The sequence below is a fragment of the Abrus precatorius genome, unplaced genomic scaffold, assembly GCF_003935025.1.
Source record: "Abrus precatorius isolate BTA unplaced genomic scaffold, Abrus_2018 Scaffold11, whole genome shotgun sequence".
Classification (NCBI taxonomy): Eukaryota; Viridiplantae; Streptophyta; class Magnoliopsida; order Fabales; family Fabaceae; genus Abrus; species Abrus precatorius.
This window is the reverse complement of record NW_020874303.1, coordinates 22,827,204-22,898,925: the sequence shown is the minus strand read 5'-3', so window position 1 is coordinate 22,898,925 and position 71,722 is coordinate 22,827,204. Positions and strand designations below refer to the sequence as shown.

The following is a 71,722-nucleotide window of genomic DNA, read 5'->3' as shown; positions in this document are numbered from 1 at the left end:
ATTCATTCTTCACTTTCTTATTCCATTTTTTATTTTTCTTTGTTCTGTTTGTTTTCACCCTCTTTATTCCCAAAAAACACTTAATGTAAACTTACAAATTTTCTTTTAGATATCTCAGTGGATGAGGTTTTTGTTATTGTTGTATAAATTTGTAGACGTGCATGGATAGGGGACCTCAGCAGATACCAAACCATGCTCACTGCAACACGGAATCAACAGTCTTTCCCTTCGCTTCTAACATTAATTATATTTTGATGGAATGGGGACCCTTCATAGGGCCACGTGGGACTCCATTCACCTGACACGTTCAACTGTGCTTTGATTTGTAGCGAAGAAGATCATGCAAAGAACACAAAAGATAATCATGATTACTATGGAATAGCTATTTATAAAATTTCTTCAACTGTTTTATATTACTTATTTTTACTCTAATTAAGTCCTGATTTCTATTCAGTATTGATTAATTATCATTATATGCAGCATAAAGTATTGTGAACAAAATAAAAACTACACTAATGTATTACGTTCTATCAAGACGTGTGTGTGTTAATTTTGGCAAAACTTTGTGGCGTCACAGTGACCTTTAAAAAAGGTTAGGTGCATATAAAAGTTGATCCCATTAGCAGGGGCATGTATGTATACCTTTTACTAAAGATTAACCAGAGATTCATGCCTTTTGCTTTGCCCATCTCTTGCCTGCACAAAAGGATCTCAGGGCACCTCTTGATAATGAAAAAGCATATATCATCTCTGTTCTATTTTATATTTTGTTTGTTTAGAAAAAGTTGCAATTTTTCATGCATTTTAGAGAAATTTATAACTTTCTGCAAAAAAAATTAAAATTAAAATTTTGCAGGATTTTTTTTATATTTTTCTATGAAAATAAATTAATAAAAAAAATTTATTAGTTCTTGCAAGTTTTGTTACTGAAATATTCGTAGGATGTTTTGTAGAAAAATTCACAGCAATTTCGGTTAAATTTCTTACCAAAATTTTTACACGAAGAATCTGAAGAAGGTTTTGCGATAATTCTTGAAAATAAGTTTAGATAAATTTTTAGAGAAATTTATTTTAAAAAATATATAAAAAATAATAAAACTTTTTTTATAAGTTAAAAATAATATATATATATATTTAAAAAGTTTTATCGATTTTTTATATTAATTTTTTTCCTATAAATTTTTTCTAAAAAATTTGTACAACATCTTTTAAAAATAATAGAAAATTTTTATTATATTTTTCATAATTTTTTTAAAACCAATTTATTGGTAAAGTTTTTGCAAAAAAATTTACCATGGATTTACTTGAAGATTTTTTTAAAAATATTTTTCTGCACATATTTTTTTTTTTTTGCAAAACATTATTTGCAAATGTATTTGCAGGTATTTCTGAAGACTTTTTTTTTCACATATTTCTGCAGAAAATTCATGTGTTTTTTTTTTTTTAACGTGGGTGCCCTTCATTCCTACAAAGACCAAAGAATGCAAATTACGAATCTGTAGCATCTGATGCACCACAAGTCAGCATCTTCTGGTGTGTGGTATTGAATTTAGAGAAGTTTGTATTAAATATTGTGAAGGAAAGCAATGGCTAAATCACGTTAGTCTGAAAAACTCTGGGCTTCGATCCAAATATATACACGTTTTTTAGGCCTAAATTGAGCCCAATATAATAGGAAAGATGGTTAACATGTCTATGAAACCAAAAATAATAAAACAATAAGCCACCTTTACGAGAGATGATTCACAATAAAACAAATAAAAAACTATGAGACATGAGATCTGTGTCTTTCATTTTTTTCTTGCAAAGGACAAAGCCATTAATTAGCATTTAGCCTAAAAAAGGACACGGCCATTAGCTATTAATATTCAGTTTGCTTGTTCAAAAATAAATAAATAAATAAATAAATATATTTGTATTCTAGGCTAGTTTAATAATGCTTTCAATTTGCATCGTATTGCATTAGCATATATGTTAAATTCTGTTATATAACAATAGCAATTTTACAAACTAAAGATCCTAAATAAATCTCATAATATTAGTTTTAGGATTTAATTAAAATACAAATTACACCATCATCTAATAATAATAGATTATAAATTATTGTGTGATTAAAATTTATTAACTTTTATAATAATTATTTCATAACTCATACATAAAGTGATTTTTAATTAGTTATCAACTTAAAAATTTATGTGCTGACAAATACATTAAAATAAAACTCTATTACTTATCTACAAATTGCAATGAAAGAAGCAATCCTATACAGCATGGAAACTTAGAGGGAGCATGACATTACGTCCTAAAAAAAATATTTGTTCCTTCATGAACATGACGCATTCATGTCAATGAACGAATAGTACCCCCCATCATATGATTCAGAAACTGGTAAATTGGCCAAAGACAAGCTCTGAATGGGTTTCCATCTGATAACCTCCAGCGTGCACATGAAGCAGCCCTGTTCTTTAGCCTTTCCCAGAACGCCACAAAGCAATTTTGGTTCCTCGTCACCAACAATGCCGCAGATTGAAGGTAAACCGAAGCTGCACGTTTTAACAACTCGTTTCTTATGGCAATGTTTGAGTCAAAGTCATTTCCCTCGTACAAGTTTGAACACCTTATTGATGTGTTACAGATAATGTCCTTCAGGCTCGTATAGTGTAAATTGTCAATGAATTCTGTTTCTCTATCAACTGAAGAGATTCTAGGAATTCTCAGTGAACGTGTGCTCATCTGTAGCTCTTCTTTCTGTGTTTCCATTGTTAATCACGAAAAGCCATGAAACATTGAATTGTATAGAAATGAAGCCATGCTAAAAAGTTCAATTTGTTTTATGTGAAAGAGTTCAATTGTTGTGAGGCTCGGGGAGGTAGAGAAAACGAGAGACAGAGAGAGTTCGGTGGAATAACTTTGGATATGGGCTTCCTTTCATATATGGAAATATTCCCCAAATAGAGGGTCTAAATTGGATGCTTATTGAGCGTTCACTTTGATAAAACTATACCTAGAAAACAGCCAAATTTTAGTCACAAACTTAATGCATGTGCTTTGCTTTTGTGATAACTTCTGTTGATATCCCATGGGGAATTTGGTAAGACGGTAACTCCATAGATAATATATAGAACGAAAATGGTCTTGTTTATTATGGATTGTAGCAATGACACGTAACATTGGTTAGACTAAGAGCTAATACATATTGGACGAAAAGGTAAAAGGAGCTAATACATATTTGAATCGGTATATGATATGATGTGGCATGGAATGTAAGTGTGGCAGCTTTTGCGTAGCTTACTGAGCTGCATGGAGCAGGAGCTAGAGCGGAATAGAGTATAGTGATAGTGTGTGTTATGTGTCTGTGACAGTCACAGTTTGGTCTTCGCTTCTCCAGTGGTGAGTGGTGATTTCACCCTCTTCATATTCGTACCATTATCCATCTTTCAATTATATTCTTATTCGTATTCAACCCGACAGCCCGACATCAAATCCTGAAACGCCGTCGTCTCTCTATCAACAACGCAAACAAATCCCATTGCCCATTTCCCCTACCTTCTTTTTCACTTCATTTTTATCTGCAAATGAAATAATGCTCTTATTATTCACCCTCTCAAGTCAATTAACGTGCATGGAAATGCATCTTCTCAGTTCTTATCATAAATTTTCATATAGTTCATATCATTTTTGCTTGGGATCTTCTTGGGTTTAATTTTGTCTTTTATCCAAAATATCTAATGGGGTCCCTTTATAAATCAAAGAAATAAAAGACTATCAAATTAGATTTAATAACTTATTTATAATATAGCTATAATTTGTACACATAAACTTCTGACATTTTCAATAACAAGAGCAATTATGTACGTGAGAAGATCTATTTGTTTAATTTTATATTCAATAATTGTTTTCCATTTCCTCCTCTTCAAAAATATATATACCCTAATGCGATCAAAATTCCAAAGAAGGTAAAACCTTATGCTCTGCTTTTTGACTTGTGGAGTCCAATCTCACTTAATTTGGTCGGTTCGTACATTCCAATACATAATCCAACAAACACTGTTTTTAAATAGCCTCAGCTAATTACCTACTTACCTAAATCTAAAGTTAGCACTAGCAAGCTTCTTCAACACATATATAAATAAGTTGAGATAACTTCTTCGTTCATACATAACATAACATAACATACATTCTTATTTTCTCTCTCACACTCTCTTTAAGCAGTAACAATGTGGATGATGATGGAGGGTTCAGCCTCAGCCGCAGCATCGATAGTGAACCACCTCACGTCGTGCAACGCCGTGGTTGTATTCAGCTGGAGCGAGTGTTGCATGTCTACGGTGGCCAAGCGTCTTCTGTTCAGTCTCGGCGTGGGACCCACCGTGGTGGAGCTAGACGAGCATGCTGCTGGACCTGCTATTCACGCGCTTCTCTACGAGGTTGCCGGCACGCGCCAACCTCTCCCCGCCGTCTTCGTCGGCGGAAAGTTCATCGGCGGGGTGCAGACTCTGATGGCTTCCCACATCAACGGCACACTCATTCCTCTCCTTAAGCAAGCTGGTGCACTTTGGCTTTAATTTCAACTCACTCCTTCTCGTGTTGCTACAATGTCACACATGTAGGATTTATTAAGATGTGTAGTTTATTATTAATCTGATAATGTTTGTTATGATTTTACTTGGTAACAGTATGTTGTGTTGACATTATTTCTTATAAATGTTTCCGACATACTGAATTTGTTCTTGAGATTAAGTTTGTTATTCTAATTTACTTTATGTTTTGACTTATTTAAGTATTCATTTAGTAAATTTTTAAATGTGTTTGATAAAATTTATTAGAATAAAGTGGAATCATTTTATTTTTGATAAGATATACATAAAAATTTATTGAAATAGATTAAAATAACATAAGTTTTATTTTAAGTAGACCCAAATATGAGTAGAATTAATTTTGATAAATTTGATTTTAAATTAATAAACGTGATTAAAATGAATGTTCAAATTAATTTGCATTGGATATTTTTATTGATGAGAATTAGTTTTATAACTTTAAAATAAAATAAAAAACCTTAATTCGCTATTATAACATTTTAACACGTGTTTGAAGGCATATAATAAAAACATATTGTATAGTAAGATTTAATTAAAAATTATAATATTTAATAATATGGTGTGATTTTTAATATATTGAATAATGTGATGTTTATAAACAAATTATTATACATTCTTGTTGTGTGTTTTAGAATATATTTAAAAAATGGTTCTTTATAAGTTAGTATTATTGATTGTTTAATGGGGATGTATAATATTATATAAATTAAACTTTGTCGAATAAGAATGTTTTTCTGCATTGTGTTTGTTTTTGACTTACGAGAAATAAGGTGAGGGGTTGTATTTGAATAATTGATTATTAATTAATTAGTGTATAATATATATATATATATATATATATATATATGATGTAAGAATTAGTGTTTGCTGAATTCATGCATATCATGCCATGCGGACTGCGAAGAAAAACCGTTTGGCCTTGTTTGGGGTATCTTTTTCGTTCCTCACTCTGTTATCTGCTCAGGGAAGTGCTGCACCTGCACCATCACCTCAAGGCCTGTTAAAATCTCTCTCTCTCTCTCTCTCTCTATATATATATATAGATACTATTTTTAAATGATTAAATTTAATCTTAAATACTAAAAGTTAATAAAATCCTTAAAAAATGCAGAGGATTTAGAGTAATTTATTTTCAGGCAAGTTCCAACAAATTGTCTAGAAAATAAATTTATGTCAATATTTTAAATAGTAATTTGGAAAAATGAAGATCGGGTAAAGATTCTGATAAGTTTGACCAGTAAACTTTGGAAAAATAAGATCTGTTCATAGAATACCAGGATTGATCACATTGCCTGTTGATGGCAAAACAGAATCATGACTAGCTGACAGTTATTACCTAAAATATCATTATCTATAAAATTTATACAATTATCTTTTATTGGAAAACCACTTATAAATATCATTATATGTGTTAAATGAACGCCAACTAGTGCATTAACAAGACTGAAAGACTGATATGTTAATTATAGAATTTCTGTGATTCACTGTTAAGTGATAAAAAAATGAAAAAAAAAATGTTGGATAAAGCATGTCATGCATAGAGGAGTTACATTGTGAAACTCATCAGGGCAATGGTTACTGTAGAGATTTCATTTTGTGTTCATATCCCATAACGATTCACGAAATGAGAAGTACAGTAATCTCGTGTTCATGTTTTTTGAGGTAAATCATAATTCATGAGTGAGATCCGAAATTTGACCAACGATTCTTCTTTACATTTCCGGGAAATGGAGGAAACATAACAAAGACATGCATGTGAAGTGAATATGTGAATGTGACTTTCACATTTCAAGACTCTCTCTCTCTCTCTCTCTCCATTTAACCGTTTTCTACCCTATCACTGCTCTCAAGTCCCAAGCTTTCTTTTCTAGTTCTGCTCCTTAGTTCAATTTGTTGCCCGTTGTCTTTTATAATCTATTGGGCGTAAATCAAACTTTTATCTTCTAAAACTTTTTATTTTATTTGGTTTTTTATTTGTTCAAATAAGTTCTTAAAAAAATTAATTCTCCTATAGTCACTCTATTAATAATTTTTTGTGGGTGCTATTTGTTTTTGTGATATTCAATTTGCTTGACATAACATGTCATGGAGTTGATAATCATCTACACTTTTATTTTTTATATTTTAAAATCTCAATTTTAAAAATTTTACCTTACAATTTAAATTTTTATTAAAAAAAAATACTAAAGATATAATGATTTAATAATATATCTCATTCAAGTTATGTCTTAGTTAAATTATGAGTTCACTTTGATATTATATAAGTAAATAACACAGGAAGTTAATGCTCGGCTTAATGTTCCTCATGCCCAAACCCATGTTTGATGTTTTTCAATGAGATTTTGTCATTAAAAAACTTGTTAAGAAAAACCAATTTCAATGTCTAAAAGCAACTTTTATTTAACTTTTGCATTATATTGAAAACTTTATGCGGAATTTTAGTTTAAACATACTTTTGTAATATAAACTTTCTAGTATAAATCACATTACTTGAAACTTAATTTTCGCTAAATTTACAAACTTTTGTAAATTTAAGGTTATTTAAAATCAAATCTGCAAACGTCTATCCATTGTAGTTATAAAAATCAGAGTGAACCAACAAGATAAACTGAGAATCAGTCAGGTCCCAAAAAGTTGAGAGCAAAATATCCATCAAAGAACAGGCTAAAATGGATAAAAATTTGGTATGAACCAGTGCTGCTAAACTGGTCTGAATCCATTTTTTAAAAATAAAACTAATGTTTTTCGTTTTTTTAAAAAAATATTTGTAAAATAAATAGAGGATCATATACTATACACACACATGGATTGTCATTATTTAACTATTTTTTATTTTATAAAATATGTAATATGTTGTTTCAAAGCTTTGCCTAACTTATTTTTTAAAATGTTTGACGTATACATTGCGGTTAACATATACATCGCTAATCCAGTGTCATTGTCATTAATTTCTATCTTGAAGTTTCTTGGGATTTTCTCCATCTCAATCTGTACCCTTCCATGCTTGTCCAATTACGTTTTTTCTTTTTCAAAAAATGACGGAAGTATGAATCAGTTACTGTAAGGCTATCTACTATCTGCTCAAAGGATCACTTTTTAGGAATTTTTTCCCCACACAAACTACTCAGATACACATAGTCCAACTATAGTTTAATAATATCCATGTCAAACACCCCGTTTTAATTTAAAAAGAAAAATAAATTGAGGGTTGACTCTTGAAATTCCGCATCTAAAGTTCATAAAAAGAAAATCCTATGCAACTGCAAACAGTCCAAAATTTAAAGAGATTTAACAATGGATCTCAACTGCCAAATCCAAGAGTACATGATCCCAAAAGCACAGTATACGGAGATCAACATGAGGGGTGCAAATGCAAGCTTATCACCCATAAGTAGAGGGTGTAAAAATTGGCCCCATATCTCTACAACTACAAGACCTACCAGATATATCCTCTCAATCCAGCCAATAGAAAAACCTTTTCTCACAGCTGAACTCGAATTACTTTCTGATCCAAATTGATCAACTTTTTTATTTGAATGAGCAGTTGGCACACTTGTTGTTTCGGCCCCATCATAAAATTGCACTGAAAAGCCTGACCACATCAAAATCGAGTGCAGAAGCAGCAACAGAACTTTGATTGGATACTCTCGAGCCTCAAATAGTAGGGGGAAAATTGAATAGCAGGATACTGCAAACACAAGTAACCTGGGTGAATGCAAAGAAACTAAACTAGGAAAAGAATAGAATTGAATCAATTGATACCACAATGGTTTGTCTTGCAACTTCTGTTTCTTTGGCATCCAAAAACATTCCCATTCATTAAAAGCGAATATTTATAGCAAAAATATACTAAAGTTAAAGGAGGAAATGGAAGGTATAATGGTTTCTACAGATTTTCTTCTATCTTTCATTTTGCATGATTAATGTTATGCAAGATTGAAATAGTTGCTTGCCTCACACGTATTTACTTTATCTTAGCTGTAGTTGGGTCATGAAAATATAAATCTCAGAAGTCTAAAGAACACCCAGAAACGAGGCCAAGAATTATTAGCTTATAAAAAGTGTATCAAGATTTATATGATAACTGCAGTCGTAGTTTGTGGTTCTACTGATTGTGTCAAAAGGTTTGAAATCTTGCACAGTTTCTTAAGTTTTGTGAATTGTAGATGATATATTTACACAAAGCAAGATCACCTGTGACAGTGAAAGACACAGTTGCTGTAGAATTTTTTTCATTGTTTAATCTGTTATGTAGAATCCATACACACTTCTACCATAACTATATGCACCAGAACCCATTACGGAGCTGAGAGGTAATTGCCCGTAAGAATCTCATTTGCAAAGAGACAGTACACTTTTTTCACTCTGTATTTTCTTTTACTTCCTCTCACTTTCTTAAAATCACAAACTCTAATACTATATATCTCCTAATCAATGTCATATTGTAGAAGGTGCTATGATATGAATGAAAGATTTGATAATCTTTTCGTTTCACCCTTTTTTCTTGACAACTAACCAAGAAGCAAGAACATCTCTCTTTACCATGCAGACATCAGAATTTTGATTGGCAAACAGTATGACGTTTACTGACGAAGCAATATGAGTTTTAATTGAATCATCTTGCAATGAATTAGATAGACTGTGATCTTATTTGTTTGAATTATGAATGTTGACACAGTTTCATTTTCTGCGTTAAAAATTGTTTTTATTCCTTTTTTTTAATTGATTTAATGGAGGCACAAAAGTATATGAACCTAGCATCTGACAAATCTATATACCTAGGGCTCGCACAGATTACAATGGATGGAGCATTATTCACGGAAACCCATATCACCACAGGAAACGAAAGGGACATATTTGCAAGACTACGAGCAATTGGCAAACTACTGCAAAAAAAACCATATTTAGTAGAATATCATCTTCAAAGGGGCACAAGCATCACTTGTGTTTTCCACTAGTTATATAAAAAATTACATGTAATTAGTATGCACACACAAAAACATTTTTCAAAGAAATTATTTCATTTTATTTATATTTTGATTTTTCTTTTAATTTCTACTATCATTAAAAAAAGGAAGGAAAAGAAAAACATTAGAATTTAGAAGCTGGCAAACAAATGAATGAGCATTAAAAACATACCTATTGACAGCAAAAAGTAATGCCTTGCATCCTCCAGAGTTTGGGCTGCAACAATGGCAAGTGGTATTACAAAATGGAGTGATGCCTTCTCATGCACATGCCATCCAAAAAGAAAACCACAGGTATAAGCATAGGCTATCCATCTACTAATCATCTGTGGCTGTGGATTCTTCCAAGCCTTGAAAAGACAAGGAGATAAGGCAAGAAGAACCATTATAAAGGTCACGACTGGGGTGATCTGCAGATTAGTTAATAGAAAACATGAATTATTTGATTAAATTTTTGAATAATGCTTAGGTTAAATAAACAGATATCAAACTCATTTATAGTTGTCAATTGAACAGAAGTACCTTGGAGGTTGAAATAGCTACCCTAGAATGTGTAGAATGTTAAAGCTAATATTGTGCACTCTCCCATAAAGTATAATGTTTCACAAATATCATTTTCTGATGCCGGATTGGTGCTGATTTTGAATTACCAAGTCGCAGTTTCCGTGTGAGCATTAATATTTATTATCTATATTTTTATAGAAAATGGTATAAAGGTCAATCAGTGAATCAGCTATATGTTTTTAACAAGATTAAAAATAAATTTCCAATCTATCAGTGGCTAGGTCATGGTGCATGATTACAAGTTTGAAGAAGTGATACAATATCACCTTCCCTCTCTTTCTACTAATGAAATATATACAGCAAATGATGTATTTCAATAATCTATTTGACATAACATAAGCATAAGATCAGCTTAACCTGGGTCCCCTTTATGTGCTGCATTTTTTTTTTAAATGACAAACAGGTTTATTCAGAGAATAAAAGAAAACAGAAGTAAACCTCACCTGTGGTAGTACAGAAAATGGTGAGGAATCCCCTACTAGCCCAGCAGTGAATGAAGCTGCAGGTGTCTGGATATTAAACCCAAGGTTTCTAAATATGAAAGCAAGCCCTTTGTCTGACATTATATAGAATACCCAAAAATTTGGGGCCCAGTATGCATGGCAAAGCCCCCTGCCAAATGGAAACAACCGTTGGATGACTTGTTGAATCTGCAATTTATGATTTGAATAATAATCAATAATGCAAAGAGTGCATATGAAATGTCTTCACTTTAACATAGAGCAAAATGAAGCCATACAAGTATTAAACAACGTGTGCGTGGGGGGGGGGGGTTAAGTTGTTCCCACTCACTTGAGCATGAAAAATCGGTTAAAGAAAATATAATTTTATGCTTTTCATCCAGTAGTCTCATTTGGAAACATACTTCAGGTGGTTATTTAATTTGGATTTATTGCTTCTTGGTTGGGTTCAGTGTAAGGGCTTCTACTGTTGACTTTTACCCCATTCAACCTTCTCATCTTTGAGTGTTTTCTTTATACTTTTCTAGTTAGGAACCAAATGCTTTATTACTTGTCAATCATTCATACGAGACCTTAGTTCAAAACTGCTGAAACTATAGGTTCAAGTAAGAAAAAAAAGGAATAAATGGGAGAAAGATGGCTAACAAGACTGAATTTGTTGATAACTTTTAATGTGATACAATACTGTAAACTAATACTTCTGCCCTACTATTTGATCGACAAGCCTTATTCACACAAAGTAGGGCTGGGAACATGGAGTAGACATGTCATTGTGCTTGATCATGTATGACATATATATGGAGTGTCATGTAATTTAAATGCTTCTTAACGGTCATCTACTTCACTCCAACCCTCCCCTTTATGATATCATGCATAATCTAATCTGCTTGGTATGACTATTCTACAATCACAACATCCTCATTTTTGTGACCTTCATCTTTTGCTCATGATTGCAGTTGTTGCATCTCCATTTTCACTATAAGTTATAATACTGTAAGACATTACAAACATCTTTTATTGGAATTTATCTGCCCATTCAGTTTTGTTTTCCCTCATTTATTTTTATTTTGGTTCTGCATGTGCATGAGAGGAAGTAAATTATTAAATATCCTAAATTATCAGTGTTCTGTACAGGTCTAAGACATAGGTAGTCAATTCTGGATAGTAGCGTGGAGAACCTCAAAAATGCTATAGCGGAGATAGTGGTAGCAGGACGACTGCTATTTTGAAGTTTTAATACACATATATATGCTGAAAAATATAAAATGAATACACAAATTTGGAACAAAACAAAAAGGAAAAACTCAAATCAGAGAAAGAAAGAAATAACAAACAACGAAGGGTGCAAGAGCAGCCATTGCTTCTACTTTAAGCTTTAAAATTTAAAGTAGAACAGAGTAAGAGAATCAAAATAGAGAAGGAAACCAAAAAATAGAAGAAAAATAGAAAAAAAAAATTGTTCAGTTACTGAAAAATGTGCAGTTCGCAGAAGATGTAGAAGACGACTGGACAATGTTTAGGTGACATCGGAAGCTTCGCTAACCTTGAAGAAGACAACCAAAGATGAAGATGACTCAAAACAATTTGAATCACATTAAAGGCTTCATCAGAGATGAAGAAGATGACCGAAGATGTCCATTTCTTGTTAGAAGCCTCGCCGTAGATGAAAGTCACACCCTAATGTAACATATTTTAAATTTACATTTATAATTTTATTTTGATTTATAAACACTTTTCATATGCTTTATTTTTAGAGTTTTTAATATTTTCTAGTTATTTGAAAAAATTAGACTTGTTACAAATAAATGTTTTAATTTCGTATTTTTGGTTATTCTGACCTCACACTACTCTTTTGGCTATAATTTTTTTCTACAGATATTGTTTTTTACTAATTCTAGTTGCATTGGATTCTACACATTCAGGACTTCAAAATGTATATATGGGTCACTGGATTTGGAGTAATTTTCGATTTTTTATGATTTTTTGAAGTTGAGGTAGATTTGATGAATATTATTGTGGGATTACATTTAGATCCTTGTTATTTAATAATTGTATTTGAACTTTCAAATATTATTGAAGCCCAAATTTTGGTCACTTAATTTATCCTAATTAGAACCTATAATTTGAAATTTTCGGAGAGGAGAGCATTGCGACCACAACAGCTGCGATTTCCACCATTTTCGGGTGCTATTTGCGGCACGACAGCCGCAACGCAACTGGGTCATCATAGCAGGGCTGCACCGCAATTGCAGCCACTATTGATAACTATGGTCTACGAGTAACTTGCTACTTTTAATATCCTAACCCACTCTAACTAACTAATATCCTAACTGCCCTAATTAACTTTCCTTTCCCTTTCTCCTAACACATACACACTAAATAATCTTCCTCTTCAATTTGGGTTTGCCTAATTCAACCCAAAAGCTAGTCAGTAAGATGAGATTTGCCCTTGTTGAAGTCACATATTAACTATAGATATGACTAAATAAGAACTTATAAAGTTGAAGCAATCCTCACCTTACGAGATGAAAAGAAAAAAAAAGATTTTCTCATAAACCTATTTACAAACAATAGAGAATAAAAACTCAGTACAACCATGTTTAATGGTAGAAGCTATGCTGCATAGCACAACCTTGACACATAAATGAACTCTCCCTCCAATATGATTTTCATGGCTATACCAAATATCCAAATTGTTCTCCATTATTGAATAAGTTGAAAACAAAATATATCAATTTATCATTCCAAAATTCTGAAAATCAACAAAAGAACTAAAATAATAAAATTCCTAAACTTTTTTTTGAACAAATAGTAATTAATTTCATTTAGTCAAATGGAATGACTTATCAGAAATAAGGGAAAAACATGACATATGGGTAACATAATCACCAAGCCCTATATATGAATTTAAGATTTAAAAATTATATTTACCTGTCCGAGGTGGAAAAAAGGCCCAAATGCGGATGCAAACACTGCAGCAACCACTCCTCCCATGATTAAAAGTCGACTGAAGCCTCTTACCATTCCGCCCCAACAGTAGTGTCTCAACAGATAGACAAAATAAAGAGGAGCTGCAACTGCAAATAAATGCTTAAAGCACAAGAGAACAGCAAAAGCAAACCCACCTAACAAATCCCTTTCTTCCTCCAAATATGAAAGTGAAATCAACAAAATCCCAATGAGAAATCCATTATACTGAAAATGCACATGGTCCACTATAAATAGCATTGGTGACCAAATAATCAATGAACAGATCAACTTTTGCTTTCTTGAATCCAGATTCCGAGTAAGTCTGTAAACCCCATAAAGAAGAGACAAATCAGCAAGTATTACAGTAACCCTTTGGAAATAAACCACCGTGTTTGAGCTATAATTCACCCCCCCCTGAAGGTCCACTATTTTGGGATCAATGAGGTGAGCAAAAATGGATAGGAAGCATTCAAAATAGGCAAAGAATGGTGGGTAATCAAGAGTCCATGGACTTGTCTCATCAAAGTACCAACTGGAAAGAGGGAGGGAGTGGGTCAGAGCCAGCCAGTTGCGATGCACCTCAAAGTCTGTACTACGGTAGGATGGGAAAAGGAGAAATTTGATGCATGTAGCTACAAAAAAGAACCACAAGTGAACTGTTTTGGGGCTATCAGAATGGTCAACTTCTTTCACACTTAGCTTCTGTTTTCCCATTCCAGATGTTGGAAGTGATGGAAGGAATTAAAAGGAATACAGATGTTGTATTTAAGGAAAAAACCCAACACGGCCTATTTTTTATACTTCAACAGAAGTTGCTAAGTTTTCAACCCAATGTGGAGACTCTGTTGATGAAACTCATGGCCCTCGTGAACTTCCTGCATGAAAGTCAGCAGAGTTACCAATAAAGTTTATGGGGGTATCCTTGATGCCAAAAAGATTGAAAGATACACAAAGGTTATTAGCATAAAACTGTTAAGAACCTTTAGTCGGCTTCTCCATGCACATGTCTATTAGTAACAGGGACAGACCAATGATTTATTTTATAGCATCTATAGAAGATAAAACAAATATGAAAGAGAACAAAGATTCAGCACAATTAGTGGGAAGGATAAGAAATCCTCCAGAACAGAAAAGAAAAACTACTTTTTAAACTGAAACAACAACAAAGCTTGAGACTTAAGAGTGCTGAGCAAGGCACAAGCTATTAACTACTTGTATCTTTTGGCATATTGGAGATGTAGATTCCTCAAAAATAATTTATCAGAAAGGCAGTAAATAGAAGCAAATAAAAGAATCCTGCCCAACAATAGATTAAGGGGAAAAGAGATTTCTGTGAAAATGAGCGCACTCAACTCAAACCAAATTCACCAGAGAACTGCTAAAAATTTGAGGGCCTGTGATTTTAGCTTCCTTATCCTTAAAAACAACCATAAAATCAAGTAAAAGGAAATTGTTCCAAAGTGGTACAACCAACCCAAAGTTCATCAAAACCAGTAAACAAAATTAAGTAGCTGCATGAAAAAGTAAGAATAAACAGGCTACTGTTTCTGAACTAGCTCAACGCATAAGGGAAAATGTGGCATTAAACATTCTGACTCCAACTCGTTTGAATGATTTTTAACCCCCATCTATCGTTACTCTCTGGAGCAGCCTAAAATTAGTGTCTCGATTCTTAAATCAAACAACAAGATTTATCAGCCAACACATGTTTCAAACTGCATTCAAACCTATATTCCCTAGACAAACAACAAACACATTCGTGTATGAACTGGGAGTCACACGAACACAGTATAAGTCGCGAAGAAAAACAAGATTCGTTGAGTCTGCAACGAGATTTACGATTCTAGAGTATGGGGATTAGGGTTCGTCGTACCAGAATCAGATTCTACAAGGAGATTCGAGATTCTTCATTGAGTCTGATACGAGATGCCTGAACTGATTAGTGTTCGTCAACGTCATACTCGAAATCGTAAACGATTTTCGTCATTGAACACCGTACCCGAGCTTTAGGCTATGTTTGGATCGGCCAAATGTTACTCTATTACATTATTACGTTTTTTCCTTTCAATAAAATGTCATCAAACTATAAATATTAATTTTTATAAAATTATTAAGTTATTATTTTATCATTATTATTATTATTATATATCTATATTATGCTTATATTATATTTATCATTTTTATATTTTAAATTATACATATCATTGTTGTATTTTTTTTTATTTGTTAAGTTTTTTATTTTAATTATCATTATTTTTTCCTTGTTAAGATTATTCTTTATTTATTAAATTTTAAAAAAAATACACAATAAATAGATTAAATATTTAAATATATATATTAAACTAAAGTAAAATAAATAAATTAAAAGTATCTACACGTTAATTTTTAAAAATATATAATAAAGTATAAAGTTAAGATTCGTTATCATAAATAATAATTTTATACTCTTAGTCATTCAATAATTTTTTATAAAAAATAATTTTAATAAATTTACTGTTTAATCATCTTATATTATTTTTTAATTACATATATATATATATATATTAAATTTTATATAATTAAAATGTTTATAAATACATTATTCATAAAATATAAAAAATTATTTAATTATTCAATCATTTAATATTATTTTTACAATTTTAAATTTTATTAAAAATTATTAAATAATAGAAATATTTAAAGTTCACTTTTAAGAATCGTAACTCATAAATTTTAAATTAAGAAATATAGCAGTAATTATATTAAGTTGTAACCAAGTCATAAATTGTATCCGGATATTTTGAATATTTTAAATTGTATCTTTTATTATTTTTATTTTACCATTTTAAATTTTTATTTTTATTAGTTTTAAATTACGTGTGTTTGTGTCATAAATTACATTTGGTTAAAATTCTTTATTACTTTGAACTATAAATATAAGATTCAAAGTGTGTTTTGGGTTAACTTATTTTAAAAATTTCTTGTTTTGCAATTTATTGACGGAATTTTAAAAACATCATTATTTTAAAAATAAAATAAGAGCATTTACAATTTTATTTTTTTTATTCAGTAGTTAAAATAAGCTTAGAATCGAAATTCAATTCACCTTTTTCCCCACCCAAAAATCACTCAACAATGTCAATACTCAATAGTCCAATTTGCATTTAAATGTTCAAAATAAGTCACCTCGTGATATTTTCTTATTTTACATATAATTTTTCAAAAGTCAAAATCCGAGAACTTCAACAAAGAGAAATTCTTTAAAAAAATTAATTACGGGATAAACCATTTCTATAAATTGTCACCAAATAACAACCCTCCTAAAAAAAAGTATCAAAAACAAAATTGCCACCAAAATATTCAAACTAGATTCTTGTGGTCAAGACTTATTTTTAACCATTGAAAAAATAATTTTGCTCTGTAATTTTGTTAGACCTCCCTGTTCTGTCCTTCTTTTTCGGGTTCAAAACCACATTAAATTCTTTACATCCTCTATATATTCACTCATGTTCCTTCCTTATTGTATTTAATAAATTGTCTTTTAATCTAAGTATCATTTGACAATATTGTCAAGCTCTTCTCCATCTACTTTCAAGTTTGAACCTCCATATATAATACAATATCTCATTTTCAAATGGTAAAAGCTATGAGATCCATCCACAAATGGGGTGAAGTTGCACCAGCCCTCCTAATAGCACATTCTCGAAGCAAGAGATCATCAACTTCTTTCACACTTGAGCCTATTATCGAAGAGGAGCCACAAAGGTCGACCAAGTTATTTTACAAGAGTGTTGTTTCTTTCCCTTTGGTATTAACTGGCTTCTTGTATATTTTCTTATATAGAAGATTATATTGATTTGGTGTTTAGAAGATTATTTGAAATTATTTTATGTAACAATGAAAATATAATTAAATTTCCTTTATCAAACACGTTATCCTCTGTCAGTTTGTTTTTCTTAACAAGGCAAAGTGAATAAAATTAAACAATTATCATATCACATCATATCATATTTATAAGAAAGTAAAATGACTATGTCCTTTTACCAAACCAACCTTCGGAACATAGTGAAGGTACTAGAAAAGGAAAGTGGAAAGCTTGTACCCTTTTTTTTTAATAAGATTTTCATCTAGATTTTTTACTTATTTAATTTTTAGTTTTTAAGGCATCAATAATTTATGAAATAGATATTTAGTAATTAACATTTTGATAAATATATAAATAATAGTGTAATGAGTTAAAATGTTTGAATTAAAACTTAAATAAACAAGTAATTAAAGACACATATATCTGTTTATTTTTTTTATGTCTTGATGTAATGCTATAACTCTGTACTTTTGGTAAGATGTTATAAACAGTTAATAATTTAAAATAAAATATTATATATTTTATAAAACCGTATCTTACACGAATATAAAATTTATTTAAAGTTGTCGATTGTCCTTTTGATTAGTTGTCTTAACTATCTTTCTAAAATTCCAAAATAATCATTGAAGAAGTAAATTATCTGTAGTTTTATTTTAGATTTTTTTTTTTTACTTCAATAGTCTTATTTAAAAAGTTAATGGGTGATCTTGTTGGGTAAATTGTTGTTTTACATGTTATGTCAAGAACGTTCAATCCCAACAATCAAAATTTTGGCTGGGTATACAAACCCTAGAGGAAAAATTGAAGAGTTCATATGCAAAATTAAGAATTGAGTGGTATGTTTCAATTTGATTCTCATAGATCTATACGGCATAATAGATTTTCTAATTCATTAATTGACATAATCTTTATATTGAATAGTATGTTTGGCTTCTAAGGACCTTAAATTTGTATTGTATAATGGATTACTTAATCTACTTATGAAATTTGAATTTAAGATTTAAAAATTAAATAACATTTTTAACTCTCGTTTCTCCTTGATTTTATTAAATAATAGAGTTTTTAATTTATTTATAAATTTTTTATTCACGGTATGAAATTCAACCTTTTTATTTTATCATTGGCGACCCTCAATTATTTATTGGACAACGAAACTTTTAGTAAATTGATGTAATCTTTTAGTAAATAATTTTTTGTTTATTTTTAGTGACCATCTTTACAAAATAAAAAAAATTTTAATACTTAGTTTGAGTGACAAACAACTCAGTATTATTTAAGTAAAAGTTTAATTTTTAGTTATTATATATACAAAAAATCTTTAGTAGTAGACTTATCTACTACATCTAAGTGTATGACACGAGTTAAATTCAAATTAAATCGAATAAGAAATAAAATTAAAATTATTTAATATATAATAAAATATTTACTCGTGATATGAAATTGAAAGAATTTGAATATTTTATAAACAATATAATATTTAATCTGTTGATAAAATCTTTATTCACAATATAAAATTAATGTCGTTTTTTTTTACTTTCGACCGCCCTCTATTTTTATTAGACAATAAATTTTTAATTGGCACACGAAATTGAATGGCATGTTTGACCATGATGATCCTAGATTTTTATTACATAATAAATTATTTAATTTATATTAATAAATTTCTTATTCATAATGTAGAATTGAATATAATGTTTGACCTTGATGGTGGCCTTAAATTCTCATTCCATCATTATGATGGATTTTTGATTCCGTTATTTTAAAAAATAACATCAATATGAATAAGATGAATAGTGTGAATGCACAAAGAAGATGATGTAAAGGGTTTGGCATATGTTGAGCAAGCTTTCTCATTTACGTATTGACATGGTTGGAATTTTTTAGAATTGTTGAATTTGAACGAGAGACGGCTCTATGATGTGGAAATTTACTTTGGTTTTGAAATTGGTGTCGTTAATAGGTATTTTAAGGAAAACTGAGTAGAAATTAATTAACTAGTGTTTCACAATCATTAGCAAGCAATCTGTGGAGTTGTGGAGGTATGAAATGCCCTCTATCTAACTTTTTTATGTCACCACAAATTTCGTTGTGAATGCCTTCGATCAAAATTGGTCCACTGCACCTCCAAAATCATGTCATTGCCAGTATCATATACCTTTACAACTAAAGAGAGAGGAAAGAAAGAAAATAAAGAAAAGCAGGAAGAAGAATAATGGTTAAAAAAAAATCTCCTAATTTAAAATAGAGTTTTGAAAAATTTATAAATATTCTCCCTTTTATATAAAAGCTTTTCAATAAAGATAATCATCATGTAAGTTTTTTATTTTTATTTTTACTTTTCTAAAGTTTTGTTTGAGAGTTGTTTTTTGAAAAAATAGGGAAAAAAGGACAACTTGTGTAATAATTAATTTTGTTTAAGAGTTTTTAAATTAGAGATGAAGAGTTTATAAACTCTTTAAAACTTTCTATTTAGATAGTATTGTATTATTATTATTTTCCTTTTTTTCTTTTCATTTACCCTTTAAATTCTTTTATTTCTTCTTCTTCTTCCAAACTTTCAAATAAAATCTAAAAAGCCTAATTCTTAAACAAATTAATTTGGTTAGCCCTACTACTTTTGTTGGAAGAGCTGATTAGGTAAATAAGGTTAAGGAAATATTTTGAGATGTAGTCATGAAATCTTACATTGTGTGATAACGGTGTATTTCTTTTAGTTTACGCAAGTTTATCGAAGAATTTGCTTGAAAAAAAACTATTAAATTTTGTCAACAATATTCCATGCATAGTTTAAAGGTTCTTTTAACCCTATAATAAAATGTCTAATCAACCAAGCCTTTTTATTTGCATTCTTATGTGAATTATATTTAATATAGTCTCATCATGCTACAAGAATCTATTCTTCATTGTTGAGATTTTGATTAAGTCCTCCTACTAAATAATGTTATTATTTGGATGGTATTTGATTTTCTTTTGATTCGTGTATTTAAGTCAGTTGGTTCTCATTGACTTTTAAAAATTAACAAATAATAAAAGAAATATTAATAACATATTTTTTTTATGTATTTTAAATTATTAAAATTAAAATTTATTAAAAAAATATATAATTTATTTCTCACTTTTTTGTTCTTAATTTATTATTTATCATTTATTTATATTGTTATAGTTTTCAATAAATTTTAACTAAAAGTGTGTTAAAAAAATGTGTTAAAAGATGAGTTAGTAACCTGAGCATAAACTTTTAAAAACCTGCATAGAATCTATATATCTATCTATCTATATCTATTTATTTATGTAAAATTGACTACATATTTACTAATTATTCTATGCATTAAATTTTGAAATGTATAAAGTCATTTTTATATACGTTACTCTACCTACTTATTATTTTATACATTAAAATTTGAAATATATAACTTACGAATTGATATTATATTTTATTGTATTAAAATTCAAAACCTATAAAGTCACTCTCATTGACTGCACTTACTTATTACTCTATGCATTAAAATTTAAAACTTATAACTTATGAATTGAAATTATATTTTATTCATACTTATTATTTTTGAATTATATTTAAAAAATGTTTATTAGAATTTATGGTTATATTATATTACAAACGACAACCTAAATATTCATATTATAAATTACCTTTAATTACTATTTATTAAAATTATAATATTTTTTATAATTTATGAATTAAAATTATATCTGATTCATACTTATTTTGAAATATATTTAAGAAGAAATTATTAAAATTGGTTATTATATTATATTAAAAATTTAAAATAAAAAATATATATACATTTTTTAAGTTACCTTTAATTGAATTATTTTATTAATTAGTTTAATATAATTTATATTTCAATATTTACTTGAAATATGAAAATGTAATTTAAATTAAAAAAAATACATTTATAAAATTATTAGTTTATATTATATATTGTTAAATCAAATTTCTAATGAAAAGATAATTTTACATATTTAAATTATTTTATTAATTAGTTTAATATAATATATAGTTCAATATATATTTCAAAGACTAAAATTTACTTTGAAGTAAAAAAATTGTTAAATTAATTTTTTAATAAAAACAAATTTATATATTTAAATTATTTTATTAATTAGTTTAATATAATTTATATTTCAATATTAACTACAATACAAATGAAAATATAACTTTTATTATATTAATTTTTTATTTTCTGACTTTTCCTATATCTTCAAATAAGATTTCATCTCTACTTATATAAGTCATGTTTAATTGTTTACACTTTTGAAAACTTACTCACTGTTCTTTTTATTATTTTTTCTTTGTATTTTACAATCATGTCAGCGGTCAAGAATTACCTATCCACGTAAGTACTTATGTTTTTGAGTTAGATATTTTTATTTTGTTTTACTAAATTATGTTTTCCATGCTTTTGTAGGAGAACAGCAAGTTTCAATGAAGATAAATAAATTTTTCTTAACGATCTGAATACAACAATAGATGATTGAAAAATAAAAGTGTGAATATCATTACTGTTGGATACACTAAATATATATCACAAAAAAGAGTTAATTAGTACTGATATGGTACTAATTGATTAAAAGGTATTAGATTTGTATTTTCCTTATAAAAAAATTATTATTTTTAATAAATTATAATTATGTTATTTTTATATGTTATTCTATGATAACTAACTAACTTAATTTATTTTTAAATTTTCTAATTAATTAATTTTTTCTAATGAGTAATCCTAGACCAACATATGAAAGGAACTTTCTCCACCATTTCTATTTTAATGCATTAATATTAAATTATAAGTTAAAATTATATCAACGTTAAATTATATATTAAAGGCTAGCTTAACAAAAATAAGTATCTCATGATTTGTAGATGTACTGGATAAGGCCTTACTCGGTCCTACTCGTAGAAAAAGGTAACCGAGTACCCATTCGGTCTAATATAACTGAACACTCCTTGTCAGATTAAGAGGTAATTAACACAATTGAGGGTAATAATCAGAATATTATTTACTTTAATTAAAAGGCCAAAACCAATGCTAACTTAGTAAGCCCATTAGCCCATAACAATGTCTATAAAAGAAAAGTAGGAAGTACAGGTAAAATGTTGACTTTTAATTATTAAAATAATATTTGCTGCTCAGAACCGAGATATGCATCGAAGTGCCTTTTGCAGGTACCCTCCCCACATCAGCAACGTACGGAAGGACGTTATCCTACCCAAGAAGTGATCAGAAGATTAGTATTTCCCTAACAGAAATATTTTGGCGCCCATCGTGGGGCACGAATAGTCTCGCTTTTTCAGTCATCATGGTACTAACAAGAAGCCAACAGAAGGGATAGAATTATCAAGGATGAACTTCTCGTCAACAGGAAGATGTCACACCCAATTAACCGATCCCTGATGTTTTGGCTGAAAGAGGGGGAGATGCAAGCCTCTCTTCTGTAGTAAGACAGCTCCAAGCCGAGATGAGGGAAATGCAACAGGCCAGAGAGAGAGAGATGCTTTTTAGATGTCGGCCTTAAGGAAGGAGAATGCTAACTTGAGGAAGGAAATTAAAACTCATATACCCTCTCAAACTACCCTGTTCGCTCAAGAGCAGGGAGAGTCCTCGGCACTGCAAGAAAAGCCTAAGGGAACTCTACAAGTTGGAATCCCTACTAAACGGGACAATGTCTCGTGTCGAAGCCCTTTTATTCAGCCTATCCTAGAGGCCAAGTTACCCGATAACTGAAGAGGTTTAACATTAGAAAAGTATGATGGAACATCTGACCTAGGAGAACACTTGGATATTTTTATAACCCAAGCCGGTCTGTATACAGAAAACGAAGCCTTATAGTGTAGGATTTTTCCCACTTCCCTTCGAGGACCAGCTCTCAGTTGGTTCACCCGACTCCCCCTTCCTCCATTAACTCTTTCAGAACCTTTACACAACGATTCAATCTATAATTCGTCACAAGCCGACCTCACCCACTGACATCCTAGCACTTGTCAACATTCGACAGGAGAAAGGAGAAACACTTAGAGCGTTCATGAAATGCTTTGGCAAAGTAACCCCTTCAATCCACAATTTAGAACCAGCCGTGGCCATGCACCACCTCACAACGGCCCTTAGACTAGGACCTTTTGTAAATAGCATATGTAAGAAACCACCCATGGACCTAGACGAATTAAGGAGTCGGACAGCCAAATATATGCAAATGGAGGAGTTAACTGAATACCGGAACCAAGTTCGGATAGATCAAGGGGGATCCAATTCGAAAGAGGCGGACAAAAAAGAAACTTTCAAGTCTCGACAAGAAAACAAAGCCAGAAGAAATGATGTTGAGAGGCTGTATAGAGGTCCCAAGTATCATTCATATACTACTCTCAACACCAACCGATCTAAGGTACTTGACCAAGCTCTCGCTGCTGAAATATTGAGCATGCCCAGACATGCTAATACCCCCCTCGGGCAGACAAAAGCAAATCTTGCTGATATCATCGCAATAGGGGCCATACCACATAAGAATGCATGGTCCTAAAGGATAAAATCGAAGATCTGATCAAGGAAGGGCACCTTCGAGGATTTGTGCAAACAAATCCCACTGGTCATACTGAAAGAAGTAAAGACTGATATCCTCAATCCTCAAGAAGGTATGAGGATAAGCAGCCCGAACGACAACGAAGCCGGTCAAGAGAACCTCCTTTGAAACGATATGAGGAACGGGAGAAATATCCGAAGCGGGTTATTAACACCATAGCCGGTGGGTTTGCGGGTGGAGGACCCACCAATTCAATTAGAAAGAGACATTTGAGGCAAGTCCGCTCTATCAACAATATATCACTGGGTAGTAGAATCTGGATTCCCCTCATCACATTCACTGACGACGACTTTCAGGGGATATATTTTTATGATTAACAGATATATTTTTATGGAACCAAATGAAGGTGATGAACCAGATATATTTTTATGACGTCTCGTCTTCTTCGCTCTTTTTCCCGTATATCCTTCCGTTCTAGTTCTAACTCCTCCTCCTCCTTCTCTACAACAAAAAATATACTCTTCAATGACAAGGAGAAATAGTCTCCTGAAATTACACCCAAGCACAATCTCTTTGACGAAAAAGTTCGCTTCGAAGAGATCAATCAAAGTATGGATGACTGGACTATTCTAGAAATTTCTCGGGATACATTATATGTTCTTGAAGAACAATCTAAGAAAAACAGTTTTGATTATATTATCAAGACTGTTGAAAATAATATCCCTTTAGGCAAAGACATGGGAGAAGAATTTCATCTCCTATCTAAATCCTCCATCATTGACCACAAGAGAAAATATAAGTACCTTCACATAGGATGTGTTCAGGTTGCTATCAAACCATTAATAGACGTAGGCATTGATGCTGCCATCTTAATGTGTCTTAAGGATGTTCGTCATAATAAGTTTGATGATTCCTTTATAGGAACAGTAGAAACTAGTCTCGGTCAAGGGCCGATCTACTTTAAGTGTTTCCCTAACAAAACAGTGAGTCTTTTAGATGTTCACATCCTTGACTCTCCGTTTCTTAATTTTTGCTTTCATGACTTAGACATGAAAGAGAGATCTATTCCTACAGCTTTAATCTATAGAATTCAGTATAAGGTCATGGATTCTTATACTTCTAGAATCCTTCTTAAACCGCAGAAAGGTGAGACTACTTTATTTATCACTGATATGACAAAGGCCAATGTCTCTTTACCTAGAATTATTAAATGGGATGATGTTACTCTCCCTGAAAAATGGGTCATGGATAGGGCTTCGTCTTGTCTTCCTAGACCTGCTCCGCAAATTCAAGATATTTCTCAGGATAATTCTAGAAAAGTTGAAATAACTTTTGATAGGAAAAACTTATTCTCCTCTAGGATTGATGCTTACAGCAGTCGATCTGATTTTGTTTCTGCAAGGAGATCATTCTCTTCTAGATCTCATTTTATATCTGAAATTTCCAGATCTATTAATCATAATTCTTCCATAAACCTCTAAGGTTTAGATACTTCTTCTAGGATTCTTAGAACTGTTTACCAAACTTCTGATAATGAAGAAAAAAATCAGAGTATCCAATCTCTAACTTATTCTTCCCTTAACGAGTCTTATGATATTGTCTCATAAATTCATTATTGATAAAGAATCTCTTAGGAAAGATTTCTACTCTGAGGATTGGAAACCTCAAAGAGAGTGATTTTTCCAGAATTACAAGGGTAAGAATAAATCTGATATCCAAGAGAGGTTTTATAAATTTCTCGAAAAAGTTAAACAAAATATTCTATTTTTTTTAAATGGTTTCATGCTATATATATATATATATATATATATATATATGTATGTATGTATGTATATAAAGTAGAATTTAAGATTTAGAGATCAAGTATAGATAGAATGCTAAAGTACTCTGAACACCAGTCCAATGAGCTCTCTACGTCAATAGGGCTTCGAGGCTATATAATTTGCTTGGCCCAAAACATAAATTATTTAGGTGAGTCTTGAGAAAACAAAAAAGGGAAAAAAAAATGATGTATATTGATTCTTAGTTGTGCTCATTACTACTTGATTGAAACTTTTGTCAATACCTATTACATAAATTATTTTAAATTGTCTTTATTTTTTATTTTAAATGATATTTTAAAATAATATATATATTAAAATAAAAAATGTTAGAAAAAATTATGAGAATTAAAAATAATAATTTTTTCTATAAATATGAAGATCTAGAGATAAAATAATTTAAAATACTAAGAATTATTATCGATAATTTTTCATATTTTTATAATTTTTTTAAATTAATATTGAGATAAAAAACCTATATTTTTGTTGAATATATATATTCATTAAAAGAAATATTTGTATAATGAAATTAATTTTTTTAACTATAAAACAAAAAAGCTTTCTACATGTTTCTGACACCTTATTGTAACAGCTCAACAACTTCTTTGGGATTGACGACTATCCCTACAAACCAACATAAGACTTGCTGAGTGATTATTATGAGATTTTATGAAATATGACTGAATAATATAATATGAAGAAATGATATTGATCTGAAAGAATTTAATAGTTATAACTATATCAATAAGTGTATGAGTGGAATAGATTGGAATGGAATTAATCTATAAGTGCTTTACTAATCATGATCTTATGAGTGAGAGAAAAGATAACTTTGAGAATAACTTTAAAAATCAAATATGGATTGAATCTAGTGTAAATAGTTATAAAGATACATTGGGATATAAAGTTTGGAGATTAAAAATCTTAGAAAAATATAGAGTAATGAGCGACATTCACATATGTGTATACTTTTTTTAAGAACGAATGTGTCAGATGACCTCACACTCATATAATAAGTATATTTACGTGTATATATCATGTATGTAAACTGTTTTTATTTTTTTTATAAAACGATGGTCTTGAGATTGGAAATGCTAGTTAATGGTTTAGAAATATAATATATTAAATAGAATTAGAAATATTTAATATAAATGTTATAAATATTCATTCTCTCTCTTGTTAATTCATGAAAAAAAAAAACTACTATTGTATTGCATCAAAATTAAATTCATAATTATAGAATATGAATGGCTGAATTGTATTAAAATTTATAAAGTTTAATATAAATGCAAATTAGTTTAATATAAAATTTTATTAGCATATTTGAATTTGTGTTCAAATATTTTTAAATTTATATTTACTTTAACAATATCAGTTATAATTTTTATGTTAGATTAATATGTATGTATCTTCTAACCTGAATCCAAATACAGTATAAACGCGGCTCGACCAAAATGCCCTTTTAATGATATTTTAATACAAAATTACAGATAAAAGTCAATTATTGAAAATAAAGAACCTTCCCTTATTTGATTTCTACCGTGCAATGAATGCACCCGTTGACAATATCTTTCTGTATCTCCAGAACCCAAAATGACGCGCCTTCACCTAATTTTTAATTAATTTATGCAATTCCAAAGTTTAGAAATGTAGAAATTCTTCTGCAAATGAATGTAATCAAGCTATAGAAACAAACTTATTTTCTCAACAACAAGTTGGAAACTTCTTGAGACTTGACTGGGTAGGAAACATCAATTCTGGATTCACATAAAATTTTAATCTGCAGAAACCATTACTTGATCACACTTAAATCATAATCGAGCTAGCAGAGAGAGATATTTGTAAGGTTTGGATCATTATCTAACTTTACACCCAGCGTTTTATTTTTGTTTGAATATCAATGGTTAGTTATATCCCAAAGAAATAATTAACCACACACGATATGAATTAAACAAACCAATTAAATACGAAATGGATTATACAAATAAACCACTTGTTAATTAATTATTTATGTTGGTGCCTAGAAAGTTGACGTTCGATATGAATAAATCTAATGATATAATATAAACACACATCCTCTTTCGGTGTGCAAAAGCACTAATTAACATTTCGTTAAGGATCATGATCAAATTTAATTTGTCAGGCACTAATGTAGGATCTATACATCAAGAAGTAGGAGACAAATGAAAGGAATGCAGGAACAAGAAACAGCATCCTCTTTGGCATAATGGGTATCCCTTCAGATCCTTCTTCAATGATGGGTTCCAACCTTGGGAAACGAGGTGAAAATTTTTTATGAGTTATGAGAAGAGCGGGTGCAACCTCTCCATAGTACTTTTGGGTGCTTCTCACTTCCTTCACCATATTAATTGGTTGATATCTTCAGCAAATAATAATTAACCAATCCCTTTGATTTCTTTGATCCTTCTTTTGATCAAAGAAACTCAACCTTACCAAGAGATGATAAAAACGGTTGTGGGGTTGGCTCAAAGATGGGTTTGGAAGAATGGGTAATGAAGCCATATATACATATAGGGTGGAGATTAATATTTGGTTGGCAATGCAATTCTATAAGAATAATTGGTGGAAATTAATTTGGGACACCTCATTAGAGCTTGAATAGGTCTTTGCTTAGAATGGGATGGATTTCACAGCGAAGCGTTTTACCATTCTAGAAGTTGCACTAAATTAGCAAAATGACGTGCACACAACCACCTCAAAACGTTCTAGATAGAATTGGAGATTCGTGGAGTATAATTTGTCAATTTTACAGTTGTGTGACTTGCAATCGTGGTTTAATTAATTTGGTCATAAATTAAATGTGTAGATGTTGTAGAAAAAAAGATCGAGATGACCTTTGTTTCCTTCATTTTTCTATTTCAAAAATTCATATAAATTTTAAAATGTTTTTTAAAATTTTAATCTTTCTAATTTGAAACAAGTTAAAGTCTTCATATAAATTTGATCGATATTAGACCACACACCCTCTGAAAAAATCTATATTAGGATATTGTATTTTTTTTTTAACTATAAGCTCTACTCCTAGAATTTTGAGCTGTTTATTTACAAGCGACCAAAGTTAAAGAGAACCTTCTAAATTAGTGTATTAAACTAATTTTCTTTATCATATTTTTTAATCTTATTTGATATTTTTTTTTTCTATCTCTTTCAGAATTAATGTAGAAACTATTATGAAAATAACATTACCCTACTGAAATATATTTTTGAAAATGCTCGTAGTTGGTTTTATGGTGTACTGAATGCAAATACCGGAACATGAGAAATATAACATGTTATAACCAGTCAATGAAGTTTCTTTTTACTTATTTTTCAAGGTTAATATTTTGCAAAAACACCCTTCATCGTCTCCCTTTCAATTTTCCCATGACTCAGTCATCGTGATCATCGTCCCCATAACGAACCACACTCTCCAACAAATCAAACACCACAACTGCAGTGCCACCAAAGCTTCTCTTTCTATCACTCCCCCAAATTTCTTCTTGGACCACAATTCTAGAAGCTGCTTCCCTCTCCCATCCTATATACATTAATTTTCGCCTACAATATTTTGCAATATTAACATAACTCTGTTTAATAGGTTCCATGTATGTATTTAAGGGTAAGGAATTAAAATGAAAAATAAATTATTCCAAATCACAAAAAATATATCAACAATATTTTAAATTCTTTAAATGCATGCCCATAAGATATGATTAACATTTGTCTGTATTTAATCCTAGTCCCAAATAAACCCAATGTAAAAAAGAAGTTAACCTTGCAAAGTGGATTAATTAATTACCTTTCAAGTCACACTTAAAAGTTAAACATAAACCGTGAAATTTTAAAAATATTCAGGCTCATGGATTACATTAGAATATTCTACGGAGTAATAAATGACCACAGTCTACGCACACTGGTAGTTATGACCAAACGACATCAAAGACCCTGTGATTTCAAAAGAGCATGTTGCCGCTTGCATTGAGAAGATTGGTGGTGAAGAGGACGGAGGCTTCTCTTCACTTTTCTCCTTTCCGTCATCATCATCTTCTTCTTCATCTTCTTCGTAGATTGTTTCCAATGTTATTTGGATTTGAATCTTGGAAACGGGTACCAAATGCGGAGCAACTGCGCAAAATGGTGTTAGTGGGCAAGTTTCAGTGTTTGATAGACACAGCATATTCATGTCAGCCATGCTAGTTGCCGCGCTTTTGCTTTTAGAGAAGATATAATTATATGGTCACGGTCACCCTACTAGTTATATATAGAATTTGAAGAAGACATGCTCTTTATTATAGATTAAAATTTATTAATTTTTAATAAATTTTAACTAATAATAAAAAATATATCTTAAAGGGGTATTGTTTGGACGTAAGAAAGAAAGATATAAGAAAAAATTACAGAAAAAAACAAAAAAAATGTGACGTGATAAAAAATAGTCCTATTATCCAATTAACTTCAATAATGCCATTTAAACCTAGTAATTAATTTCACAGCGCAGCTGACACTTATTACCGTAGCACCAATCCTGGAATCCAATGATCGATCGATAAGCCCACCAAAAGAGGAAACTATGTAACAAAATTCTGTGATAATAATTCTAAATTGTCTTACTTTTTATGTTATAATTTTTTAATAATTAAATGAAAATTATTAAATATTTTTTTAAGATAATAGATAATAATGTACTTCTTTTATTGAATATATATTTTAAAAATTAATAAATTATATAGCAAAATTCAATTTATGATGATAACTTAATTAATAATAAAATTTTATGGCAAGTTGATGTCAATGTACGTGATAGGCTTTTGTGTGTTTCCTGGCAAAAAGTGGATTGTGATAGTCTCTCCCATACCCTTTTTCTACTCCAACTTTCCGACTGATGTTGATTCTGAGCTATTATTTAAAGAGGATGGCCCTACTCTTGGGTGCAAGTTCCACTTTACGACTTCTGTATAGTTCCAGGTTTGAACATAAAGACTGGTATATAATGACCAGTTCAGGATTCAACAGGAAAAAAATTGTGTTATTAGCGGGTAATGTGACAATTACTAGTTCGCGAATGAATATCAGTTTCATATATATTTGTGTACATACTCATTCATGAGCTGCATTTTAGTTGAAAGTCACTGTAATAATAGAAACAGAGTAATACATACATATATATATATATGCATGGTGTGTTTTTAACTGTTTCTTTGAATATTTTGTTGAGAGTACGTTTGAAGAGAGAGAGGAAAAAAATTAAAGAGTAAGGAATGAAAGAAGAAGCAGGGGTGAAAAAAATCAACATAATTTTTTTAAAATTGCAGAAACTTAAAAACATGAAATTAAAATATTTTTAAATATATAAGATATTTTTTATTTAAAAACTTAAAAATAGAAGTTATCATTAAATAAGTTGTTTTTCAAGAATTAACTCAAATAAAATATTAAGATTTTAGGTTAATGTAAAGTCTGAATCTATATTCACGTGACTTATTCAATTACTTAATATGATGACGATACTTTTATTTTCTGTGTTAAATCCTTCCTCTCCACTCGATTTAGTCATAAAAAAATAACCTTGCTTAATTTAAGAAATAAATATTGTAATGCAAAAGTAATTTCGACAATTTTTTCTCATTTCAATTATATATATTATTCTGAACTATCATACATTAATATGTGACGGCACCTTTGCTTCGCGTGCTCTATGGTGATTAGTCGTTGCACTGAGGTCTGCCGGTGTCTTGCTTTCTAGGGCTTCTAACATTTGGAGAAGATATTTCTCAACAAATTTTATTTATTGCAAGCAATTGTTTGAAAAAGTTTACCAAGTGTATATAAAATAACTTACAAATTTTATAAGATTTTTTAGTTTATATTAATAAATTTTTAAATTTATTATATTTTAACAACTAAACATGAATGACTAGTAAATGTTACCTTATTTTCATTGTAAATAGCGTCCTTAGAACTGCAATGCGTGCATGGGATGAGGGAGATGAGTGAGGCATGTGTTGGTAACATGCATAATGGGAATGGTGTTAGAGAATTGACAACGATAAAGCAGCTACATGGCCTTACTTGCTTTATGAATTAAATGTGAAGTTTGGCACTATTCATATGCTTCTTTGTCTCCTTTTACTTACTATTAAATATTTGTGGGTGGTGACTCCATTTTTCCACTCCTGACTGATTGCAACGATTGCTTCATGTGGCCCTCTATGCGAATGGATTAGCCTTAGCCTTAACAAAAATGGCTCTACAAGAATTCCAATTTTTCTTTAGCTTGTCAAGTCTTTTTCTCTCGTCTATACCCTGCTTCATACGCCACATGGGCTGATGCTTATGCTTATGGGCGTCTTGGTCGAAGGGAAGATGATGATATATTCGATTTCGATGCCTCTATATTCCAACAACTAGTTATACTCTTTCCTAGAAACTGCATTTCAGAATATTGTTTACGATCGATCTTAATTATTAATATAATTTAAATAGATGGATAAGAATCTTTGCAATGACATTATTATTAGAAAGAATTTTGACCATTAAAATAATAAATGATTACGATTAATATTAATATTAAATTTCGTGCAATAAACAGAGAATTCAGATACTGTATTGGACCTAGTGGTTATAGAATGATACACTACTATATATGTAGAATCTCGTTCGAGCAACAGGGTACATTTATAGAAAAAAAGATGGAGAGAACCTTTTTTAACCTAAACAATATCTATCTGCTCATTTTAAAGACAGAGATTTCATTTTCTTTGTGGTCGATTCATTATGCCTCCATTTTTGAGCCAGGTATCAATGCTACTGATCATCATTGAACTGTTCATTATAAAATAATTATTGTTTATAAGTAAACACAAGTTATTCATTGTTAAAATAAATTTTATAAGTATAATTTTTATTTAACAAAAGAAATGTTAGCATCGTTTTTCAATATTTATAAAAAATAATGTATTATACTAATATTTAATGTATAGATAATATATATTAATGTTTTTATTAGACAAATATTTTTTAATTTAATATATCATATTAACTATTCGCATAAATATATAACATTTATATTAATAATTTACATTTAAAAATCATTAAAAAAAGTGCATTATTGTAGTTTTAAATATATTTTTTTACTTTTAATCCTTTAAATAGTTGACACTGGTTTACATTTATTTTTGTCTTTTTCATATATACACAACTTAAAAATCCACTCTAAAATTAAAAGAACAATTCAAAGAGCATTTCCCTCACCAATAGCTAAGAATACCGATGAAGGTGGAAGACAGATTAGCACGTTGGGGTATTCTGCATCCTTATCCAGAATGATCGAGTACGTACTTATATTAATTTCTTATATATATATATATATATATATATATATATATATATATATATATATATATATATTCCACTTCCGTTCCAAATTAACCAATTGGTCCACCACGTCCACATCGATCATTTTCTGAGTATTTGTCTCCATGTGATGTGAGAAGCTAATGAAAGAAAGAAACTATGAAATTGATTCTTATGTTCAAAATATTAGATTAGTACTAAAAGAGCTTGCGAGTTAATTTGTTGGAAAATGGTATTACCAATTTGTTAAACTGTATATCCTGCAAATAACACAATTGCATGTATTACTAATTTTCTATCATTAATGGCTGAAAAAGTTTAAAAGGGCAATGTGTATCGACCACAATGTATGATGTGAGGTGATTGAGTGAGTGACTAAGTGCCCTGAATGACACGCTATTGGAATAAAAACGGAAAGGAAGTTTATGGAGCGTAGTTACGATGGAAAAGGAAATGATGATTTAGATGTTGCGTTAGCCTTAGCATCATCATTTCGCATGCATGTCACTATTATTTCTTATTCATAAAACTTTAAACTCTTTATAATTTCAACTCTTTGATTTCCCCGTCCATCATTCAACTAGTGTTTACGCTAATTACTTTTGGAGATTAAAATTTACTAAAAATTAAAGTTATAATTAAGCACTTTGAATTTTAAGGTATTAGCTAATTCTATAATTTTCCTAGGGTTTATGTTAAAATTTCTTAAATCTTGTAATTTCGGTTCCTATAATTTAAAATATAGAAAGCAAAAAGAAGTAATACAAGTCAAATCTCAAAAGTTCCTAAAACTAACATGTTTGAAAGCTCTTCTTTATTCATTTAAGTTGTCTTCAATTAAAGAAATCCTTATTTAAAAACTCTTTCTCTTAAAACTCTATTTAAACAAACTTCTCCCTTTAGGAGAAGAAATATCCAAAATAAGCTGGGTAAAACATTTTCATTGCAAATTATTTATTTAAATGTATAGTAAAAAAATTATCCCCCTCCCATGTTGAAAATTAATCTTAATTAGCTAATTAAAACAGATAATATATACAGTTAAGATTTAAAATTTAATATTCATGTGACCCAATGGAATATTGATTGGATTTAATCTCATAAATATATTTTCTTTAAAAATTATATACGAATTAAAAAGAAAAATCACATTTCCCCCAAATTCTTCACTCAAATACATAAAATCGCACAATAGTTTATTTGAAATTTTAATTATTAAATTAATCATTTGCAAATTTAAAATAGTATCATATTAATTTTTAAAAAATGTTACTGAATAAGCGTATGAAATATTTAAAATATAAAAGGTTAAAAGTGATGACAATCATGAAAGAACTAATTTTGTATCAACAAAATCCAAATTTTGGTGATGAATTAACTTTTTTGATAGACTAATTTGGTGAGAAAAAGAATTTAAAAACTAACATACTAATGTATAATGTTATTTTGAAAGACCAACAAAATTAAAATATTTATTTTAAAAAAATACATAGATTCTGTGTTAGAAGTCAAAGGAAACTTTACGTCTTCTGAAGATAAAAACGGAACAAAAATCTAGACAAGAATTTATAAAAAATTATAAGGATAAAAATAATTTTATTTCCCTAAACTGTAATGCTAGTTGCACTTTCTATCCTTATATATATTACTTATAGCATCTTCTCTTATTTTTTCAATGACACCTATTTTAATATATATATATATATATATATATATATTCAACCTTACACGTAAGAACGAGAGATATAAAAATTTAAAATTTTAATTTAATTTTTTGTTCATTATTTTTAAAATCTATATTAATTTTATAATTTTTAGAAGTTTTTATTTATTTTATTAATAATGTGACATTCATATATTCATTATCAATTTATTCTAAAATAAATCAAACATTGTTTAAGCTACAAAATACAACTTATTAAATATCCAGCGGAAGAGTTTAATCGTTTGCAAGAGTATTTTCAACTTCAATAGAATTATCTCTTTTACGTATACTCTGAATAACAAAATTATAACAGTATAATGTATTTATTTTAGCTATAAAGCAGTAATCTTTTAAGTTTAAGATTTCAAAATAAAAATAAATTTATGCCATTTGGCATTCGTAATCAATCAATCGTTTGTAAAATAAACAATATTCATTGCATAAGAAAAAGTTACCATAAAATCGGTTTCAAAGTTGAAACAAATGCATTCCGATACAATATATCTTAACTGATGCCATTATAAGAACATTTCTGCAAAATGCAACTTGCAGGTAGTTCATTTTTGCATTAATGAACCAAGTCTATAGTTACTGCAGAAAAATCTTGGTCCCATTAATGATGTTGCCCAAACCTCACCGCCAATTAACTCCGATGCTACACTTGGCAGCGGTTTTCTACGTCAGCTAAACGTGCTTCCCCAATATCTATTTAGCTCAAGAACAAGTCGGGGTCACTGAAACTTTGAAGGCAAACTCAACCACCATAAAATAAACAAATGTTCGATTAAAATTTCTCCTTTAACACCCATCACAATCCAAGTCTAAGTCACTTCCCCGACAAGCGAAACGTGGCATATTCACATGCCCTTTCACTAAAACCCAAAAAGTGTAAATTTGGAACACACTGTACCCAACAAAAACCATATCTCCTATGGATATCAAATTTTCCATCCACGTTTTGACACATACAAAAGTTGGTCCCACTTGAAGGTTATCTACACCAAAGGTCTTGAAAGCAGCATTGCATACACAATTAATATCAAAAGATGGAGGCGGCACTAGCAAATAAAGTTTGATTTAACATTCAAAGATTAAGACCCTTGACTCATTCTAAGCCTAGTTAAGTAGGTCCTGCCCATTCTTTATAAATTGATCCCTTGCCTTGTGCTTCATACCCATCTTCAAACCCAAACACTTTGAAATCACAATCTAATGGCAAATTCACGTATTGCAAGATTCTTCATGGAGGTAGCTCCACCACAGTATGTTACCGTGATGAGGCATAGAACATCAAAGATGTTGGACACAATAACTGAAGATGAGAGGGAAATTAGCACAAATGATTCTATCATTACACACCCAAAAAACCCATCATCATCATCAGCAGCAGCAGCAGCAGCATCTTCTTCAGCTGCTTCTGCTGCTATTGCAAATGCTAATAGCAGGTGCTTCCTGAAGGAAGTGCATAGGTCGCTCTCTATTTTGAATCAGTGAAGCACTTAATTGAGGCAGGCCCAACTAGAAAAAACAACCTTTGCAGCTGTTTCCATAAGCCATGCAAAGCTTCTAGCTAGTTCTTTTTGTCCATGTAATGCCCCTCTTGTTTAGGTAATCATTGTATCATAGTTCAATGGGTTTGAATTTCATCAACAAGAGAGTAGTTGAGTGTAAAGAGACTTTGTCTGCCTGCCTTTGTTCTTGCTCTTCTATTCTGCTGTACAGGCTCGACCTCCAATCAATGAGCTTAGAATTTCCTCAAGTTTTGGCATAACATTAAATTGCCATAAATGGAAGCATCGACTAAAAGTTTTATTCTTAGTCGCTGGCGTCTGTTGTTGTACCTGAGGAAATGCAAATTCAAGTCTTGTATTGTTATATAAGTGGTTTATTCAATATGTTTCTTCAACTATTTTCCCCAGATTTCATCAATGGTCATTTAACAATTTTGTCGCTGCTAAAATTATTTTCAAGCATTGAAAAATGGTTCGAGAAGAAATAGAAGATTAAGTCTATTAAATTAGTTGACTTCTTAAATGATTAAATTAATTAAGAGCTACATTTAATAACGCTTTTGTTGTCAGCATTTAATAGCGCTTATTGGCAATGGCATGCCGTGGTCAGTAGGTTAGAAAAAAAACGTAGTTCTAAGGATAAACCAACTGCATTACATTTAATGTTAAACGAAGAGAGAATTGGATAGCAGTATAGGAAGCCTATATAGTATATATCTGAAGTGCATAATGAAAATTACTAATTGCAAACTCGTTTTGCTTGTTCATGGGAAATACCAAGTAATAATCCATCGCATTATGACGTACCTCTACCGCTTTGGATTTTTATTTTCAATGCTAACAATATAATATAAATACAAACATAATAATTGTAAGCTGACTAGGATTACCGAATTCAAACTCAACCCTATAGGTTATTGGTTTACATGTTCGATGATTGATTCATGGAATCTGAATAACGTTTAAGGTTATTCAAGTTCTTTTCGATTTTCTTTCCGTTCTCTAAGTTCTTTATGGTATGCAGTGAGTTTCAGAGTATGTTTTTTTTTTCTTTTAAAAATATTTTTTTTAAAATAAAAATAATACATATTTTTATAGAAATATTTTAAAAAAGAAAACAAACATATTCTTAGAGCATGTTTGTTTTATTTTTTAAAAAGTTTTCTTTTTAAAAAAAATAAAATATAGTATAAATTTGTATTATTTTTAAATTTTAAAAACATATAATTATTTTTATAAAAAAAACATACCCTTAGTCTGTAATTTTATTAAAAGAGTATTCATGGGGGAAAAAATCAAATTTTCTTTAATTTTTTCCAATTTATCAAAATTTTCTGAGTGTAATCATTAGTGTAAAGAATTCTAGTAAAAATAGGTAGCTGTGTAGGTAGCTGTGTAGAATTGTCAGGCTCTACCTGCTGGTGCTGGGTACGGGATAAGTTTGAAAATCAGTCGCATAATATGGCAGGAAATGTTCCAAGGGATGATTATATAGCATCATGTCAACTGGTATATGCTAACTCAAATCAGTTTCTTGGTTGGCAGGATAGAGATGAGGATCCTGCGGGTCATACTATCAAGTCCCATGGTGCCACACTTGCAGGAAATCAAAGTAATGGTAAATACTTCATTTGATTCAATACATCATACAATGATATCATAAATGATTCGCGGTCAGAAAGATAAGAGGAAAGAAAATACAAATAACGATGTGTTGTTTTATTTAGTTAACGAACAAATGAAAGAAAAAATAATTTTAAAAAATAAAAGGTCAAAATTTTTCTCCTTTTATTTTTAAATTTAAAATTCTTTATTTTCTTCATTTTCATTTTCTTTTCACTAAACCAAACCTAGGGTTAAGCTCATGGTAACTCATTAAACATCTGTTAGGATGCCCAGATTTGAAGAAGATAGAAATTGAGAGCAATGAATTTAGTAGAGCAATTGTTTTCCAGTCACTTGAAGTCTTGAATTTTTTGTCTGTAGTAGAATTAGAGAAAATAATGTTGGCCCCGCAAGTGTAATTTCTCACCACCAGAGTACTTTTTTTAGATTATTTTCTTAATAAATAAATTTTAATAGAATATAAAAATTTGAAAAAATAAAAAAGAGCACCTATTAAAAAAATGTTTAAATTTATTATTACAAAAATATTTTTTTTATCAAATTTACTTTTTTTTACTCATTTAAACAAGCGAAATATTTCTTATTTTTTTCTTCTATTGTTATTCATTCAAATAATATTTTTTACATTACTTTATTTTTTAAAATTTCTTATTTCAATCCTCACCCAAACAAAACAAATGATTACGTGATGATCACTTTACAATACTATTAATTTTCATAATTTTAAAATTAATAAATTATACATAAAAAAATCAAAGTTAACTACATATTCATATATAATGATGCAATATCTTTGTTCACCAAAAAAATATAAATAAATCTTATATATCTGGATTAACTTATTTCTGCGATACAGAAATTCGGCTTTATCTCATACATCTGCCCCGTCAATGAAAGAATCAGATAGTACAAGGCCCCAAGAAATAGGAGAAAACAAACACCACCAAGGAATATGTCCCCAAAATTACAGTTCAAGCCCTTAAGACCGTGCTTCAGCCTGTTATTTCCACTGTACAACTTGCATGGTTAGTTGAATCTTTCCAGGGATAACTTTGATGTGTGAAAAGTTCACAAGCGATTCCCTTGTGTGGATTCCATAAATGAGCCGCTATTCCAGTGAATGTTTTTCATCTTTCACTCTTTGATTGATTGAGAAGACTAATCCTTAGGTTTCTTTCGTGTCTCCAAAATTATCTCCTTAAATTTTGCCAGTGCTGCCAATAAAAATAATGGAACATGATACTGACTACACGAAACATCTAACGTAAAGAAACGTTCAGTTCATCCAAAACAGCATAAAGGAAAAGAAAATAAAGAAGCGCTCAGTTCATCCAAGGTCCATGCACAAGTATAATGAACCATGACACCGACGACACGAAACATCTAACGTAACTTCAAAATAGCATAAAGGAAAATAACATTGTTAGCTCGTCCAAGGTCCATGCACAATAAAATTTATCTTATTTTAGAAATTTTCTCAAGCAAACGCATGTAACACTTGAATTCCATCCCTTTTCCCAGGCATAGGGAAATGAATTGAAATTAATATACTCAACGTGCATTTTACAATTGACAGAAATTTATTAAAAATCACAAAATTACGTAAGTCCTGAACCTTATTAATTAACGAGCTCCATTTAAGAGTTTGCAATTTTTAATAAATTTTAGTTAATAGAAAAAGAGTATATGCTAGCACCCCTCATAAATTAATTAGTTAAAATACAAAAACCATGCTTTAATCAGAAGAAAAAGCACTGGTTTGAGGCAACTGATCCACAGAAGCAGGACACAATGCTGATCGAAGTCAAGAAATTTTTTTCCCAATGTTTGATCATGAAGATTAAGCAAAGCCACATGAAGTAACAAGCAATGTCAATGGCTTGTTGAAATGATGTATAGTGTATCCATGGACAGTCATGATTGAGAAAGTTGTTTTCGCTACACACCTAAGATGAAATTTAACAAATTTACCTGATTGGTAGGTAGTATGAAGTTCTTCAATCAAACTGGATGGAACAGAGTGCTCAAGACAAGACCTAGCCTCAGCCTTTTGCATCAACTTTTTAAATCGTCGAACCTGAAATGGGGCAACAGTTGACAAGAATTTAAGAAAGGTTTAGGTTCCAAATGTTAAAAGAAACAACACAAGAAAACATGAATATTTATACTCTAGTATTGATAAACTATGCTATGAGTCAAAGAGGAAACATAGCCCCAACAGATTCTAATGTTGATGACTAAACTCAATTACAGAATGGCAACTACTCGAGCCAAAATAGAAATTGGATAAAAGAAGAAATTCATTAAGACATATAAGATGAATACAAACAGTTAGCAATATAAGAGATCCTCCATAAATTTATTTTGAAAAAAAAGGAGCAAATATATAAACAAACATAGAAGAAAGAAAGCATCAATGACGCAAAGTTATACAATCCCTCAACACACCTTTAAGGACAACCCTTTAAAGAATCATACGTTTTGCACCAACCAGAAGCCACTCACCTAATCTTATATTAGTTAAGAACTGAGTGAGTTGATGAATGAGTAAAAAGTTTTAATAGAATAATGAAAGAAATTATTAAATCAAAGATTGTAAGTAGTCTTTAAGAGCTCATATTGTGGCTTCTTCCATTGGCTCAAATGTCAAAACATGGACCTTGCACAAAAAAATACTGAGTGCAACAAAAGGAAATCATACCTCATCTTCTGCCATCATTGTGAAGCAACGCCCAGTCTGGCCAGCTCTTGCAGTTCTACCTGCCCGATGAACATAAGTCTTTATGTATTTGGGCATGTCATAATTAATAACATTTCTTACCCCTTCAACGTCCATTCCACGAGTCATTGCATCAGAAGATACAAGCACTTGAAAATCCCCTTGACGAAATTCATTCAATGTCTTACTGCAGATAATTATCATCTTATTTTTGTCAAGGACCGATGCTGACATGTTTATTTTGCATTAAATTTGGGAGAATAATCATTTTCTTTCAAAAATTCCCTAAGTAAACCTTTTATTGTAACTTGTTTTTAACATAAAAATAAGCTACTCAAAACACTACTCGTCCAATGACCTAAGTTTTTTTGCAACAAGTTTTGTATATGTGCAGTGTAAATGCAGATCATTCAGCAGCATACACAGCTTAAAATATTTGTTATTTGTTTAGGGTGAATGAATCAAAGGGACTACGCTATTGTTGTTTCATTGTTGTTAGTGAATGAATCAAGATTTACCTTCTTACACGTTGATGTTGAAGACCAGAATACTCCTTTATATCAATTTGCAGATCTCCAAAACATTTTAGTAATTTGCAGAGCCGATGTGTTGAGTCCACAGATTTTGTAAAAACTATGCATTTTTCTTCTCCCAGGGATTTCAAAAGGGCAACCAAATACAAGGGTTTGACCTTTCTTTCACAAATCTACAAAATAAAAATAAAAGTAAAAATCTAAAATTACAAGGTATGAGCCATAATTTTATAAATCAACAAAGAAGCAAATTCAATCAAATAAAACTAGCCAGCTACATACATACATGTATATGTGTGTGTGGTGTGAAAGAAGACCGAAATTATCCACATCCCTCCCTCATTTTTCACATACAATAGGACTATTTCATCCACCAACTACTTATGATTTTATTAGAATATCAGTCTGTGCTGTGACTAGTTTACTACTTATGTATATGTTTACTTAACCACTAATCATTTTAGATCATGGATAACCATTAGATCTAAGTTATCTAACAATACGATATTCTGTCCAAAACAAAATCATAAATATATTTCCCATGATTTACTGAATTGTAATGCTCTATATCTAGATTTTTTTTAAAAAGCTATTTCCGATCACCAATCTAAGAACCAACTTTCCAACAAGCCCTAATGCTAAGGTCTTAGATATAGAATGAAATCATGAACCTGAGAATTAGACTGGCCACTGTTATACCATCAAAAGTCCAACTCACATCAATCATTGAGAATGAACCACAATATTTCACATTTTAGGCTATATCCCTTTCAAATTTGAACATCAGAGTACACTCTGATTTTCAAAACACAATAAATCATAACTCCTTTCTTTGAGAAAACTAAAGACTTGAACTTGGTTAAAACTGATAAAAATGCAAATATATAAAGGCCAAAATACTCAATAAAATAAATCCTAAAATCTTGTCACAACGAGTATGATTCTTTGCAGTCCAGTAAATTATAATACTTACTGCAACACAAGTATGATTCTTGTGCTAGAGTCAAGAGTAAAAGGATGTTTACCCACATTGGAGAGCAGAAAAAGGGTTCAAAGGTAAAACAGAAAAATCATATAACATTGTAGGATGTCAAATTGTAAATCTATTATGATCAGGAAATTCTAATTGAATTGAAGGCATTTAACCATAATAATATCTTGAAATTATAGGAAATGAAAGCCACATAAAATTTCATACCAGTTTGTAAGATTCTAAATTTTCTGGGAGTCGATATCGCATTTTCCCAGCTCTCAGGAATAAAGGGTGATGCAAATTAAGCTGAACAAGCCTGCCTGGGTCCTGAGTTAATGTCGCAGATAGAACCATCTTTGCCAGCCTAGGGTAAGGATTATCCTTGAACCCCCTCTCTACTCCACTATAGTAACACACATAGTCACACAAAAGTGTGATGAGCATTCATTCTCTATTAAATGAAATGGTAAAGGAAAAAATATCTATTTAAAAATATATATCAAATACTGATCCACTTAGGTTTCAAAACTATAATCTGTTTATTAAATATTAATACTGGAAAAAGGTTAAATTTAGAAATAAAAAACACATAACATTGCAATATTACCAGTGTCACCAATACTATTTTCGAGAATTGAATGTTCTACCTAAGACTATTACTACAACAAAGCAAAGTATAAAAATTCACAACCATAAAAGTGAACATATATCGTATAAAATTTAAATAATTGAATGTGTATACACTATATAGTTTATCTTACCAGAATAAAATAATTTTGAAGGGTGGAAGTAACATTTTAAATTCCATCATTTGAAAAAAATCTAACAATTTATTGCTATTATGTTATCATGGATAAGCAACCAAATGCGTGTAGTTACATGATTACATCTAGCAGGAGAATAAAGCCTTATGTTTGTTTTTCTTCAAGATCAGAACTCAGTCCCCTTGTCTGTTTGATGGATAGGAGTATACCACTTCTTAAATTAGTTCCTTTGGGAAGATCTGACAAAATTGGAATTTAAAAGAACTTGCTCCTATACCCAGGTTAGTAAGAGGAGACAGTCACCATTTGGTGCGGGATTTTTGTGTTTCACACCCAACCATTAACAACAAATACTCCTGCATTGCTGATTCTTTATATATTTGTCACACATGACAAATATCTTTTTATTGAATTTCAATTGTTTATATGTATTTATAATCATCGATTATTATGGATTTTCATGAAGAAAAAATGCTATGGATGTTAGCTTCATGCCCAGTCTGTGTTTTATGCTGGCTATATGACATAAGTAACTAAAACATGTGACTGAATAAAGGAAAATACTAAATGATATATGAATGAACATGCAACTCCGAACTCACCATCTTCTTCTGGTTCTTAATGCACCACCAAGAGAGAAAGGGGACAAAGAATCCGCTGGTCGAAAAACATCATCACTAAATTGAGTCAATTCCAGCACAGTAGGCAGCCAGGACTGATAAGCCTCCCGGAGCAATCGATCCGTTTCATCAACCACCTGACATTATTTACCTCATTAACGTCACATGCTACTAAAAAGCAGTTAATATTCAACACATTATTATTTTACATTTGGAATAACCAATCTCATCAACGACCGTGGAAAATAGAGGTTCTAATTAAACAGTCTATATAACTACACTTACAAGATAATAAAGATGTTCAAGTGTGAAACCTTTAGTGCTATTGATGTGATCCATGAGTCTTCCAGGGGTTGCCACCAATATGTCCACCTTGCTTTGGAACCGAAGCAAAGCATCGGGCGGATCAAAGCACGTGCCAGGATCGTGTCCAGGCACGTAGACGAGGCTAGAAATCTCGTCGGCGACGGAAGATTGACCAACGGCCAAACCAACGTGCAAGCCTAACGGAGACGCAACGGCGTCGAAGACTTGTTTAACCTGCAAAGCGAGGTCGCGGGTGGGAACCACAACCAAGGCACGGAGGCACTTAACTACGCGCGTGGATAGCATTTGCACGATAGGGAGCGCGTAGGCCAAGGTTTTGCCGCTTCCGGTGGGTGAGTTGACGCAAATGTCACGGCGGAAGTTGCCCGGTCCAACGGTCTCTTGCCAAACGGCGACCTGAACGGGGAAGAGCTTGGAGATTCCCATGTTCTGTAGTGCGAGCTGCAACCTGTGAGTGGAAATTGAGAAACAGCGATGAAATGCGTGATGATGTGTCTGAAATAGAAAGGGGAAAGAGAGAGAGAGAGAGAGAGAGTACGTCGGGTGGAGAAGAGGGACGGAATGGAGAGGGAGTTCTTCACAGAGAGTCACGTCAATGGGGTCTCGCATCCATGGCAGAACCGCCATGCTCCGTTGCCTTTCTTCCGTCATTTTTCCTAATAATGAAAAACCCTTTCACTGGAGAGAGGGGTTTAACGATTCAGACCAATTTTTTTGTCTACAAAAATTGTTTTCGATTTTGGGCCTACAAACCCTGGCCCTTTTGCTATTTGGATCGTGGGTTTCGATACAAAAACAGCCTCAAAACTTAACTCTTAGGCTTTTTCATTTTTAAAAATTTAATTTTAAAAGAGTGTTTCATAAATACTAATATTTTAATTTTGAAATGAATTTTTTATTTTTCTAAAGTTTTAATTTCAAAATTGATTATCGTTCAGAAATTAAATTCTAGGTGTGATTTGTAAATCACTTTCAAAATTAATTTTTTAGAAGTAATTGTACACTTTTAAAAAATTATCCAAAAAGGATAGTACGATTAGCAAACTAAAAGTAAAGTAAAAAAGGATAGGTACTTTTTGGTTGGTGTCAACAAACATTGATCAGTTACATGTCAATGGTTAGAGCTTTTAGGTCGATTTGGACCTAAAGTCAAATGCAGCATACAAGGCACGTTCAGTTTTCAACCATCAAGACATTATACTGAGTAAATAAATCCAGATATTTCAACTTTGCATTTTTTATTATAAATAAATTTCTTCAAGTAACATGCAAACACAATGCTATTCTGTTATTTTGTTATTCTGTTAGTTGTCAGTACAACTGATTAGCTGTTACATCTTGGCGGGAAATTTAGTTACAGATTCATGGTATTATTGATTTAGCTTTCTGTACTCTTAAGAGGAATCAACAGCATAATTCAGTTTAATTTGATTCGCAAGTCATGTACAGAAGATTAGATGACAGTAATCGAATGAATTTCGTCTTAGAGTAGAAAAAGAGCTTTTCCGTTGGTTGATGCTTGTTCTTGTTGTTATTCTTGATAGATAGAGAAAAAGAAGAGGATCGATGCCGTCACAGTTACCATTACGGTCACCGTCACAGTCACCGTCACAGGTGGGGCACGCGACACTTCGCAGCACTACGAGGGCTATCAGAGTGGGAAGATATGAACTGGGTGAAACCTTGGGTGAGGGAAACTTCGCCGTCGTCAAAGCAGCACGTCACATAGACACCGAGGCCAGTGTCGCCATCAAAATCATCGACAAAAAAAGAGTTCGGCGGAGCCGTACCATGGACCTCATAGTACGAGAAATATCAATCATGCGAATGATTAGACACCCCAACGTCGTTCGTTTATACGAAGTGATGGCTAGCAGGAAATATATATATATGGTAATGGAACGTGTCGATGGTGGTGAACTCTACGATAAATTTGAAGTAAATGGCCATGGTCTCCGTGAAGACGAAGCAAGAAAATTTTTTCACCAGCTTATATGTGCAGTCGATTTCTGTCACAGTAGAGGTGTTTTCCATAGAGACTTGAAGGTATATGTCCTTAAATCGTTAATGTTGTTTCTTAATTTGTTTCACGTTAATTAACATTTAGTTATTATCTATTACAGCCGGAGAATCTGTTGATTGCAGCTGATGGCTCACTTAAAGTATCAGATTTTGGATTAAGTGCACTGCCTCAACAGCTTCGAGTTAGTATATATATATATACGATTTTTCTGACGTCAGGAAATAATATGTTTATATCCTAAAATTTTAGAATCTAATGTTATTCTTGTATTGAATTTTGTGATATCTTGTTATTTTTTTGTAAAAGCTTATTATATACAAGTTTTTATTATGTGTCTTTGGCTGCATGCTAAAAATTAATATATAATGTCAGTAATTTTTCAAAAAATGAATTGATTTTTAATTATTCTATCTTTATTAGGAAGATGGGCGGCTTCACACAATGTGCGGTTCAACACGTTTTATGGCCCCCGAGGTAAATTAGCTTTTGCTGCTGCTATGCTAACCGCATCGTTATATCATAAGCTGGAAATTCAATTAATTTATCACACATTGTTATTGTATCTATAGGTGATGAAAAAAGAAGGCTATGAGGGTGCAAAGGCTGATATCTGGTCATGTGGTATTGTTCTTTTTACCTTATTGGCTGGTCAAGTGCCCTTCGAAGACAACAACAGCTTCCTTTTATGTCAAAAGGTGATTCCCAATAATGCTACGGTTGGTTAATTAGAATAACACATTTATCTTCTGGAATATATGATAATTTCAGCAACACCTCCTTTTAAATTTGTGTTCAGTTATTTTATTTATCTTTTGTTTGAATTCTTGTGTTGTTTCATGATAGTTCTGCCTCATGAGGTTTTCTAATTTACTGTAATTTGCAGATTTTCCAGGCTAAGCTCACTTTTCCATCATATATTTCTTCAAGTGTAAAGAGACTACTGAAGAGAATCATCGATCCCAACCCTGATACAGTAACGACTTGCGTTATTTTTGTTCAATTGGTTGGACCCTGCTACTAATCTAACTAAATATGTTAATTTTCTCTCTTCTGATGGCACGAAACAGCGTATTACAATTCAGGAGATCTATGACCATGAGTGGTTCAAGAAAGACTATCAACCTCCTAGATTTTCGCTGGAAAATATTGCTCTTGATGAACCAAGTACTAGTTTGGGTACATCAATTGTAAGATTTCTTGGTTTATCTTTTTTTTTTTTTTAATCTCGATTAAATTATGCTCAACAGAGCTTTGGATTCTAATCTTGTTGTCGATGTGCTCTTTGGTGCACAGAATCCACAAAATCTTGTGGAGAGGCGACAAGAGAGGCCTACAGCAGCTGTCCCTATGAATGCGTTTGAGATTTTGTCTACCCCTCTGGGCTTCAACCTTTTTGGAAATTTTTTCAGCCGAGTGAGTATTTAGAAAAAAATTAATTTGCTCATTCCATTACTTTTTCCAGCATGTAAAATATTACTAAACTAGTCTTCTAAATTTTGTTTCTGAATTAATTTTCAATTAGTTAAAATATTATTGTATTTGATTTGTTGACTTGACTTTTTGGCATCTAGGTACTTGTTAAAAGGGAAACAAAATCCATATATAGGTGTTCCACAAATCAGATAGTTCCAAGAATTGAGCAGGCCGCAGCATCTATGGGTTTTCATGTTAGGATGAGCAACAACAAGGTAAAAAAAAATGTGCTTATTGTTTCTAACACACGCATGCGTTTGAATTTCAGAATAATAAAATTACTTGCAACTTAAATACTTGCCAATGCTAATTTCTTATTATACTTCTCAGTTGAGGATAAGAGGGGAAAGGGCTGGTCGTAAAGGTCATCTGACAATAGCCAGTGAGGTACATGTTTTTCACTCACCAGCGAGGCATGTTCCGACTTAATTTCTAATGCTCTCTTAAATTCTGTTTTTCAGATATTTGAGGTGGCCTCTCCATTTCACATGGTGGAGTTTCGGAAGGCTGGAGGAGATACTCCGGAATTTCACACGGTAAGCTTTAATGAACTTGCATCGGTTTTAAAGACCAAAACCACCCCTTTTTCCCTCCTGTATTTTTCACACATTAAATAATTTCACAAAGTTGGTTATGTTCGCAGTTCTACAAGGATCTATCTACTGGGCTGAGTGATATCCTTTGGAAAGCAGAGCCTGTCGATGTAGAAAGAGATGGTTAGTTTTCTTATTGTACTAAAATTTTTGAGAATTTTTTATGAGAAAAAATTATTATAAAAAATAAATAAAGTTTTTATATATTATAAATGTTTAATTTATTTTTGAAAAACTCTTATTTAATTTTTCTAAAATTAGAAATAATTTTAGTAGGTTTCTAACGGGATTTCTGTTCCGGTTACCCGTGCAGGTGCCAGTACATCAAATGCAGGTGCCGGTACATCAACTGCAACATAGTTTGTTTCTCACATCTTCCCTTGTTTGCGTTCCTGAGTGTGGGCAATTGTCTGTCATGGCATTTCATTGATGTAGGCCTCCATTTGACACTCAGTATTTCTTGGGATCATTGAACATGTCATAAGCGTGTTTGTTACACTTTTTCTTTCTATAATTTTCTGACGAAGATTTTGTTTAAAGCCACTTAAAACAGAAAGGAATTTGTTGGCATATAATATCGTATAAAACAAAACTTAGATGGCATAAATGGTACGAGTGTTATTCTTCGGTCTAAGGTTTAGTTAAATGATCTTAAATGTTAGCACATAAATATTAAAAATTAATAAATTATTAAGTAAAACTTAATTTTAATTAAAAATTAATATCAATAATATCTATAAAATTGCACCTAAGTTTTATTTATTTTATAATTATTTTAACTTCACAATTTTCTATTTTTTAACCATATATATTTAAAGTGTATTTAGATTATAGTTAGCAAATCATTATTTTAATTCATAAAAAAATTATTTGTACTTAAATTATAATTTGAAACTTAAAATGTTCAAATACGATCTGACCATAATTTTATTAAATATGTTATTTATGGATAAATTTTATATACTCCAACTTATTTACTAACTGCAGGCTGAAAATTTAATAGTGTACATAATGGGTGTTACACAACTAATTTTATATTAGCTTAGTTTTGAGATATTCTCTGTCAACCATACAGTAAAGTTTTTACTATTGAACCATAATTAGTTGCAGCAAAGGTTTTGAAATCTCCGACTATACTTGCAATATACGGGAAATATCTGTTATTGTGAGATGCAGTTAATGTTGAAGTTTTAAGAATAACTGAAGTTTGGCATATTATTATCGATGATCGAGACGTCGATATTGGATTGTCTTAAAACTGAATTTTATAGTAAAAATTTATATCCTTATACTTTTTTTTTTATGTTATTTAACATTTAATAACTTTTACCGTGTAAAAATTAGGCGTTATTTATATGATATAAGTAAAATATTAAACAAATTCTTACACCACAACAATTGGAATTGGAATTAAATTAGGTGTTATTTATAAATATATATTACTTTAATAATTGGAATTAAATTATGTTAAAATTAAATAATTATAAAAATACAGCTAAATAATGTTTATTTTATACATTTAATATATTATATTTATTTTAATATACATAAATAAAATATTAAATAATTTTAATTTAATTTGATGACCAATTTTAAACCAAAACTATCTAATAAAAATTATTAATAATGGGCAAATAAGTAGAACCAGTGTAAATACAGGTTGATATTTCCTCACTACACATACATATATACTGACTATCAAAATTTTAAAATTAAACATGAGAAATCAAATATAATTATGTCTGTTATAGTTTTCTGATAAATACTAATAAAGTACCTGTATAATACACAAACTTTTTTATTTTACAAGATTTTTTTAAAACAATATAATGAAATCAGGTATGAAAGTGTTGTGTATTGTAATTTAAATAATTAAATTATGAATAAATCAACGATACTTATACAAAATAAATAAGTATGTAAAAAACATACATCTAAAATTATGCAAAAAACGTTCATATGTAAAATAATATTTAATATCTTAAAATACAAATATATTTTGATAATAATTTATATTTAGTTAGTTAAACATTAATGATAAAATCATGGTTGAAGATCTAAAATTGTGTGTTCTTCCTAAAAAAAATTTAAGAACACTAGTTAAAGAACTATCAATAAATTTTAATAAAAATATATTTATAATTACGCAGAAATATGTTTATAATATATTTTTAAGTTTTAAAAATTTAATTCGGCGATTAACGTTTGAACGACAGTATGAATATTCGTTGATAGATAAATAAAGCAGACACCATGGCATAGGCATCGTATATTCGTATTCGCAGTGGTGGCCACGCGCTGACACTTACATTGCATATATGACCGAAGCTGCCATGCCACTCTTTCACTCATGAATTTCATTTGCTTCGGAAACTGAGATAGTAGCGAGAGAGAGAGAGAGAATGAGAGAAGAGGTTATCAGCTCTGGGGGCACCGTTGATCCCACACCTGCTGCCAGGTACCGTTTTCTTCTCTCTTTCTTTGCAACCGTTGAATTGAGTCTTCCCAAATTAGGGTTTCGTTTTGGCTGGATTTTTGTAACCGCCGTTTTAAATTTGCTTGGTTTCCCCGAGTGCCCCGAAATTTTAACTTGAATTGGAGTTTAACATAAGAAAACTGTTAATAATGCTCCTGCACCTCCAGAATTGGATCTAACGTGAAAAAAAAGAAAAATGATGTCGTGCTGTTTGTGCTAAGTTTATGTATGCATCATTCAACTATTTTTTGTTGTGCTTTTGAATTGTTTTGCATGTTCCCTTACTTACCGTGTATTTCTTGCTTTTGCGTATACACACTTGTATTGAATTTGTCTTGTTTGATCATAAAGGAGCAAAAGGGCACTTCCCAAGTAATTTGTTTACCATTTAGTGGGTCCTTTTGTTCATAGATATAGATATTGTGCATAATCATGGAAGAACTAACATGAGGGGCTCATTTTAGTAAAGTTTATGCTTGCTTATGGCATTCCAGTTAACTATGTCAGGCATGAATGTCTAAGCGTTGGTGGTTTTACGAGCTTGTTGCCTCTGACTAATGCAGAACTTAGGGATGCTGCCCTTCCTCTAGGAAACTAGTAGGCTTTTCGGTGAGGTCAAGGCTTAAGTTACTTGATAAGGAGTCTACATTGGGAAGCAGTTATTAACTACTTAGGCTTCCTTTAACTTGGAACAGTAAAGAAGCATCACCTTACCTTTTGTTTGACTCATGGTTTATGGTCTATCACCCTCTTCCCATTTTTCCCTATCAAATATATCCATTGGGTACCTCACCTGCTCTCTCTACTACACACTAGAGGCTAGATCCTCACTGTATCACATCCCTTCGAGTAAACAAGATAATTTCTTGAATTTCTATGGATATGAACTTAATGCATATATGATGTATGGCTGGTGATGGCAAAATGTTGTATTTTTATGGGTCATTCAGTTCTCTTGTCTAGATGTTATTTATTTGACTTTCTTATTTGACTAATTATTCATACATTTTATCAGTTCTGCTGGGGCATCATCCCCTGCTGTTCCAATGAATGTTGGCAGCATAGATGGGTCAAGTCATGGACAAGTCTCTAAAGCGGCTTCTCTCTCATGTGTTGGTTCACAACCACCATGGACTTCCTTGAGCACAAGTGCTGGTGGTTCTGCTTTTGATTCTTCAAGATTTTCATGTAGACCGTGGGAAAGGGGAGATTTATTAAGACGTTTGGCCACATTTAGTCCTTTAAATTGGCTTGGGAAGCCTCAGGTTTGAATTGACCATGGTTTTCCATAAATATATTGTAGTTCATTATGTATATGTACATTTTCCTCCATTTTTTCCTTGTGGGTAGCTGTTTAACTTTCATTTGTTTCCAATATCTAAATATTGATATTTTGTACACTTAAGAGAACAAATGTTATTTGCATGAATTGAACAATGCATATAGTTGTCTTAAGCCTGTAGTGATTACCCTTTTGATAGTTTCTGTTTATTCTTATAAATTATATAATGAACAGAAAGTGTACAGACATACCCCTCTATCATCTCTTGCATCTTAAACTGGTTATTGTCAGTGGTAGAAAGTAGAAACCCTCTGTTGCATGTGCTCCTGACTTCTGAAAAACTGCAAACTTCCTTCCATCTTTTGCAGTTTGAGGCACTAAAGAATACATTTAATTTCAGCTTTCTAATCTGACAGCTGCTGGCATGTTTCTACAGCAGTGTAAATATCTCAATTCCTTTGTTAAATTCTCTACGTGTACGACCATGTATGGTTGGTAAATTTGGCAATTCCAACTTCCTATTCACAATTCAACTGCTTTAGCTGCTATTTCCCAAATTTTCCTATAATTAATTGCTCCCCCCACCCCCCAAAAAAAAAAAATACTGAATTGAGTGCTATTATAAGTAAATAGTGGATATTTTGTTAGACAATTGTGAATATCCCGCTAGCTCCCTATAACCCAAAATAGTAATGGAGGCTAAATTTCTGTGCCATAGTGCAGTCATTTAGTTCTTTGGTACATTTGGGTGGAGATGAACACTCATATCTTTAAGGGTATCATTTTGCCCATAAACTTGTTATGGAATGGGGTTATGTTAATGGTTTTTCTTTGTCTTTCTGCTTGTGGTATTTTTCAAGGGAGTCAATGGCCATTTCTGAATACTGCCGTGTAGTCAGACTGGGCAGCCCTGCTACATTCTTGATTCTTTCATGTTCTTTATTTTATCATGATTTCTCTGTTCTGTAGGATATCTTATCCTCTTTCTAACTCTACTTCCCTTGTATTTCTTATCAATTTCATTCACTGGAAAAATATAAAGAGATTTATGTATTTTGTGATTCTTTTCTCCTGTTGAAAAATATTTTGCTTTATCTTTTTGTAAAAAAAAAAAAAAAGGATTCCTGGTAACCTTAAAAAATTTAAACTTATTGACTTTACTGTTTTTGCCTGACAAATTAATTAGTCTTTTATTTTGTTTATTTGAATTTACTTTTTTGACAAGGCTGTATCTACTTCTATGAATTTTGGAACGAACTCATAATTGTTTTAATCCTTAATTCCCAATAAATTTTTCTTACCAATTGAATTATGATCTGTTTATAGTCTTTTTGAGTTATGGTCAAACGAAGAAAAGATAATAAACATCACTTGCAGTAATTGAAAGCTTTGGCCCTATGTGGGGATCTGATTCTATGTGTTTAGTGATGTGAATTTCCTAGTTATTTTGTCTACATAAATTAATTTTAATGTCACATTTGCATGAAGTATTGGTCCAAAGAAATTATCTTGATCTGTGAGACATAAACTTTAACTATTGGGCATGTGTAGATAATATAATGCACTCTACAAATGCTCTAAGTAGATATGAGGCAGTCTCCAGGGATCACATGTCCTCTTTAATTTCTTCCAGATCATCAGTTCATTGGCTTGTGCTCAGAAAGGTTGGATGAATGTTGGTGTGGACAAAATTGCTTGCGAGTCATGTGGTTCATGCCTGAGTTTTACATCATCGCCATCTTGGACATCAGCTGAAGGTTGGTGATTGCAAATTTGCAATCTAAGTACTTTCGGCTTCTGCATCCTGCTTATAAACTCCATGTTTTCTCTAAAATGAGGCTTGTTAATAATAACTAGGGTAGAAATTAAAAGGACAGTCAATCCTTTCATGTAGACCATGGATGAAAGGCCTACTTTGTTGAGGCATCCCATGTATAGGGCAGATGTAGGAGGTGGGAGGAGTTTCAAGAAAATTATAGGATGAAATTCACAGTGGTAAAAACAAGGATTTTACTTTTATGGGTTTACTGTTTATAAATCCCCAAACATAAATGTGTCATTCCTAGCTTAGTGCATATATAGAACATTAAAAGCAATGCTGCTGCCTATGAGGTTCCATTTGTCAAAAAAAAAAACGAATATAGCTTAATGTTACATAATTTGTTTCCTTTGAAAAGAGATTCAAGGCTTAATACGTATAGTTTTTATGGGGGTAGCATTATGGTTTTTATTTCTCTTAGGTATTCAGCTCATATATTTTCCCCAGGGAGGATGGGGGTGGGGCTGTTGCTAGTTCTGATATTTGGAGACCAGCCTTGGTTGTTACATTCTTGAGTGGCCCCCTTCCCCCTTGTTCCTTGCATATGTCTGTTTTCATGTTTTGGAGGGTTTTGTTATTCTCTTCCTAGTCCTAGTTGTATTTCCATGGTCTCTTACAATTTATTTTTTCTATCAAAGAATGTATTTGTCTGTCAATGTGGGGACTGTCCCATCAACAATTAATTTCTGATTTTGTGCTTTTTACTTTTTATTTGGTTGAGAAATAGTTGTTATGATTGCTGTTAGCATGTAAGTATAATAATAGTTGTAAATTGTAGCACTTTGTCCCAAGGTTCATATAGGATATGTCATGTATAACAGGACTTTATACAAAATTAAAACTAGAGGGACAATATATAAGTTATGCATACTGGATTAAGTAATTAATCTTTAAATATCCAAGAAATTATTATGCAGTCCAAATCATTTGAGATCCTTTTATATATATATTTTATCTCAACAGCTAGATTGGTGTAATCTTATTTTGATATAGTTTTTAAAGCAAGTTTTAACTGATACCTAAGGCTAAAGGAACTTCACTGTTGTTGCTGATTATATTCATTAACTGTTTTTAACTTGTTTTCTTATTGCAATGGGCAAAGCTCAAAATGCCAGCGAATCCTTTGCCAGGCAGCTTGATTCGGGGCATAAGGTTAATTGCCCTTGGAAAGGTAATAGCTGTCCAGAAAGTCTGGTGCAGTTCCCTCCAGCTGCTCCATCTGCATTAATTGGTGGCTACAAGGATAGATGTGATGGGCTCGTACAATTTCACTGTCTTCCTGTGGTATCGATTTCTGCAATTGAGTTGATGTCTATTTCCCGAGGCCCACAAATTGAACGCTTTCTATCGCAGTCTCAGAATTTTATGTCAGGAGAAGTAGACCTTAAACCAGAGATTTTATCTGAGCCTGAAAACTCTCAGGATGAGGCATACTACTTATATTCTCGTGTAAGTTTTTTTTTTTTTATGTCAAATTAATACTTTTGTTGCTCTGTCACATGCTTATTTTCTATTAATGGATCCTCCTTTTGGCAGGCACAGAAGCTTATAGGCCTTTGTGGTTGGGAACCAAGATGGCTTTTAAATGTTCAAGATTGTGAAGAACACTCTGCTCAATCTGAAAGAAATGGATATTCTTTTGGCCCTAGCAAGACTCAACTCCATCTTACTCAAGATCCTGGTCCAAAAGCAGTTTCTGCTTCTACTAAAATGGATGCCAGAAAGGCAAAGGCATCTCTTAAGGAGTCTAGACTTGACTCTAGGTCACCTTTGCTTGATTGTAGCTTATGTGGTGCTACAGTTAGAATTTCAGATTTTTTAACTGTTCCTCGTCCTACTCGCTTTGCACCAAACAGTATAGATATTCCTGATACTAGTAAAAAAATAGGATTGACTCGTGGAGTGAGTGCAGCTAGTGGAATCAGTGGTTGGATTGCAGCTGATGATACAGAGAAAGATCAGACTGATGACCGTGATGAAGTTGCTACAAATGAGGGGAAATTGTTGGCTAACACAGATTTAGACTTAAATCTTACCATGGCTGGGGGTTTTCCTTTTAATCCCTTGGGCAGGACAGCAACATCTGAAAATACTCATGATGAAGATATGGGAAGGGATTTAATGATTGGACAGCCTTCGGGGAGTGAGATTGGTGATCGTGCAGCTTCATATGAATCACGAGGGCCAAGTTCTCGTAAGAGAAATCTTGAAAAAGGAGGAAGCTCAGATGATAGGCCAATTCTTAGGTTGCAGCAGCAGGCTGATAGTGTTGAAGGAACTGTCATTGATCGTGATGGAGATGAAGTGACAGATGGTGGACAATATTCAGCTGGTCCTTCAAAACGTGCACGTGACTCTGATATTTTTGACACATATGGTTCACCTCATCAAAGAGACTCATCTGGTGCTGGTCCCAGCCATTCAATGGGTTTTGAGGCATATGTTGCTGGCAATCGAGTTTCTTCATTCCATCAAGGTAGTGACCACCCAATAGGTATCCAATCAGCCAGGGACTCAACCCGTGCATCATCTGTCATTGCAATGGACACAATGTGTCATAGTGTAAATGATGATTCCATGGAAAGTGTTGAAAACTACCCAGGAGACCTTGATGATGTTCATTTCCCCTCCTCTAGCACATATGGCAATGTGGACATGAATGAAACATCTGAACTGAATAACAGCAATCAAGCACAGCAAAGCACTTGCTTACAAACAGCTACTGAAGTTGTCCCTGGTGAAGTGGGTGTCAGTAGTACAAACTATGGAGAAGAACTTTTCAATGCAGAAACTGTGACTGCTCAAGCTCGAGAAGGAATTAGTTTGGGCATTAGTGGAGGAAGTGTTGGAATGTGTGCTAGTCATGAAGCTGAAATCCGAGGTGCAGATATATCTGTACACAGAGCTGATAGTGTATTTGGGGAAATGGAACAGAGGGTAGAAGATGCTGAAAATCAGGGACAGACTGGTGAATCTGTTCCGGATCCAGGTCTAATGGATGAGATTATCCCTGATGATATGAACAGGGAAGATCCTATTGGTGATAGCCAGGAGATGATGTCTCACTCGGCAGGAAGGACAGACAGTGGGTCAAAAATTGGTTGTTCTACAAAGGCAGAATCTGTTGAAAGTGGTGAAAAAATTAGTCAAAACTGCAATCCACTACCGGCTAATAGTGGTCATCCGTCTCGTTCTTGTAATGCCTCTATTTACTCTGATTGTGAAAATACTAAGGAAGAGATCATGAAGGATGGTAAATCATCATTTGCCAACAATTTTACTCTCCTTGAATCAGATTTTGCCATTGCAAATGGGATAGGTAACCTCTGTATTTTAATTATCTTGAACTGATTTGCTTGTTACCCTGCCTGTTCGTGCCATAGCAGTCAATCAGGAATATATGCTAGGGAGAAGTAGAGGTGGAGTAGCAACCGTTGAGGAAGGGATGGTAGGCTCTTGCCCTTGAGTGGTTTAGTCATGTTGAGAGAAAATCAATAAATGAAAATCCCAATAAAAAGAGTGGATCAATGGAGTATAGTTTAACCGTTAAATATGAGTGAGGCCAAGAAAAATCTAGTTGAGACAACCAAAAAGGATTTGGATCTAAATGGACTTCTCAGGACTTGGTTCATGATAGAATACAATTGTGTTAGATCCATCTAGCCAACTATACCTAGTGAGAAAAAGGTTTATTTATTTATTTTTGAAATGGTATCGTCAACTTAGTGCCCTGTTTGTTTTGAGAAAACATTTTCTGTTTAAAGCAATAATTAACTGCCACTTTATTTTTATTTTGTTTCCTACTTTCTAAGATTTATATGGGTATTATTCTAACAGGTGTCGTAGTAGTTACTAATTAAGAACCCCAAATTTGCCAAGAAACAAGAAAATTCTAAATGATAACATTTATAAGTATTCCTTTTACCAAATATATCAGGCCTAGTAATTGGTTGGCAAAATAAAACTTGATTGACAAATGAACAATCTTCCAGAACTTTATTATATCTCACCACAGAGTTTTTTAATAAGATTTAAACTCTGCCATATTAACTGAAATAATGCAAGGATCATAAAAAAATTAAAAAATTAAAGGTCATAAAACAGCTTTTCTTTTTAAACTATTATTAATTGACTTCTCTGTCCTGCTTCAATTTTTTAAATCTTGAATCTCTTCTTACTCCCATATCAGCTGGCTTCTTATTTATTTGTTCCTCATTGACTCCATGTAATTGCTTCAGCGTTTATTTGACTTCCTTTTGTTGTATGTACCTATTTGGTGGATAAGTGTACTTGTCGAAAAATAATAGAGTTCTAAAATAAATTTCTGAAATTATCATTTCACAAGAATTGGTTCTAATTACTAAAAATTTTTTAATTCAATTGTTTAAGTCTAGAAAATGCGAAATTAAATAAAAATAAGAAATTAATTATAACACAAATTATGAATAAAAACAATTAATACAATACATGTCTTGGTTGAATTTAGAGGAACCTAGTATATATGAGTTTTTTATTCAATCTTTTATTATTTTTTTATTTAATTTTAAGTTCAATTTTCTTGTGATTATCAATTATTTATACAAATACTATCATTGTTCAATGATCATGAAATATTAACATTCTTTTTTCTAAATTAACATTTATAATAGTTACGTAAGATATTAATTCAAAAAAGCATAAAGTACTTATGAACTTGTTAATTTAATAACAATTGAAAGAAAAAGATTGATTTGGTCCATCTAATTTTTTATTTCGTTTTATCTTATAAATTCATTAATTAATCGAGACACAGTCGTCTGACATTATAATTAATTAAGATTATACAATTATATGTAGTAGGATAAACACTACTTACACACAGAAATCAAAAATAAATTCAAACTTCAAAATCTTATAAATTTATAAACAAAAATTCTTATAAACTTAATTATAGACTTAGTTATTCATGCTAGAGAAAACAACCAAAACATTCATAAACAAAGTCATAATCATGAGAAATAACAAACTAGAGATGAAATGAGTTCTCAGTCTTTAAACATGATCACTCAAAACTTCAGGTCCCGTCAAGAGTGTGCCAAAAGATCAAGGGTAGGATAGAAATATGAGAGGTGTATTACATAACAAGGATAAGACGATGCCTGAGGTCCTTTTGTAATAGGGTTTTAAAACCCTAGAAGCTATTCATAATTAGATTTGCCGCAGAGTATGGCCGTGCAAGGCTATAAGCATGGTCGTAGATAGACTCGAAGTACCTTGTGCTTATTGAAAGGGTCTATACGTGTTGACTACTGCAAAGTTCTGATTTTTCATCAACTTGGATCCAAAATAAACTCAAAATACACTTGTGACCTCTTTATACTAAGCTGCACAATTAATATATGAATCAGTGTAAAACTCAAATCAAATAAAGGTCAAATATAAATATCTAAGCTGTAAAAGAGGGCATAAATACAGACTTATCCACTTGCTTGCTTCTTATTTATTTGTTCCTCATTTGCTCCATGTAATTGCTTTAGTGTTCATTTGACTTGCTTTTGTTGTATGGACCCTAGAATTAATCTAGAGATATCCTTTTTAGAAAGTTAGTGTTAATGGTTAAGTTGGGAATCTTCATCTGGTATTGACAAATAATAGAGAATAGTTCAATGTTTAACATTGCTGAAGAAAAGCTGCAGGTTATTATTATTATTATTGTTTATAATAGAACACCAATCAATTGTGGTCCTAGGTGGGATCATCTATGTCCACCCACTGTGCTCTATCAAACACCAAATTTTTAAAATATCATTCAGATTTATGTTTTTTTTTTTTTGTAATGATTTCTCCTGAAGTTTTAGTTAGTATTCATCTATCTCTTTGCTTGAACAATTTTCCATTTGATCCACTTATCTCACTAGAACTTCTGTTATATATTTTTTTCTTTAAAAAGGAAGTAATTCATTAAGACTCATAGGAGAATATTACTTGGAATTTGGAGGGTTAAGGATCCTCCATAACCAAGAAAATAAAATAACTGAAAATTTCAATGTAGTAAAGCTGGCCAAGTCCCCTACAATATACATATGTTAGGGTAACCCCTTAAGGAGAACATGTGCTTTATTGGTCATAATTGATTTGTGACAGCCATCACATATGAGCTGTAAGGTGGGCTATCTTTTGATTGAGTTACTACTGGATAGAAATAGTACCTGTTATGTGGATTACTTGAGTTTGTATAGCTAGGCTTTCCTTTATTCTATAGGTTTCAGGGCCTTTTTCGAATAGTTCCTGGAGGCTGTTCAGCTTTTGGTTGGTGGGGATCTTTTGGTAGTACTCTTTTCCCCTCTTGTTCTGTCCTTGAATGTCCTATTATTTGTACTCTTGTCCTTGACAGCTTTTTATCAAACATCAAATTGAATATGGATATTATATTTTATTCCATGGTCCTGTTTCATTTTATCAATTAGTTGCTACATATTTTTGGAGCATAACCACTGACATTCTTCATTTATTTAGGCCCCCCAAAAGGAGAAAGTAATTATGAAGAAGCTGTAGAATTTGATCCTATTGTTTATCACAACCAATGTTGCCCTTGGGTGAATGGCAATGTTGCTGCCGCTGGCTGTGCTAGTTCTGTTCCAAGCACTAGTAGTGATGCTGCACTTTGCGGTTGGCAGCTGACTTTAGATGCTTTGGATGCTTTGCGATCTTTGGGGCATAATGCCATGCCGACAGTACCATCTGAGTCTGCTGCATCTTTGTACAAGGTTTGTCTATCAAACATATCGTTTTTTTTTTCTCCATTTTTGCCCAATTGTAATTTTGTTGAGCCGAACAATAAACCTTGAGTCATGACGAGAGCAGACAGCTATGAATTTATTTCATTTTATTTGATTGTAAGTTTGAGTTTCTTGTACAAACTACTTTTTTGTTGATACAATGTAAGTAGACCAAGACATCAATGCATTTGCTTGTTGATACAAGACATCTAGACCAAGACAAACTACTTTTACATTGCAGCACTGAGAATTCATATTCATCATTTAAGATGGCAGACCTAGTGTTGGTTTGTAAATAAGTTATTTCAATGTATCTAGGATCTAGAGGAACAGCTGGATTTAACACAAGTCTCAGTAAACTATTTCAATGTATCTACCTACTTCCTTGCTACTTTAATTCACACTTCTCCTTTTTCCTCACCTGTTTTTTTGCTTGTTTTAGTGATTGGATATCTTTTTTAAGAGTGAACTATGCAATTCCCATTTTTGTTTTGTTGGAAGGACAAAAAAAGAATCATATGGTGTATTGGAACACCAGTAGGAAGTAAAGGGATGAGACATCTAAAGGCTTGTTTGATTCTCTTTTTCCTATTTGGGAAAAAGTAATGCAGTGTCTCACCCGCTGACTCACATTCTAGAGGGCAGGATCTATTCCTCTCCATAATTGAGTGAAAAGAAGAAAAAAATTATATTAAAAAATTATCAAATCCAGGACTTCTAATTTACATCTCCTCCCCTTGTTCATTTAAGTCTCCCTCCCAAGCATGCAAAAAATTCCTGCCTTTCCTCGTTAAATTTCTGAAGAGAAAGGTGACTCTTCTTTTATTTTCTTCACTTTGCTTCATAAACTTTCCTTCACTATTTTTTAAAATCTCCCTAGCCATCTATTTCTATTTTATGTTAATAGAATTTTTTACTGTATATTTAGTTAGTTCATACATATACATGACTAGATTTCATTGAGTAAAGCTATTTCCAGATAATAGTATTTTTGTTAAAGCAGAAGTATTGATATCCATAGAACGCTGGAGTAGAGATTTATCAGTTTGTTTACTTTGTTAGCACCTCAAATGCATGTCTTGGTAAGTTGAGAATGACTGTACATTCATGGATCTGCATAAAATTCAGTGCTTGAACTATATATCATGTAGCATGCTTAGCCGCTTACCATTGAACCATATAAACCCCTGTCTTGTATGACACGTTTTTATTAGTTATTTAGCAATATATGTATAGCCAGCAGTTCCTTTTTGCTCTTTTGGTATTAGAGGCATTTCTTTCAACATTTTCCTTTCAATATATGTCTTAGCCAGCCCTTCGTATGAATTATTGAAGCTCTCTTTGATTTTATTTTTTTTTAAATCAAATTTTACTGTTCTTTGGACAATTTATTGTCATTCCCCCCCCCTCTTCTCTCAAAACTGAAATCTGGTAGAAGTTAGTGATATTTTCCCCTCCCACTTGAATTTCTTGCAGCAGAATGATCAGCAAGCACCTGATCAAAAACTTCTTCGCAACCACTCTCTGAGCAGAAGTCACGGTCAACTCTGAGATTTTGTTGAGTGTGGGGTGTTTCCATTTCCTTGTAAGTGTGTAATGTTTTTAAGTTATAACTTCTAGCTTAAAAATTTGATAAACAAAGTGTTGTGACTTTACTTTTTTGGATTTGACTCCTTTAAAGTGAATATGTATGTAAAGTGAGAAAGTAAGATTGTGTCACCTCTTTATTTAAATTTTAGTTACTTGTCAACTTTATCCCCATTAAATTAAGGGTGGATGAACCCTTACTTTCTCAGTTTAGAGGAGTTAAATTAGTACTTGGCTCAAACTTGTGCTTTCCCCTGTAACCTTGTCCCGATTGAACTTGTGCTTTCCCCTACTTAACTCTTGCAGGATTCTAGGTTATTTGTCCAAACTATACGTGGTATCCTTGGCATATTGTCTCCCTCGTTAGAGTTCAGTGTGGTTGTCACAGACATGTTTTCTCTTCCCTTTGCACTTGCAAATACTATAAAGGGGAAACGGTTGTTCAGCAAGGCAGAGATCATGCATCAATGTGTATTGCCAATTAATGATGTAGAAGACTGAAGTTTTTATCGAACAATTATTTACTTCAAAGACTGTAATTTGAGCATCAAATTGTAAATACTGGAAATGACATTTCTTTTATGATGGAATTGTGTTTAGACCTTGGCCTTTCTTTAACGTGTATTAATTGGAAATTTCCTATACCCGGCCCCTCCCCCCCAATTTTCCGTTTTTGTTTAGGAGTAAAGTGTACATTTTCATTGATGAATAAATGTCAATTTCATCATCTCATTACTGAGATGATCACGTATGTCAAAAATCAAAATAAATTAGGCATAATTAACACACACACATACGTGTACATATATAAAATAGTTCAATGAAATACTAATTGATTTTTATATTTTAAGGAAGTTTTGAGTTTAATTTTTTATACGTTGTTAGGGTAAAGGTCAATTAATTGGAAATCAGGTATATGTTTCGACAGATTTTATGTTAGCTGTTGAAGAATTAATATGACTCTCCTCCTTTGCTGAGGTTTGAAAGTGATTACGGGACCATTAGAGTTTCTATATGACTTTTAATATATATATATAATTCATGATCGAATCCTAGCATTGTATATTCTAATTAAAAATTTATCTATTTTAGCAAATAAGTTGATAAATAGTAACATTAATAAAATTTATTTGATAGAATGAGTATCAAGGCAAAATGAAATATTCTATCTCTTTAAAATTATTAATTACAAATAATAAAATAGTTTTCTTTCAACCATGATATTTTTAATAAAAGAATTAGGTGTACTTGTAAATTCATAAAGAATTTAAGTGAAAAATAAACTAATAAATATTATTTTAAAAGAAGTATTTTTAGTTAATTGACGAATATTTTGAAACACCATGATTTTTAAATTTTTTAAATAAGTTTATTTTCTTTTTTTTTGTCAACAAAGTAAACAGATAATTTTAAATAGTGTATCTGATAAACCGCATGTTTTAGCCCGTCAGATTTCAGACAAGTATGCATGTCCTACAATAGCATGACATTTCGATAATCTAGGACATGCCTACAATAACAAAAGATGCTTTTACACTCTTCTCTAAGTCTTCGAATTCTCTTCTTATTCCCAACAAGCCGATACCTTGTGGGTGCCAATTGCCAAATCCAAAAATAAGCTCCAAAGGTATACACTAAATCCCATACTCTGCAAAACTCTTCTTTCAATTTAAACTAAATATTGAATAGCGCATTAACACAGGTGTAAAAAATGTAGTTATAGTCGATTTAGAGAACATGTTGATTGAGAAATAACCAAATAAAAATAATTTCATAGGAAGACATCCAACATGGTAGTATTACACTATGCTTCCTTTCTAATTTTTGACATGAACTACTCTTGCAATAAAGTCAAAAATTCATAGAATCATAGACATAATAAGCTAAGGACATCTACTAATTTAGCAGAAAGTGCTCATGTAATTCTCCTGTAGTTAATGAGATGGATTGCAACAGGGATAAATATATAAGGGTTGCATGTCAATAGTACAAACTAATTCTAGCTCCCATGTCATCATATACAAATCAAACACTAAGACCAATTAAATAACTTCCTGTTCTACTTCAGAACTAATACCCCTACCAAAGCATCAAACAACTTATGATACAAACATAAATAAAACAGTCAATCCATCAGTAACTATTTGTACAAAAGAGATTATGTTTTCAAGTTTCATGTATTTAGCGTTTATCTGCTGCATGTCAACAACCACTCCCATCGTTCCACATGTCAAGCTTAATGTTGTCCACAACTCTCAAGAAAAATGGTTATCATTATCAAGAATTAGAGTCATCTGCTGGTTAGAAGGAAACATCTTCAGAAATGAATGCAGCCCATGCATCCTGTTCCAATGTGAATTGAGATTTAGCATTGAGGAAACTTAACATCAGAACTTATCCATATATAAGACGGTATATGTGTGTTTACATACATACCTGAAGAATAGTGAAAGCCTTTTCTGCCACGTATTTCTGTAGGAGTGTTGCTCCTTTTTGCTGCAGTTTGTCTGGATGCAGGCATAACCTTGCTTTCTGATAAGCCTTCTTCACTTGTGAGCTTTCTATTAGACACGTAAGAGGAATAGCATGCCAGCCACTGTCAGGCCGTACAATCTGGCGATAAAGAATACATACAAGTCAAATTTTCTCTTACCTCAGTGAACTTATGAAAATAGTTTATGACTATAGTAAGATATTTTTTACTTATTTCAATAAGCTTTTTGGTATAATTTATTAAAATAATCCATTTAATTTGTTGCAGTAAGTTTCATCTTTTTTACTGAATAAGTGCTTGATTAAGCCTTTTATCTAAATGCATCCTAAACTCTACATGATTTCATGAAATTATGAGTAACAAGAAATGAACAACAAAGATAATCTTACATGATGTAGTGTAGAAAGCAGTAGCCGGATGTCTGTTTCCTTGCCAGATGACCACAATCTTATATCTCTGTCCAACTTCTCTGTGCCTGTCTCTTGCTTCTGTAGAAAAAGCACAGCTATCAATCTAAATCTTTATTCTCATGTAATTGAAATAGAAAACAAAGGAAAATCCTTATATAAACCATTTCCTATACAAAGTATGGGAGATTTAACTGCTATAGAAAATAATAAACACGTAATTTGGGGTAGGATGCATAATGTTTAAACTTAAATTTGTGGTTACATCTTTTTCATTCTAATTTGATTTACTTTATGGATTGTCTTCAATCTTTAAGGATAAGCTAAGCCTGGAATGGTTGAATTGAAATCACTGCAAAAAAGATTGGTTATTACAATATTATTAAATTATTGTCTTTCTTTTTCCACTTTTGTAACCCAATATATTTCAAAATTTACTTTCATAACAATTCTGGTTACACTTTATCAGTAAAATGATGCTGATACTTACTTACGCTTATCCAATACAATATATTACCTTTGGAGAATGAACTATTCGGTTTCCACCATCATGGTATTCTTTTGCATCATGTCTTCCTGCATTTTCATAAAGACACAAATATGATTTTCAGGGCCAAATTGTGGTGCTAATTTTGTAACAAGCCATTTTATTTGTTAGAACAATCACCTTCTATTCCAACAGTTTGCTCATTGCCATCACTTCTCATGCTTGATTCTTCCTCAGAGCTTCGCGATTGAAACTTCTCTTTGGCCCATGCAATTGCTTCATCAATGTCTGATGCTCCACACTCTTCTCTTCTGAGGTTGCAATTAAGTTCAATGACATAAGAGCTCATAATTTCATCATCATCGTCATTATCACCATCATCCCCTTCTATAATTTGTTCTGAAAGCATGTGATCATGCACTGAAAATTTTGGCTCAGGTTCTTGACAAAGTGAAGAGACAGCAGAAAATGGAGAATTGAGCTCCCAGTCATCAGTGAATACTTTGCTGCTTTGATATGAATTGGATTCAAGACTAATGGTTTCTGGGGATGAGACTCTTCTTGAGAATCCCATGTGGGAGCTTTTGAAGTTATCCTTGTAGTTGTACTCATTATCCTCATGTTGAATCTCAAATGATTGACCACTGAATGGAAAAAGTGGCACCCCTTGTTTTCTTGGGTATTCTTCAGTCTCGGCCATCATAGTTGCTGAGTTCCATCTCCATGGGACATTTATTGGTCTGTAGCAATCACTGAGAGCACTCAGAACAGCTTAAATTAACCTTTATTTAATAAGATATTTTTATATAAAATGTTATCTTATAAATTTAACTATAAAAATTTCTTGTAATAAACTAAAATAAATTCTTGATAAGTTATACTAAACTTTTTTTCAAAATAAATTCAAAAAATATAAGATATTTTTATAAATTCTTTCAAATAATTTCTTAATTTTCAATAAAATTCCACAAACGAAATTAACCTTACGATGGAAACTAGAAAGGCTACATAGTAGTAGAAACAACAACATGGGACGATCAAATGTTTGTCATCAATGATTTCTCTAATGAATATTTGCATGGATATATGGTTAGTTTGTTTTAAAAAAATTAATCACTTTTCTTTATCAGCATTTTAAAATGTTTATAAGAAATGGAACCAATTTTAACTTCAAAAGCACATAAATACAAGTCACAAGCGTGCAGTAATATTTAGCTAAAATATTCTGACTATCACTTTATGTGAACCTAACAGAAAAAGAGAGAGAGAATTGAGCTTTGAAAATAAAAATTTTAAAAATAAACATAGAATCAATTGTTCAATTCCACACACTTAAGAACAAGAAGAGAGCATCCGCCAACTATATCTGCTGACAAAGGGCATAAATGTCAATTTGCGAAAAAAGTTAGGTTTTTTGTTATGTTTTTCAGCGAGCTTCTTAACCGTTAACGGTACCTAAGCTTTGAAGAAAAACCAGATAGTGCCACGTCATCTCCGATCGTCGGCCGGCGAGGGCTTAGCTCCTCGGAACTCAGTGCCGACGAAGAATTTGCCTTCGACAACGACCCTGATCGCTCTCTCGATTTCCGGTCATCGTCTGACCCAAAAATGTCGCTGTAAAACCCCTCGTTCCTTGCCGGAATCCTAAACACCGGCAGACTACGGCCACCCTTCGGCGCCTGAGATGTGAACTCCGGCGGACGGAAAATTTCCTCATAGAACGAGCTGGAGTTCGAGAATTTGTGCGCGAGGAGGGTTCGCGGGGGGCCCCCAAAGACGTCGGCGAAGTCGTCAGCGTCCACGGTCTCCGACTGGGAGCTGGAGAAGGTGGAGCGCCGGCGGCGGGAAGATGACCGGTCCTCCACCGATCGCCGACGAGGGAGACCCCGCATTAAACCCATGCCAATTCTCCATGACTGGTCCATTCCGGCGACGTTCACCGGTGCAGTTGCCGGAAAATTCCCTGGAAAACACAATGTGGAGCTTGTGCTTTATTTTAATTATTATTGTTCGATATGGAGCTTAGGCTATAATATATATAGAGATACACACAACAATTTTAAAAAAAACAAAGGTTTGAAGAAAAAGAGAGATTTGTGAAAAAGTCCTTGATTGACTTTTACACTTTTTTCCCTACTATAATTTATTTTTCACTTTTCAAATTATTTATAGAAATATGAAAAGAGTAGCTATATGCTATACTTCATTTAAATTTATATAAAATATTTGTGTTTTATTTTGTCTACATTTGAGTGTGTTATGTTATTTCTGTTCATACACTGATAGAACTCATTTATAAGGAAAAGAAAAGGGTTAAGTAAGCATCATTTATGATTTGTTGATGTGTTGTAATGTAACATTATTTTGCTTTGTTTGAATGGTTAGTGATAATTGAAGGAAAGTGTGCATGTTGAGATAGACTTGCTTACCTTACCTGGAAAGATGCATATGCTGGAATTGAAGTCCCCACAGACATCATGATGAGGGCTGTGTTTTCTTTTTCCCCCTTTTTCTCAATGCTTTTTATTTTCTTTTTGGGTGGGGCATGGGATTCCGTGTTACCCTTTCGGTTGTCTTCATGCTCCCACTCCCAGTTTGTCATGCCATTATCTTGCAGTGTAATTTTGAACTTGGTGGAAAGAGAATACCAGAATAAAATGTTTTAATTGTTTAGATTCATTTGTTTTTCTTTTATTATTATATTTTATTTTGTAAAAATGAGTTGAATAAATAACATTTTTTGGGAAAGTGCATGTAACTTGTGATCTATGAATTGCCCTGCATATTATGATATTAATATGTATTAAATTAAAGTCAAATCGGTAATTGTAAGGTAAAGTAACTTGAGATTTATTATAATGGGTGAAAAATAGTTACTGTCATTACAAAGTTAAGATTTTTTTTGGTCTACAAGGTAGATATTTCCTTTAAATCTTCAAGACACTAACTAAATGTTCTGTCTATTGATGGGCTCAGTTATAATACAGGGAGTAGAGAAGAAACGGAAGTTTTTTTATATACATGTGCATGTACTTTGATAAATTGATGAAGTCACTTTCTAAGAGAATATCTTCAAGAAATATTCAATATATATTAATTTTTTGGAACTTTTTATATTTTAAATATAGGTATAAATTAAATAATTCTATGATGAAAATCATTAAGTTAGTATCCTAAGAATTTTGCTGTATCTAATTATTGCTTTTGAATGGGAGAATTGAGCGAAAATGTCATATGTGTGGATTTATGCATATAGCTGCAGAAGAAAAAGTGAGGGAAAAGGTAGAAGAGAGAAAGGATGGTTGATACCTCCAAAGGGGACAATGCATGCCTTAAGTTGATTTGATATCAATTGCTCACCCTTTACTTATTGATCCATTAGAGATCATAATCAATACATTTTATTTTGAGGTGATGTGAGACTATCACCAAATGAAAGAGTGGTCTAAATGATTCACTAGTTTTCTATTTTTATTATTTCCTTTTAACGTGCAGAAGGGACAGACTTTGTAGGGTTAAGAAGATGCTGGATGCCCATTATTTATTGTTTAAGATTGCCAATTTTGGTATTTAGCACTATAAATCAATTTTTAATATGAAAGAAATCAATCAATTGCACCACGCCACAAACCTGGTTTATTCATTGAATTATGACGAATAAATACTTATTTTAGTTTCTTAAATTGTAAGGGTATATCATTTTAATTTTTTAAAATTTTTTTATTGTGTACTATTATTTTATAAAGTCAGATGGACTAAATGATTTTTTTAAATAAATTATGAATGGATTAATTTTTAAACACAATTTCAATATATTATAAAAATTAATAATTTATTTTTATTCTATATTTGATTCAAATTTTATCTAGTTGATCTATTTGATAGCTTTACGTATATATAAATATATACGTCATGTGACCTGTGAATGAAAACTTTATATAAAAACATATTAATATCAGAATCACTTAAAATAATATTTATATCATATTTTATATTGGAAAGTTTACGTGATACTTTCTCTAATTTTTTTATAAAAAATAAGACTAAATCATTAGTATTAAGAAAAGTAATTAAATAAGTTATGTTTTTCATAAATATTAATTTTATTTTAAAAATACTCATAATATTAAAAGATATAATTAGTAATTTATATATTTAATGATACTAATAAAAATATATAACAATTAATTCATCTTAAATTTATTATTTATTTCTTATAATAAAGACTAAAAAATATTTTATTTTGTTTCTTATAAAAGAAACTATAGAGAATAGCATACTAATATTTTCTAAGAGGATAATATCTTCAAATGAATTTATATTTCGTAAATTAAAAATATTTAATGATTTTCTTAATGATCGTTCAAAATTACCTTTAAGAGAATTGTTTTGAAATTAATGGAGTATTTAAAATAAATATAATTGCATATGAATATATATAATAAAGTGCATTGAAGAAATTGATTGGAAGCTCCCACCAAAATCAGGCGTGACAAAGTGTCAAAAAGTGTTGTAGATTTAGCTTAAAAAATCAGCACGTTGATTTTATTTTCTAAGATATTTAAGATACTTTCAGACAATAAGATAACTATAGACATGAAAGCCAACGTCAGTGCTCTAAGTCTGAATGCTTGACATTAAAAACTGCGAAAGGAACACAGCAATATTGCTATGAATTAAATATAACAATGTTGACTACACAATATTGCTTGTCGTCCTCATATTCCAAACATCAAATGACAGTCCCATAATGCCAGTCACTATTTTAAGTGTAACTAATGAAAACATCTGAAAATAATATTATATTAATTTAGCACTATACATAGTTTTAGTGAAAAAGTGAACCAAGAACATGAAAATTGATGGGTTACAAGTGAGAGCTATACACGACGAATTTCGTTGCTTATATAAATAATAATATATTAAATTCACCTCTTTTGGAGTACTTTTCAATTCAACCTTCAATAACTATCAAATAATGCTGAGATCTTTTTCTCTCGTGCTCGATGAGTGAACTCGGTCTAATCCATGAGAAGGTTATATTATTGAAGTCATGAGGTGATTTGATTTTGAAGCACCACTCAGCAGCTAGAAAGTAAAAAATTAAATTATTTTTATTTTTGTAGATGTTTGGTAATCTTAAGTTACATAATTCAATCGCTAAATGAAAATTCGATTTCTATTTTGTGAAGTAGTTTTGATGCATGCACGATTTCGGTTTATCATAAAGTAATTCCTCGTAGAATAATAGTTTACTTTGACCTCTTGGATATATTTCAAGCACAGGAAATATGATAATCTTTGTGTCTCTTGAACAATATTCTCTCACATTTATTCATGGCAAGTGTGAGAGATTTTCAGATCCTCCCGTAATATATATATGAAATTTTAATAGGGTGGTTAATTACTTCTTTTCTAATATATATATATATATATATAAACATGATCAGTTCATGTTACTTAATATACAATTTGTGAAAATCTAAATTTCAAATGAAAGAGATAAAAAAAAGGAAAACAAGAGAGATAATAATAATAATAATAAAGTGCAGGGTGGGAATCAACCCATTTACTCTCTGGGATTAAGTTTTGTTAAAATTATTCTATTTAATATTTTTTATAAATATTAAATTTTGTGTTAATATAATCATTAAATTAAAACTTCTTACTAGGTATATCAATTTTAATATATATATATATATATATATATATATATAAATTAAGAATCAATCAATATTTTATATATTGACTTCATTTTAATGGATATTATACTTTCTCAAATATAAATAAGACTTAACTATAAAATAACATAACTACAAACATTTCATTTACTCAAAATTTTATATGCATCATCGTCAACGTAATATATCCACAAGTCCGATTCTGAGGGTAATTTAGAGGTGCGATCGTTTAGGGCCCAAGCTTAAAAGATGACCCAAAGTAAAAATTGTGTCATACTTTCACTTAAAAAAATTTTCAGCTCTTACAATTTGCAGTTAAAAAAAATAAAAAAGATTTTTTAATTTCTCACACCTCACTTACTATAAATGTAGTCAACTCATTGACTTTTATAAACTTAAAACTTTATTTAATTCTAAAATTTTACTATTCTTAACATTAAAACTCATGGAGAATTTTAGTTTTCTCCAAAAAATTAAACAGTTATTAAGTTTGTAAAATTTACATATTGTTATCTAAATGTTTTAATTACTTATAAAAATTTTTTTGCAGTCCCGATGACTATATCATCAATTGAAAGAAGTTTTTTAGAGTTAAAGTTAATCAAAACCTACCTAAGGTCATCAATGTTACAAGAATTATTGAATGGTCTCACAATTTTATCAATCGATAAAGAATTTTTAAAAAATATTAATGTTAATATTATCATTAATGATTTTGCATCTCAGAATTATCAGAAAACTCATTTTTTATATTTT

General features: G+C 31.3%; 7 protein-coding genes across 12 annotated transcripts; 4 read left to right on the top strand and 3 right to left on the bottom strand.

The window, feature by feature from the left end:
• The first annotated feature begins 4,217 nt into the window (after positions 1-4,217).
• Positions 4,218-4,565, top strand: LOC113855849 (glutaredoxin-C9-like). The gene has a single exon (XM_027487478.1). The coding sequence runs from the start codon at positions 4,218-4,220 to the stop codon at positions 4,563-4,565; it is 348 nt and encodes a 115-aa protein (XP_027343279.1).
• A 3,113-nt stretch (positions 4,566-7,678) lies between these two features.
• On the bottom strand, positions 7,679-15,600 carry LOC113855068 (probable dolichyl pyrophosphate Glc1Man9GlcNAc2 alpha-1,3-glucosyltransferase). 3 transcript variants are annotated; one of them, XM_027486521.1, is made up of 6 exons: positions 15,434-15,600; positions 14,541-14,609; positions 13,522-14,435; positions 10,573-10,779; positions 9,738-9,975; positions 7,739-8,286 (listed from the first exon to the last, which is right to left on the bottom strand). In XM_027486521.1, the coding sequence occupies exons 3-6, from the start codon at positions 14,272-14,274 to the stop codon at positions 7,877-7,879; spliced, it is 1,608 nt and encodes a 535-aa protein (XP_027342322.1). In that variant the 5' UTR covers positions 14,275-14,435; positions 14,541-14,609; positions 15,434-15,600; the 3' UTR covers positions 7,739-7,876. The 3 variants fall into 3 exon arrangements, with proteins under 3 accessions (XP_027342321.1, XP_027342322.1, XP_027342323.1); XM_027486520.1 differs by lacking the exon at positions 14,541-14,609 and having other exon boundaries at positions 7,679-8,286; positions 15,434-15,577; XM_027486522.1 differs by lacking the exon at positions 14,541-14,609 and having other exon boundaries at positions 13,522-14,431; positions 15,434-15,577.
• Positions 15,601-35,992: 20,392 nt separating this feature from the next.
• Positions 35,993-36,729, top strand: LOC113856276. The gene has a single exon (XM_027488027.1). It carries the CDS (start codon positions 36,026-36,028, stop codon positions 36,305-36,307), a length of 282 nt encoding a protein of 93 aa, XP_027343828.1. The 5' UTR covers positions 35,993-36,025; the 3' UTR covers positions 36,308-36,729.
• A 2,089-nt stretch (positions 36,730-38,818) lies between these two features.
• Positions 38,819-44,556, bottom strand: LOC113855158 (DEAD-box ATP-dependent RNA helicase 1). The gene is made up of 8 exons (XM_027486664.1): positions 44,425-44,556; positions 43,845-44,334; positions 43,542-43,696; positions 42,401-42,578; positions 41,188-41,375; positions 40,652-40,856; positions 39,922-40,027; positions 38,819-39,164 (listed from the first exon to the last, which is right to left on the bottom strand). The coding sequence occupies exons 1-8, from the start codon at positions 44,535-44,537 to the stop codon at positions 39,109-39,111; spliced, it is 1,491 nt and encodes a 496-aa protein (XP_027342465.1). The 5' UTR covers positions 44,538-44,556; the 3' UTR covers positions 38,819-39,108.
• A 968-nt stretch (positions 44,557-45,524) lies between these two features.
• On the top strand, positions 45,525-48,335 carry LOC113855848 (CBL-interacting serine/threonine-protein kinase 23). The gene is made up of 12 exons (XM_027487477.1): positions 45,525-45,932; positions 46,010-46,090; positions 46,330-46,383; positions 46,479-46,604; positions 46,793-46,882; positions 46,977-47,096; positions 47,203-47,322; positions 47,481-47,597; positions 47,713-47,769; positions 47,844-47,918; positions 48,026-48,098; positions 48,289-48,335. The coding sequence occupies exons 1-12, from the start codon at positions 45,678-45,680 to the stop codon at positions 48,333-48,335; spliced, it is 1,215 nt and encodes a 404-aa protein (XP_027343278.1). The 5' UTR covers positions 45,525-45,677.
• A 1,886-nt stretch (positions 48,336-50,221) lies between these two features.
• On the top strand, positions 50,222-62,479 carry LOC113853924. 4 transcript variants are annotated; one of them, XM_027484640.1, is made up of 8 exons: positions 50,222-50,433; positions 51,467-51,716; positions 53,367-53,490; positions 54,655-55,001; positions 55,089-56,871; positions 60,048-60,298; positions 61,787-61,895; positions 62,204-62,479. In XM_027484640.1, exons 1-7 carry the CDS (start codon positions 50,378-50,380, stop codon positions 61,859-61,861), a joined length of 2,886 nt encoding a protein of 961 aa, XP_027340441.1. In that variant the 5' UTR covers positions 50,222-50,377; the 3' UTR covers positions 61,862-61,895; positions 62,204-62,479. The 4 variants fall into 4 exon arrangements, with proteins under 4 accessions (XP_027340441.1, XP_027340443.1, XP_027340442.1 ...); XM_027484642.1 differs by having other exon boundaries at positions 50,240-50,433; positions 53,285-53,490; XM_027484641.1 differs by having other exon boundaries at positions 50,273-50,433; positions 61,790-61,895.
• A 1,500-nt stretch (positions 62,480-63,979) lies between these two features.
• LOC113856192 lies at positions 63,980-67,273 on the bottom strand. The gene is made up of 6 exons (XM_027487911.1): positions 66,741-67,273; positions 65,466-66,025; positions 65,316-65,374; positions 64,781-64,879; positions 64,334-64,510; positions 63,980-64,240 (listed from the first exon to the last, which is right to left on the bottom strand). Exons 1-6 carry the CDS (start codon positions 67,208-67,210, stop codon positions 64,199-64,201), a joined length of 1,407 nt encoding a protein of 468 aa, XP_027343712.1. The 5' UTR covers positions 67,211-67,273; the 3' UTR covers positions 63,980-64,198.
• Positions 67,274-71,722: the final 4,449 nt, after the last annotated feature.

Excerpts from the sequence above, each read along its gene's own strand:
- LOC113855068 (XM_027486521.1), bottom strand. The coding sequence starts at position 14,274 with ATGGGAAAACAGAAGCTAAGTGTGAAAGAAGTTGACCATTCTGATAGC. Across the intron at positions 10,780-13,521 it reads CTTTTTTCCACCTCGGACAG|ATTCAACAAGTCATCCAACG; the intron begins GTAAATATAATT and ends CATAAATTGCAG. Across the intron at positions 8,287-9,737 it reads TTACTTTTTGCTGTCAATAG|TATCCTGCTATTCAATTTTC; the intron begins GTATGTTTTTAA and ends TTGTGTTTGCAG.
- LOC113855158 (XM_027486664.1), bottom strand. The coding sequence starts at position 44,537 with ATGACGGAAGAAAGGCAACGGAGCATGGCGGTTCTGCCATGGATGCGA. Across the intron at positions 41,376-42,400 it reads ATTTAGAATCTTACAAACTG|ATTTGTGAAAGAAAGGTCAA; the intron begins GTATGAAATTTT and ends TTTATTTTGTAG. Across the intron at positions 40,028-40,651 it reads CAATGATGGCAGAAGATGAG|GTTCGACGATTTAAAAAGTT; the intron begins GTATGATTTCCT and ends GCCCCATTTCAG.
- LOC113856192 (XM_027487911.1), bottom strand. The coding sequence starts at position 67,210 with ATGGACCAGTCATGGAGAATTGGCATGGGTTTAATGCGGGGTCTCCCT. Across the intron at positions 64,880-65,315 it reads GAATAGTTCATTCTCCAAAG|AAGCAAGAGACAGGCACAGA; the intron begins GTAATATATTGT and ends CTTTTTCTACAG. Across the intron at positions 64,241-64,333 it reads AGGCTTTCACTATTCTTCAG|GATGCATGGGCTGCATTCAT; the intron begins GTATGTATGTAA and ends ACATTGGAACAG.
- LOC113856276 (XM_027488027.1), top strand. The coding sequence starts at position 36,026 with ATGGCAAATTCACGTATTGCAAGATTCTTCATGGAGGTAGCTCCACCA.
- LOC113853924 (XM_027484639.1), top strand. The coding sequence starts at position 50,378 with ATGAGAGAAGAGGTTATCAGCTCTGGGGGCACCGTTGATCCCACACCT. Across the intron at positions 50,434-51,466 it reads GATCCCACACCTGCTGCCAG|TTCTGCTGGGGCATCATCCC; the intron begins GTACCGTTTTCT and ends ACATTTTATCAG. Across the intron at positions 56,872-60,047 it reads TGCCATTGCAAATGGGATAG|GCCCCCCAAAAGGAGAAAGT; the intron begins GTAACCTCTGTA and ends TCATTTATTTAG.
- LOC113855849 (XM_027487478.1), top strand. The coding sequence starts at position 4,218 with ATGTGGATGATGATGGAGGGTTCAGCCTCAGCCGCAGCATCGATAGTG.
- LOC113855848 (XM_027487477.1), top strand. The coding sequence starts at position 45,678 with ATGGACCTCATAGTACGAGAAATATCAATCATGCGAATGATTAGACAC. Across the intron at positions 47,598-47,712 it reads TTAGGATGAGCAACAACAAG|TTGAGGATAAGAGGGGAAAG; the intron begins GTAAAAAAAAAT and ends TATACTTCTCAG. Across the intron at positions 47,919-48,025 it reads ATACTCCGGAATTTCACACG|TTCTACAAGGATCTATCTAC; the intron begins GTAAGCTTTAAT and ends TTATGTTCGCAG.